General features: G+C 44.9%; 5 protein-coding genes across 7 annotated transcripts in view; 2 read left to right on the top strand and 3 right to left on the bottom strand.

Annotated features, from left to right (window-relative positions):
• The window catches only part of LOC119211120 (CCR4-NOT transcription complex subunit 2-like), an 8,159-nt gene extending 1,427 nt beyond the window's left edge, over positions 1-6,732 (bottom strand). The window contains exons 1-15 of one of the 3 annotated variants that reach the window (XM_037461778.2): positions 6,600-6,732; positions 4,793-4,924; positions 4,328-4,400; positions 4,068-4,215; positions 3,764-3,973; positions 3,592-3,671; positions 3,386-3,511; positions 2,855-2,985; positions 2,533-2,719; positions 2,292-2,448; positions 2,146-2,207; positions 2,013-2,062; positions 1,827-1,927; positions 1,516-1,660; positions 1-985 (exon numbers count right to left, since the gene is read on the bottom strand). The exon at positions 1-985 is cut by the window's left edge and continues 1,427 nt beyond it. In XM_037461778.2, coding sequence (XP_037317675.2) covers positions 899-985; positions 1,516-1,660; positions 1,827-1,927; positions 2,013-2,062; positions 2,146-2,207; positions 2,292-2,448; positions 2,533-2,719; positions 2,855-2,985; positions 3,386-3,511; positions 3,592-3,671; positions 3,764-3,973; positions 4,068-4,215; positions 4,328-4,400; positions 4,793-4,912 — 1,677 coding nt within the window. In that variant the 5' untranslated portion in view covers positions 4,913-4,924; positions 6,600-6,732 and the 3' untranslated portion in view covers positions 1-898. Of the gene's footprint in view, positions 986-1,515; positions 1,661-1,826; positions 1,928-2,012; positions 2,063-2,145; positions 2,208-2,291; positions 2,449-2,532; positions 2,720-2,854; positions 2,986-3,385; positions 3,512-3,591; positions 3,672-3,763; positions 3,974-4,067; positions 4,216-4,327; positions 4,401-4,792; positions 4,925-5,786; positions 6,577-6,599 lie in introns of those variants that run through there. The other 2 variants (XM_037461777.2, XM_037461779.2) reach the window with 2 other exon arrangements.
• Positions 6,733-8,712: 1,980 nt separating this feature from the next.
• Positions 8,713-9,310, top strand: LOC119211609 (histone H2A-like). The gene has a single exon (XM_037462643.2). It carries the CDS (start codon positions 8,761-8,763, stop codon positions 9,148-9,150), a length of 390 nt encoding a protein of 129 aa, XP_037318540.2. The 5' UTR covers positions 8,713-8,760; the 3' UTR covers positions 9,151-9,310.
• A 3,423-nt stretch (positions 9,311-12,733) lies between these two features.
• LOC119211355 (potassium voltage-gated channel subfamily A member 1) lies at positions 12,734-34,747 on the bottom strand. Its single transcript, XM_062559084.1, has 2 exons — positions 32,005-34,747; positions 12,734-15,340 (listed from the first exon to the last, which is right to left on the bottom strand). Exon 1 carries the CDS (start codon positions 34,519-34,521, stop codon positions 32,758-32,760), a length of 1,764 nt encoding a protein of 587 aa, XP_062415068.1. The 5' UTR covers positions 34,522-34,747; the 3' UTR covers positions 12,734-15,340; positions 32,005-32,757.
• Positions 34,748-44,337: 9,590 nt separating this feature from the next.
• LOC134107464 (NACHT, LRR and PYD domains-containing protein 14-like) lies at positions 44,338-53,215 on the top strand. Its single transcript, XM_062559083.1, has 12 exons — positions 44,338-44,433; positions 45,832-45,957; positions 46,042-46,149; positions 46,520-46,627; positions 46,979-47,086; positions 47,291-47,369; positions 47,524-47,734; positions 47,867-49,661; positions 49,747-49,920; positions 50,226-50,399; positions 51,636-51,682; positions 51,816-53,215. Exons 2-12 carry the CDS (start codon positions 45,869-45,871, stop codon positions 52,412-52,414), a joined length of 3,492 nt encoding a protein of 1,163 aa, XP_062415067.1. The 5' UTR covers positions 44,338-44,433; positions 45,832-45,868; the 3' UTR covers positions 52,415-53,215.
• Positions 53,216-65,495: 12,280 nt separating this feature from the next.
• On the bottom strand, positions 65,496-69,108 carry kcna1b (potassium voltage-gated channel, shaker-related subfamily, member 1b). Its single transcript, XM_037460426.2, has 2 exons — positions 68,658-69,108; positions 65,496-67,906 (listed from the first exon to the last, which is right to left on the bottom strand). The coding sequence occupies exon 2, from the start codon at positions 67,702-67,704 to the stop codon at positions 66,214-66,216; it is 1,491 nt and encodes a 496-aa protein (XP_037316323.1). The 5' UTR covers positions 67,705-67,906; positions 68,658-69,108; the 3' UTR covers positions 65,496-66,213.
• Positions 69,109-71,249: the final 2,141 nt, after the last annotated feature.

Raw genomic sequence — 71,249 nt, 5'->3', positions numbered from 1 at the left:
GTTATGTTGTTTTATTTTGAACAACACATTTGAGGAGTATATTTCTTTAAATATTCAATTTCAAAAATCGAAAAGATGCAATTGTTATAATTTGGGCCCCTAATAAAAGTTATTATTTATCAATATATTGTCTTCAAATAGTAAAATGTCTGATTCATTCGCTGAGGGATCCTAAAAGTTCTCATTTTCATCACCTTATTAAAGTGAATAAAAACTTGGAGATGAACACATTAATCTCAGAGATGAGATTCTGAGTTTGTTTCAAACTGCTTGACTTTAAAATCATGCTGCTGTATTATAAAGACCCCCCCCTGAAAAAAAGGTATTTTCTCTTCTTTTATTACGAAATAGTGCTACAATGTACATTGCATTTTCTCTCCTGACTCTCTGCTGTGTTGTTGTTGTTGATTTGTAATGCTGCTGGAAAAACAACCTGGTAAAAACAAAGATAAATATTTTCCTGCCAAAGATCAGAGTGACACAGAAACAAATAAAGATCCACCGACAGGTGACTGAATTCTGAGTGAGGTTTAAAATCTGGTTCTTAAAAGCTTCAGAGGACACAAATAGTCCCAAATGTTTAAGACGAGATGGAATCACTGGTCAGATGGACAGTTATTTACAGTGCTCGTGTTGCTGTGTGCTGAAGGTTAAGTCTGTGCTCCACTGACTGGGCTCAGGGGGGGGGAGGGGGGGGGGTAAAAACTAAACAGAAAGTGAGGTGAAGGATAAAAACAAACAAAATAAATCAGAAAAAGGTTTAAAAGCATGAAGTCTATTCAGGATCGGTTTTTGGGGGATCGGGACATCCTCATTGGTCAGATTTGCTTTGTGACGTGTGAGAGGGGGGCGGAGCCAGGAGGGCCAATGGCAGGCAGGCAGGAGGAGGTAGAGCCAATCAGAAGGCCTGCTGGGCGGGATTGTAGTTGAACGTGGAGGGAACGTGAGGTCGCTCTTCTAGCTTCTCGTACTCCAGATGGAACTCCTGCAAACAGGAAGTCACACCTCTAAATCACACACTATGTCATGAATATTAAATTATGCAAGAGGAAAAACTAGATCCAAATATATAAAATGATTCAATAAAGGTTCTATCTACATAGAAATACCAGTAGATATTTAAATAATAAACATAAATACACACATATAGAAATAGTTGAATATATACTAAATGTTGTAATGACGTAAGAACACAAGTATTATGACATACATACAACTATTGGAACACAAACACGTTTCGCACAAAGAACGCCGTTTGAGGCCACTTTCATTATTTATAATTATTTGAACCCAAATAGGTTTTTTTTTTACTAAAACGTGAACACGGACGTTTATTTTAACAACCGCCGTGATGAATTAATTTAAACTTTTACTACAAAAGGACCAAAACGTGAACACATTTAAATCTGTTTTTAACATTGCAGATACATTCTGATGATTTAGGACCCGTTTCCTTTAACAGGTTTAACGTTCAGAATGAATCACAGGAGCAACAATCTGCTTCAGGAGCTTCACCTTGGCCACTTTCCTCCAGTTGAGGCAGTCGAAGAAGTAGTAGGTGCCCCTCTCGTAGGCGTTGGTCTTCAGCGTGGGCTCCATCCCCGGGGCCCGCGTGATCCAGACCCGCTCCTCCTTGTGGTACCGCCAGTCCCGGTTGAACCTGGACAAACCGGAGGAAACCACATTATCGTCAGAGTCCCTGAACGCATCACCAGAGGACCACCAGCGGATCGGCATCTGCTGGTACCTTCAGTCAAAGAACCTTCAAGATCATTAGAAACAGAAACGACACCAAAGGTCTCATTTAAAGGAAGAGCTGTTCTCACAGTTCTACTGCAGCCAGGAGTTGTAGTAGGTCTCCTCCGTTCATGTAGTAGAGGTAGAAGAGCAGGTCTTCACCATACCGAGACAACTTGATGGCTGCTAGCTGTGACACACGAGCAGAAAACACGTCTCACTGAAGACCCGCCCCCTCTGTGAGGGAACCAGTAGGAAAGATGGGGGCAGCTCACCTTGTCTCTGATGTGGATGTTGGTTAAATACTCCGAGGGCACGTGGAAGTCTGCAGACACAGAAAGGAGAACATCGCGTGAACCAAGTGCAGCCGTTACTTCAGAATAAGAGCGCGCGGCGAAGGAAGCTCACCGATGTCCTGCGGTCGACACGGAGCCGACGCCCACGGAGACGCAAACTTCGGGTAGAGGTTCCTGAGGGACAGAAAGCAGAACATCTAAAGATGACAACAAGAGAAGAATCATATTTAAACACGCGTGTGTGTGTGCGTGTCGTACTCGGGGGAGTTGAGGTTGAGGCCCAGCGTGGTGAGGTCGGAGCCCAGCGCCAGGTGCACCATGCCGGGGTCCGTCTCCGCCGCCCGGATGAACGTCAGCAGGCCGATCATCCCGAACTGGTCCGTTACCATGCCGATAGGGATGTTGGTCACGCGCCCTGGAAAAACAGCGGCCTGTGAGGGGGGGGGGCCCAGGCTGCTGACCCCGGCATGTCACCGGGGGGGGGGGGGGGGCTACTCACCGTCGGGAAGCACCTGGATCCCTTTCTTCTGCTGGTTGTTGTTGCTAGGCGCCGAGCTCTTGTCGCCGGGGAACTTTGGACCGTCAGAGTTGGAGGCGGGCTTTCCCGACGAGTTTAGATTCTGATTGGACAAAAACGGAGGGAAAAAACATTCCGAAAAAATGGGACGAGTCAGGACGTGAGAGCGCTGCATAAGTGAGGAAAAGGACACCGTGATGAAGAACAAAAAACAGCAGGTCAGCATCTTCATTCACGACAACATCAGACAACGAAAAAAACGACGAGAAGAATGTGAGAGTGAAAAAGTCCAAACGTCTCTCACCGTTTTGCTGTCCTCGCTGGCGCTGCTGGGGTCTTTTGATTGGTAGTTGGGCCCCGGGAGGGCGGGGAAGTCTTCGTTGTGGATGGAGAAGTCCTGCGACTGCTCACTGGACGGCTTGGTTACCATGCCAACTGGAGAGGGGAGAGATGGAGGGGGGGGGCACGGTTAACCAGGTGTGTGTAAAGGAGCAGAGCTAAGAAATGGACCAGGATTCATCTTTATGGTTTAATCATAGTATTAACTGATTCATCGCTTGGGCTATAAATTATATTAAAATAATAAAGAACTCGAGGTTATTCCAGCAATGGGTTAAGAATAATCATTTTGCTTTATTAAAGTAAAAGAACATATAGAAGAGAGATGAATAAAGTGGTTAAAGTTGTATAAAAAGGTGCATTTTTATTAATCATACAATAATATTAGGTGTTTACTAATTTATTCATGAATGAAAATTCGATTTTTTTCCAATGAACATCATGTGATGAATAGAAAATGGAAGCCACTCGATAAGATGATTCTGGTCTGTCTTACCGTACGGGGCCCGGCCGGCCAGCGGGTTGAGCAGCGGCGTCGGGTTCGATCCTCCGTCCCGTCGACTCCGGTCCGCCAGCGCCGGGAAGTCCGACAAGTCCAACCCCGTCACGTTCTCACTGCCGTCTGGACGACAAAAACCCTTGTGTTAAGATAACGTGGTAGTGATGAAATGTGTAGATGCTCATGCCCCCCCCCCACGGTACCTGTGCCGTTGAAGATGTTGTTGGATAAAGAGTTGTTCATGTTGTAGCCTGGATTCCGGTTCACACCGAAGCCCGACATGCTGGGACGGGAGCAGAGCAGCAGCACGTTGTCATCAACACACGTTTAGAAGGTCAAAGTTCATCTGGAAGCCCCCCCGGCTCCAGGTCTTACCTGTTGATGGTGAAGGGCTGCCGCGCCTGCTGCTGCTTGGGCATCCCGATGATGCTGGGCGACGACCGGCTGGGGCTCCCCATGCCGCTCCTCCCTCCTCCGCCCCCCCGCTCCACCCCCACGCCCCCCATCCCGCCCGACTGCCCCGTGGGCCCCCCCACCTGCTGGCTGTGGTTCAGCACGCTGCGGGTGTTCATGGGCAGAATCCCCCTGTGCAGAGAAACAGACACAAGTTCATAAGCAACACTGATTCAACGTGAATGAAGTTCATGATCTTCTAGGCGTTTGAAGGTGCGTCTCCTGCCTGCTCGGGGAGGGGGGCGTGTGCATGGTGCCCGTGTTGGCTGCACTGGCGTGACTCGGCAGCTGGTTGGCTGATTGGTTCAAACCACTTCGACTTAACTGAGGCGCGGCGCTGCTGTTCATACCTCGCATGGGAAACCCCAAAGCACCTACAAGCAGGGGGGGGGATAATATGAGAGAGATACTGCTGGTTCCCTCTCAGATCCACATGGACCTGTACCGATAGCCATCGATGGGCTTATTGATCCTCACTGAACTCACTCTGTGGGCCGTATAAACTGGCTCCCAGCTGGGAGAGCTGACCCGTCGAGGAAGAAGAGGAAGAGGCCAACATCTGGAGAGAGGAAGCACACACACATGCGTTAAGTCTCCTCACGACATCAACCACCAGCTGGGTATACTAAATAAAAACACGTTACAGGAACACATCTGCACGCAGGAGGGAACATCTGGACGAGCTCCTCCATGGCGGATGAGAGGCTACTTTAAAGAACTAAAACAAAACCTTTCAAAGTCAAACAAAATTGTGAAACTCGTTTAAAATCCAGAGGAAGAACATCTGATTAAAGTGATTAAAATGTGACAGGAATTTAACAAATAAGGAAGAAAATGATAAAGAAACATGAAAATAAATCCACATAATTCACATAAAAGGAGTGTTTGAGTCACACTGACCCCTCACATCAAGCCTTAAACCACAGAAGAAGAGCGTGCTGGAGGACTCACGTCTTTGTCAGGGCGGTGTGGGGGGAACATGGACTGCTGGGTGTAGTAGAGGCTGGAGTCGTCCGTGTAGTCGCTCTCTATCCCTCCCTCCATAAACTTCTTCCGGTTAGCACCAAACATACCGCGTGTCACCTAGGTAACCACACACAGGAAACGGTCACACTGAGGGTCAGCTACTTCCTGTCACGTTTCACCTCAGAGGCTCCATCACTGTCTACTCGACATTAAATTGTTTGGAACCATACTTCAGTCCATCATCTACTCTACTTAGGATGTGTAAAGCAGCATGATAATCATTCAGGATTCAGTGATGAAAACTATCAGCAAAATAAAAGTGAAAGTAATCCGTCAAATATCTTTACACACATTCAATACAGTCTGTCTGTATTTTTACTTCCATACTTATTTTAGGTGTTCAAAGCAGCCATATGAGAATAATTTGATATAATTACGATATATTAATATATATTATATTGCTCCACATTGGCCGGCTGCAGGGAGAGCAAAACGATCAGACAATCTGAATATCTGATTGATATTTTGTGTGCAAGGAGGCTTCATCTGCTGTGGTCACTGAAACCTTAATTGCTCTTTCAAAAAAGTAAAGTTGTAAATGTACAACATAGGTTTGGGCAGCAACATGTGACATATACGAACAAACAAACATTTGTCTTCGATGATAACAAAAACAAAAAAGTAGTGTCTCCATGTGAACTCATGTCCTGTAGATTTAAACTAAGTCTCTTCAGACTAATCATTAAAGCACCAGGGTCCAAGACACTGCTTTGATCTTCACACGAAGCTCACTCACTTCAACCTCATCAGTTCACCTGAGATGTGAAGATACAAGCACACTATAAACAGTGACCTGTCAGCATTGCTTTTGTTTACTACAGTGTGTTAGCCACACAGCTACAACCCCTGATAGCTTTAGCCCACGGTGTAGCATCGAGCCCAGTGAACAACGACTATCGTTCATTCATCACTTACATACCTGGGGCATCATATACAACGTGTCTGTTGTTGCATGGAAGCGGTGTTTTAGAAGGTTATAAGTTCGTCTCCAGTTTGTGCTTCCGACCACGCTCAGAGTGTTCGGAGTGTTCACTGTTTGAAAGCAACGTTAGATGTGCAGCAGTGTCGCAAAGAAAAGGGCTAATGCTAAACATGAATGCCAACACTAGCTGCGCTTGTGTCTCCGAATGATCCCACCATTTAATTAACTAACACTACTGGTTAGCTTCAAAGCATGACTAGTTAAGATAAGAGTTGTGTGTGAGTCCCGTGTGCGCTACAGCTCTGAGGCGGCATTACCTTGGAGGCTGTAAAATGTGTCAGGAGCTACGAGCTAGCCGAATAGCGTACGTCAGCTAACAGCTAAGTCTATGGGAATGCATAGGAGACGCTAGCCTGGGAGCTAACGCGTACTACCAAGCTAGCTAGTCGGCTAACACCCCCATAGGGACGCCGCTACGGAGACGGGGGTAAGCCGCATTAACGGTATCTGGCGAACCGTGGACGTCGGTGTGAAGGCGGTGAAGCAGACGGATCCCCCGGCAGAGAGGCGGCCGGGGAGGTGTGAACTGTTGGGGTTTGGGCCTGCGGTGCCTCCGTCGTTTAGCTAGTTCCCCCCAAACAACAACAAAAAGCAACGGAAGCAGCCTGCCGGGCTTCTAACTCTTCTCCCCCGCTTGTCTCCGCGGGCTGGTTCCCGCATCACCTCCCACACCCGCAACGCTTCACCCGCAGACGCCTCGGCAGCTTATAGGAGAGAAAATACATTAAAAGAATAAAACAAGGAGCTTACCGCATCAATCTTTCTTCTCCGCTACAATCCAAGATGGCCGTCATCTCTTTGCCAATCAGCGAGGATGCTGGGATGCCTGCCGCCTGTGAGGCTCCATCTCTCTTCTCTACTCTACTCTTCTCTACTCTACTCTACTTTACTCTACGCTACTTTACTTTACTCTACTCTACTCTACTTTACTCTACGTTACGCTACTTTACTCTACTCTACTCTACTTGCCTCTACGCTACTTTACTCTACTTTACTCTACTCTACTCTACTTTACTCTACGCTACTTTACTCTACTCTACTCTACTCTACTCTACTTTACTCGCCTCTAATCTACGATACTCATTTGTACTTTACTCCACTGTACTTTAATCTACTCTACTTCTATTTAAAATGAAAGAAAATAAATCAATCATTTAAGAAATTAATGAAAACTTCAAATGTGAAAAGAAAAAGATTAATTATGAAATAAATGTATGAAATTCAAAATTTTTAAAATAAAAGTTTAAAGATCAACGTGAACAAAACAATTGAAGTGAAACAAATCATGGCTCGCTCTTCAAAGGGTAATGTACTTTATGACAGATGTTACTGTTCATTCTATTATCTTTATATAATTATGGTGATGATAATCTTATCATTTCAAGCTCCTGAAGTTTGCTGATGACACCCCCCTCATTGGACTGATCTCTGGTGGGGACGAGTCCACCTGCAGGTGGGAGTCTGACCACCGGTGACGTGCTGCAGCCAGAACAACCTGGAGCTCAACGCCCTGAAGACAGTGGTGATGGTTGTGGACTTCAGGAAGTATGCACCCCCACCTCCCCCCCCCCCTCACCCTGTGTGACTCCCCCGTCACCACTGTGGACTCCTTCCGTTTCCTGGGCTCCATCATCACCAGGACCTCAAGTGGGAGCTGAACATCAGCTCCATCACCAAGAAGGCTCAGCAGAGGATGTTCTTCCTGAGGCAGCTGAAGAAACTCAACCTGCCTGCTCCTCCATCACCGTGTGGTACGCTGCAGCCACAGCCAAGGACAAGGGCAGGCTGCAGCGTGTCATGCGCTCTGCAGAGACCCTGGACATGAACTCCCCCTTCCATCCGGCAGGAGGCTGAGGTCCATCAGGACTAAGACCTCCATCCACACCAACAGATTATTTCTCCAACAGAGCCCGGGCCCCCTGACTGACTCTCTCTCTCTACTTTAATCCTCTATTTAAACTAACCCATTGCCTTATATATTAACCCATAGCAATATATTCTATTCTATTTTATATGATGAATATGATGGAAAGTAACTGTGGATTTTACTTTTTATCAAGTACAGTTTATGTTCTTTGCTTGAGCATTTCTTAATTATGTTCATTTATATTTATATACTACTGTGACTCATCCTTTCAATGTTTAATACATACAAATATGTTAAGAACTATTGTATGTTATTAGAGGTTGTAAATATTTATAGGTTTAATTTTCCTACAGAACATTTTTGTAACTTGTTAAATGGTATCACATTTTAATTCAATTCAGTTTTTATTTATGTCACATTTAACCTTGAAATGAAATGTTTTGTATTTACAGTTACTGTTTTTAAAGATAGGTTTAAATGTTTAAACTTAAATGTTGAAAATATCCCTTTAAAGTGGTTAAAAGTTTAAGTTTGAAAACTCTGCTCTCTCAAAAGTACATAAACATGTTTATGCATAAAGGCTTGTCAAATTGTCAGTCCTTAAGAAAGTTATTTAAAAAAAGTTAAACTATACAAATATAAGAGATTTGAGTAAAAATATAAAATGAATACAAGTTATGTTAAAATAGCATTACTCCAGGAAGAGATTTAAATAGTATTACTTAAAAATAAGTAAGGAATAATTTAATTTAATAATTTACTTTTAAATATTCTGCTGATATAAATGAATTTGAATTTTCATATATATGCTGTTTTTGAAGATTATTTAAATTTAAACGTGATGTCTAAAATCTTATTTTGTAAACACCGTAAACTGCAAGCGGAAGCCATCTCATCGCAACTGCAGCTTACATATTCGTTTCTGATTGGACGATTCCACTGACGCTCCCGCTAACCAACCAGCGAGCAGACCGTGGCAATATATTCAGGGTTGAACCGTCCCCTGACGTCACACATCTGACAAACACTATCTACTAATCCACCATGTCTGGAAGAGGAAAGACCGGAGCCGGCAAAGCGAGAGCCAAGGCCAAGACCCGCTCGTCCCGCGCCGGCCTCCAGTTCCCCGTGGGCCGCGTCCACAGACACCTGAGGAAGGGTAACTACGCCCAGCGCGTCGGCGCCGGGGCCCCGGTGTACCTGGCGGCGGTGCTCGAGTACCTGACCGCTGAGATCCTCGAGCTGGCCGGAAACGCAGCTCGCGACAACAAGAAGACCCGCATCATCCCGCGTCACCTGCAGCTGGCGGTGCGCAACGACGAGGAGCTCAACAAGCTGCTGGGCGGCGTGACCATCGCGCAGGGCGGCGTGCTGCCCAACATCCAGGCGGTGCTGCTGCCCAAGAAGACCGAGAAGCCCGCCAAGAGCAAGTAGCGCTCCGCTCCCCGAGGACCCAAAGGCTCTTTTAAGAGCCGCCCAAGTCCCTCAAAGAGACGGATCCTCCTCCCGGCTTCTAGAATAGAATTATGATTATAATCACATCATGACTCCCTGCAGGCTAATGTGGAGACAATAATAAAAACCGCTTATACGACTCGTATCGTAATTACATTAAAATATTATCATACGTCCACATTGGACACAAAAAGAATTGGTATACGGTCAAAATAAAGACTGATGTTAAATAAACTAAAATTAATGAGGGAGGGAGACATAGTAATGTATGTACGTTTATTTTCTCTCAACACTTAAAATATATTTATATTTTCTAATTCCTAGTTGATTAAACTGCGCCCTGTAGCGGAATGATGATCATGATGTTTTCATCATGATCATAAATGTACACTATTATAAACACACAATGAACATTATCAGTATTGATCGTAATATTACATCAGATACAGCAGCTGTGGAAGTAAACCTCACATCCAATAATATATTAAAATACATAGTTACAAGCTGTGAAAGTAACAAACGGAGAATTTACACAATGCTAGTGTCAGAAATGAGAGGCCCTTGTTTTGAAAGCCAACCGGAAATGCACGTGCTTACACGTTGTAGCTTTACAGAGGAGCCACACGAAAGCGGTTCGTGCTCTTTTCCCTTCTCCAATTACGTCCGCAAACCGACTTTAAGTATCAACGCTTTCCGCTCGAATAAATGTCTTTAATCCCAGCTCTCTACCGAGGACACGTGTGGGAGAGGAGACGACCGGAAGCGGCATCGTAAAGTCCTCCGTGATGACGTCCAGGGAGTCTCCAGGTCTGGTCCTCGAGGTGATCACCATGGATGTGGTCTCCTGAAGAGGGACCGTGTACCGTGTACGTGATTGACATCATTGAGATTCATGATTTGAAGCTGAAGACAGAAACAATTTATTTACCACAAGATTTTCCCGTGAAGACCACACGCTGCAGCCGAGGGTCCACTGTCCCTCACATGCTGTCCCACACACACACACACACACACACACACACACACACACACACACACACACACACACACACACACACACACTGTCCCTCACACACACTGTCCCACACTGTCACACACACACACACACACTGTCTCACACACACACACACACACACACTGTCTCTCATACTGTCTCAGTGTCTGATTATGAACGCAGACAAGTTATCGTTATCTTTGGGCTTTTTTTAGCTTCTTATTCTGAAAGAGTTGAGATCATTCTTCTCATTGGATGAAGATGCATCCATGAAGCCTCTTGCCAGCAGCCACGTTTAAAGAAATATAATCTGTTGATTAGTGATTAGATGAGGCACAAATGAGCGAATACATTTAAACACGGCCATGATTATAGGATTTATTGTATTATGTACAGCACAGTATCACACACATGCCTCAGAGGGCTTTACACACGTGACATCTTCTGTCCGGAAACCTTCTCATCGGTACAGGAAGTACTCTCAACAGCAGTAGGAATAAAGGAACCTTTAGAGCAGGGGGGTCAAACTCATTGGGAGACGGCTTGACATTTGTCCTTTAGAGGGACAGGAGGACCCCCCATGGACGAACAGAATGAACAACGTACAAGATGCACCCGAGATGATTACCGGGGGGGCGGGGCGCTGCTACGTGAAGGAAGCTGCGCCGTCCCTCCTCTGCCATTGGCTGATCATGGACACGTGACCCCTCTTAGACCTCAGCGGAGTTCTATTTGAATTGCAACTTGTCTATAGAATTATTGGCCCTTATTACAAACTATTTAACTTATTCTTTTATTTTAAATATTCACTACATGAAGCCACTTTATTCATAACAACAGTAATTATTTAGAGTAAAGTTGAATTATAAAACTCTGTATGGAATCAACTGATAAATCTTTTTCATGGTTAGAAGACCACGTGTGTCCTTAATCTAGTGGATTTATTCATCTGAACACTAGACACAAAGCTAAAATACAATAAAATAATAAAAACAATAAAATAAACATATTTTTGATATGTTTTCAAAACAGAATTATTCTTTTTTGAGATTTTCTTTTATTTCCATTTAAACTTCATTGATTAAAATAATCTGAATAACTAAAACATATCATCAAGCTTTAAAATATTGATTTTTTTTTAATTGAACCCAAAGGTGACAGAATCGGTGCCAATAGATCAATCGATCAGTCGATCGCGAAGATCCCGTCACGCATGGAGCAGGAGCTGCCCGAAACTTATGCTAATGCTAATTAGCAATGCTTGAATTATAACGGACGCATTTCATTTCCTTCTGACTCCAATCAGTGCGAGTCATCGAGTGAGGAAATTACCCAGAATGCTCCTGACGGGCTCCTGATGTTCTTCACAGCTCTGGTGTTCTTTTTAATCGACCCTACCACTCGTTCCCCCCCCCCCCCCACGTCGCAGGGGAGGCGATAGGTTAACAGTAATAAACTGTATTTTAGTCAGGTGTGTGGAGGATGAAATGTCTCCATCATCTGGAGAAACAACGGAACTCAAGCACCAGCGAACACGTCTGAGTATGTTTCAGTTTATTTCATAACTCGTCTGCATATATTATCAACAGCTTAACAAACAGGATTTATTTTTTCTGTTAAAAACACGAGTGACATTGAGGGGACGAGGTTTAACATGTGAAACACTTAAACCACTTCTACACAGAAACGTTTGGCTTATTGAGACCAATTTGGCAGCGTTGTTTTGGGGAGCGGCGTCAGTAGAAGGTACGTGATGATGGACGGAGGCAGCTTCACAGGAGACTCACAGGCAGCAAAGACAGGGGGGACAGGGGGGACAGAGGGGACACCACCGTTGGCAGAACACGACGTCCTCCGAGGGGAGACGACGCGTTCAATCAAAACCATGCAATTAGAAATAAAACGTGTCAAACAAAAGAATCGCCTACAAACGGCTGTTCAGGAGAAAATGTTCTCTGTGATTTGATTGAAAAAAGGACGTCGAGCTTCAGTTTGTGTCTCCGAGAGGGATCAAAACCATTTGAAGGAATGTCTCTAACTCCACGTAAAGTCACAACGTCTCCTGGTAGCGTCTCCTCTCGCCAGGGTCCATCTACAGAACCCTCTCAGTCCTGGTCCTGGTTCTCCTGGGCCTCCTGTCCCTGTCCAGCATTACGTTGTGGGTCTCCAGAGAGGAGAAGCTCTGAGGAGGAGATGTTGTTCTGCCTGGAGCTCAGTGCTCCTCCTCCCTCCAGAGCTCCAAATGTCCTGAGATGGACCCTCTACTTTGTGTTGGACTTGTGCTGTTGAAGGATCAGGACTACACTGAGCCTGGTTCACATAGAGCTCAGTGCTCCTCCTCCCTCCAGAGCTCCAAATGTCCTGAGATGGACCCTCTACTTTGTGTTGGATTTGTGCTGTTGAAGGATCAGGACTACACTGAGCCTGGTTCACATAGAGGATCAGGACTAATCTGAGACTGGTTCACATAGAGGATCAGGACTAATCTGAGACTGGTTCACATAGAGGATCAGGACTACACTGAGACTGGTTCACATAGAGGATCAGGACTACACTGAGACAGTCCACATAGAGGATCAGGACTAATCTGAGACTGGTTCACATAGAGGATCAGGACTAATCTGAGACTGGTTCACATAGAGGATCAGGACTAATCTGAGACTGGTTCACATAGAGGATCAGGACTACACTGAGACTGGTTCACATAGAGGATCAGGACTAATCTGAGACTGGTTCACATAGAGGATCAGGACTACACTGAGACTGGTTCACATAGAGGATCAGGACTAATCTGAGACTGGTTCACATAGAGGATCAGGACTAATCTGAGCCTGGTTCACATAGAGGATCAGGACTAATCTGAGCCTGGTTCACATGGAGGATCAGGACTACACTGAGCCTGGTTCACATGGAGGATCAGGACTACACTGAGCCTGGTCCAGGACCAGTCCCTCATTGAAGGTAATAGTGGATTCCCGTAGAAGGCACAAACTGAGCCGTGGAGTTCTGTATCTTGGACAGTGCTGGAGGACGTTGTAGGACTTCAGGGGTAAGGCTGGACGTCTCCGGTCTACTCGGTACGAGGACAGCAGCTTTAAGGATGCACAGAAACATTTCACCACGGCAGGAAACAGGATTGAAACAATAAAACAGGAAACACTGCAAACGCTCAAATAGAAGCCTACTTTCACATTAAAAGCCTTCCAGGCATCTCATGACCACGATGGCTTCACTTCCATTAGGAGACTTTTATTGTGAAACCTTTGTAGGAGTATTTTTTTCAGTCTCAGCTCAACTCTGGATATTTTGTAAATTAATCTAAACAATATCTGATATTTCCATTATTTTCTCTTGAGTTTGTGAACACCAGCAAAAGTAAATAGAGCAGAAGTACTTTATTAGAGAGGAGACATGTTGGACCACAGGGCTTCATGCGGAGGAGTCCATGGGACCAGAGGAGTCGCCCCCTGCTGGCCACTACACAGAATGACGCTTTAACACAGGAAGCTTTGACTTAAATTGATTGAACTGGATGATTTTTTTCATCAGACTGGAAGACAAAGAAATCTATTTTAAGGGACCTGTTGTGTCTTCTGTGTGAGGACGTGTCTTCACAGTCTGACACGTGGACCCTACAACACGAGACGTGACCCTGACGCGGCTACTTCGACCTGAACGTGACAAACATCACATGTTTGATTCAAATGGGATTTAAAAGTGTTTGCTGAGGATCACTGAAGGAGATCAGAACCACAGGTTGCTTCAACCTGCTGCAGGTCGACGCTCTTTGAGCGACGCTCTAGTTTAACTTGCCTCTGATCTTCTGAACAAAACCAGCCCTTTGAAAGGCACAATTTCAAGAGAACCAATAGTTATTGTTTTAATTACGCTGGCTGATGCATTAGATATTGACTCTTGAGCTTTGGCAAGAAGATATGTTAAAAAAGAGGAAATGTGGTTGAAAGTTCAGAGGCTCGTTGTCGTGGTTTTTAATGCAAACTTTAACGTCCTGAGGTGGACTTTTGTGAAGATGGTTGGATGTCTACAGCTCCGTTTTCATGTATTAAAAATTGGACATGAAGGCATCGTTTGATATTGACGTCCCTGCAGCTTCAACCCCGATTAATGGAGCTTTTTGAGGAACTCCTTTAAACTGCTTTGGTTTTCTCTAAAGAACGCATCTCAACTCCTCAGCAGCTGTTGATTGTCTCTTTCCTCTGAGGAGGCGTCATGGCGCTTCTGTTTGAGCGTTCGCAGGCTTCCTCGCATTCTGGCAAACGCACACTCATTCATTGTTCTCACCGTCACACGTACTCATGCCACTTAGATTGATATGTAGGAGGAAGTACAAAATAACAGCAAGAAGAACAGGCCACACAAAGGTAGACAAATACTAAAGACTTCAGGTTCAAGCCCCTGAAGGAGAAGAGTAGAAACCAAAGAACGTGGCTCCTCGTAGAGTCCAACAGCAGAGACGGGAGGAGCCTGCGGCGTCGGCCCCCCACGGAGACCCTGAATGCATCTTGCTGTTTTGGGGTATCTGAGATAGACTATGGCTTTGGCTCCGGGACGAGCAGGACGAGGGAGAGTCCAGGGGAAACTAAAAGGACACCAACAAACGTCCTTTCTGTTCTTCTTTGTGGTTCTTCCTCTCCGCTCAGTTGTCTTTCATCGTTTTAGAAAAATAGAAATCAGGAAAACATCGTTACAAAAATAAACCAAAAAGTTTGTCCACATGACGACTCGACATAAATCTGGACTGATATTGCACAGCGAGGGATTTCCTTCTGATTTGAAGCAAATCACTAACACCATTTGTAGAAAAGAACAAGTTAGGTTGTTAAAATGATCAATATTTGCATTTCCTGGTTCCTGATTAGGTTTTTTCTTTTTTTAAACTCCAGACAGGAACATGTGATCCCAGGCCCTCCCACAGCAGGAAGATGATCGAACAAAGAACTAAAAAGCAGAAGCTTCAGAAGTATCACTGGTGAATTTCGGTTGAAGGCACAGTGTTCCAAAAAAAGGTGGCGGATGCTGTTTGTCGAAGGGCAGCAGCAGCTAGCGTGTTTAGCGTGTTTAGCGTGTCTGGCGTGTCTGGCGTGTCCCGGTGGAGGGGGCTCCCTTCATGGCGGATGGACTCTCCTGATGGTCGGAGGGCAGGGCGTCAACTCTCTGTGGAGACACAAGCAAACGGGACCTTTTACATTCAACATCCTAAAAAGGACAAACGCCCCGATATCAGTTTTAATCATCCGTCCTCCTCTCAGTCGGCGGTCCGAGGTGGATCGGTGTTCTGGTGGAGAGGCTCGGTGGCCCATACCCCCCCCCCCCCAACATCTTCCTGGAAGTTAATCCCGGCGGCAGATGGCGGCGGCTCCTGTAGTTATGAGCGAAGGCCTCGGGCCTTAAGTTGGATCAGTGTAATCCCAGCGCAGCATATGCAGCCGGCCTTCACTTCTTCACCAGATGCCCCACGAGGACGCCGCGAGGTGTCAACAAGCGGGGGGGGGGGGGGGGGGGGGGGGGACACTCTCGAACTAAGAGCAGGAGACCAAATAGTGAATCTGCAGGAGGGAGGAAGTCTTACGCGTCCTGGTGGAGGTCAACGTGTCTGAAATAAAGTCGGTGGTTGGACTCTCTCTTCATTTAACGTCCTGCCAGTAGAGTCCTGAGTGAAATGTGATTAATTCCTCTTTGCATTCCAGGAAAAGCACAATAACCAGTTCAGACATTAGTTTCTATTGGTCGAAGCTGTGATTCGTCACTCGGCCACGAGGTGAAGCTGCTGTCCTCCTCTTACAGACTTTCATCTAGTCTGCTTTTGGAGGAGAGATGCTGTTCAGTATTTTTGCTTCTCACGTCCTCTTTTAATTGTTAAAGCACAAAAAAGAAAAAACATTGAAACGTGTCGATAAACTCCTTAAAATAATAATAAATCTCCATGACAACCGGATCCCGTCTTGTTTACGATTTTTAAAGCTTCAGATTGAGTCGCGTCACTCGCTTCCCTCTGTGATCATTTTTTATTGAGATGAGGACAGTGACAGTTAATGCCCCCCCCCGGGTATCTTAGCGTGTTGCGTGTGGGACGGTGCAGAGCAGATTAACACGCAGAGATCTCTGCATGTATGTTGCTTCAGTGGAGGAGTCTGAAGATGAAGACGATGTCCTCGCTGGGGACACATGTACCGAGAGGAGTGTGTGTGTGTGCGTGTGTGTGTGTGTGCGTGTGTGCGTGTGTGTGTGTGTGTGTGTGTGCGTGTGTGCGTGTGTGTGTGTGCGTGTGCGTGTGTGTGCGTGTGTGCGTGTGTGTGTGTGTGCGTGTGCGTGTGCGTGTGTGTGTGTGTGCGTGTGCGCGTGTGCGTGTGAGTGTGTGCGTGTGCGTGTGCGCGTGCGCGTGCGCGTGTGCGTGTGCGTGTGTGTGCGTGTGTGCGTGTGTGTGTGCGTGTGTGCGTGTGTGTGTGCGTGTGTGCGTGTGTGTGTGCGTGTGTGTGTGTGTGTGTGCGTGTGCGTGTTAGATTTGATGATTCACTGCTCGGGTTGTGAAACATCACGCTAACCTGCAGGGTGTTTTTTTCACTGCTGTCCGCTCAGAATGTAGAAGATTTATGATTTTTTTATTATTATTTTCTATATGGATTTATGTGTAGTTGCCACGGTTACAATGTTCCACACAGAGAAAGATGAGGGTGTGATTATCTTTTGACCTTGACTCTCTTTCGACTCGCGTATTTATTGTCATCATAATAAACAAGCTGGTAGTAAATATGAGTGTACGAAAGTCTTCAGAATATTAAACCAATATTAAAATGATGCACAACCATCAGTTACAGATATAATCACAATAAAATAGTAATGACAATAAAACAAAAAATAACTTCAATGATAATAAAAGTTACTGTATCATTGTTCATATGGAATTCTGACAATAATATTTGAGTTTAAAAAATTGCTTTAGTTCATCAACCCTTCACTTAATATATAATGTATTACCTTGTAAATAACTCTTTCAAAGAGGGGCAAGTATAACTCATAATTTACCTTTTTCATAAAATCTGACATGTAATCGACCGAATAACAAATGTGCAAAATTCAACCAAGTAGTTGATACTCTGGAAACATGAAATAACATAAAATACCAAGACTGCTTTAAAAAAAAACATTGTGCAACCTGTTTTGTGCTGTATGTTGGTGAGTTTAGCGCTGATAGCTGAATTCAGCTAACCGCTAACAGAAGTCTGTGCTCAGGGTGAAGTCGCCCCCTGGTGGACGTCGGCCTCTACAGGACACACGTGGTACTACAGCACGGGACGGGTCGATGCTAGCCTGCTAGCATGCTAGTTTAGTTAAAATGTCGACTGTAACTTTCTCATTCTGTCGATGATGGAATTTTGGTTTCTGGATGTTTTAAAACATAAATTCCAACCAGAGAAAGGTGATCATTTTAGTTGTGTATAAAATGGCATTTTGACACTTCAGGGCCTCCATAAAAATACTTATTATACCATTTCTCTGTTTCATTCATTATGGGCTAGAAAATAAAAAAAGACAACAAAACAAAATGCTAATATTTTTTGACAATTTTAAAGGTTTTATGGATAGTTACTAAACTTAAAAAAATCCAAATGTCACTGAGTTTAATACAAACATGAAACGCAGGGATTCAATTAAATGGATGACTTTCAATAGAAAGTTGCACTGACATTGAACAATCTGCAGCAAGCTATGGAAACTAAATCATCCTTTTTTGGGACTCTTTACACGACACGTGCAGTGGTGTCGACATGCATTTACTTTGATCCTCATTGGATTGTGTGTTGAATGAAACTCATTTTCGAATCGGTATCATTGCTCATAAAAAGTGAAACATCGGCGATGTGCAGCATTTGAGACGTTCCACACGCTACCAGCCGCATGCAGCGCGTTGGCTGTGCAGCCCGAGGCGTGCATGTGTTTGCAGCAGAGACCCTCCCTGACCCCCCCAGCTGTGAAGATGGCTCCGCATTATGCACTTAATGACATGACAGGACGGGCCCCCGGCGCCGCACCACTTAACTTGAGCCAAAGTCTCTCTGCAACCATTATACCACGTTTTAAGACCGATCTGCACACGTTTTCAGAAATAAAACACACACGCAAGTCTAAATCTGGGTGCACAAATTGACCGTATCCAAATGTGTTTTCACACCGACCCACGTAATCCGGGGATGGTCGGGCTGTACTTTGCACAGACGGGAATTATGGGAAATCTGACAGTGACGGGCACTCAAGAAGAGGCGTGCAGCTGTCGCGGCATATTCTACACATATGTTTAAAAATAGCAGCGTTGGCTTAGTGGAGCCAAGAGATAAAACCAAAGTTATTAAAGATGCGTCGGATTTGAAGTGTTTGTGAAAGCTTTTCTGCTAAAAAGTGAAAAGTGGTAACGTTTGTCTCAGGATTAAAGAGCAAAATCATCACTGACAATTATTAATGCAACTTTGAGTCCAGTTTAGAACCCAGATGAACAGCATTGGCGTCTCCGTGGGACCGTCTCCGTGGGACCGTCTCCGTGGGACCGTCTCCGTGGGACCGTCTCCGTGGGACCGTCCCATTGGACGGTCATTAATCAAGAGATTTCACACCTTTAGAGCAGAATGTTACATGAAAAACTGCTATAAATAACTATTCCACAAACCAACAAGTTACGCCACGATGACTTCGTCCATTTCCTGTCTACAACCTCTGGTTAATGAATTAGCTTCACATGTTAGCATGCTGACATTAGCCAATAAACATGAGTGGAATGTCGCCACGGTTCCCTCCCTGGTTCCCTCGTGGGGGGGTTACATCACAGAAGGTCATCACCTCCATCCTCATTAACCCTGTGAATCAGCTTCTTAGTCCATCCACACGTTGATGAAAGATGGAGATGCTAAATAATTGTTAATAAAGTTACAGCAAATCAAAGCTCTCATGTAATAAATATATTTAGAGATTTGAATTAACCCAGAAGAAAATGATGGCGAGAGAGTTTCAATAAAGATTAATAACACAAGATTAATAGAAAGCAATATCACAAAAATATAAATATTTATGAACAACATCATTAAGTTTAAATAAATAACAATAATAACATAAAATGAAATAAAAATCACTCTGCGTGAGGTATGAACCGAGTGAAGAGCCTCAGTGACAGCACTACGTGGTGGTAACACGCAGCAGCATGAGGAGGCAGTACATAGAACAGCGTGTACTTGTGTACTTGTACTGCAGTACTTGTGTAGTACTGTGATCAGCACCAACAGCAGCTCGGCCTCCAGCTTCATGGAACGTAACGCTGGCCGACCGGATGAGGCTCAACCAAGCGCGGCCCGCTGCCATTGGCCGGCTGGCACCACGTGACCCCCCCCCCCCCCCCTCCCCATGACACCATCACCACCAACACCAAGAGCTGCGCTCTGATTACTACACACACACAGTGGACATATTGTCTATTTATATCTGGGGGGTCTGGTGAATATTATCACTGAGCAATCAAATCTGTGCGTTCATGCGTGTCTGATGTGGCACATGGCGCCGAACGTGCCTCGGCGCCGCGTCACCCGCGAGATGAAGAAATAAGAATGACCAGGACGCAGCGAGCCACCTCGTCTGTGGATCATCCAGCAGGATTTTCCTTCTTAAAGCCTCTAAAAATAGCTCCCAAACTCATGGAGGGGGCGTCCGTCACTTCGCATCCACTCCAGCTAAAATGGCGGGTCGGGATCCTGAGGCCTCGGCCTCGACATCACGGCGTTGCCGTGTGCGAGGAAGCAGGAAGCAGACTTTCAGAACCGTCTCCTCTGAGAGAAAAGATCGATTGCAATGCATTCTGGGAACATTTGGGTCCGAGTCGATCCCGACCGGCTGCGACGTCACGGCGGCGATGACCTCACGAGATGGGAGACGTCTGATTGGCTCTTAGCTCTGACAGCAGACGCCGCGTGTTTATAGTTAATAGGTTTAAAACATTTAAAGTGAGCAGAGCAAAAACAACAAAGGAACAAACAACAACACTGAAGGCTCCACTGGGTTTAAATATCAGACTCTGTGGTCACTTCATGAAGTTCAGTCCTCGTTTCTGTGATCTCTGGTCACATGACTGTTGATGAACACATGATGATGTCATAGTTTCACAGAGGACAGAATTTAATGATGTTAACTAAATCTGGTTAAAGCGAAGTGAAATATTTACACTTAAGATGTCTTAAGGTCATTCTCCTGACAGGAAGTGTTGGTCACGCGTGAGGCGTTCGAGGACAGTTCGGACGGATGAAACTCTGACGAGGAGGAGGACGCTTTGACTTTGTAGCTTTGGAAGAAACTTGCTCGTCATCCCGCCGGCGTATGTTTTCCTTCCTTTCAGAGGGTGAAGTCAGAGACGCGATGACACACGAGGAACCTCGCGTCTGATCGCAGATGTTTGACGCTCATCGGGACGGACGGCGAGCTGGAAAAGATCGGCCTGCGTTTGACCAGCGCTGCACATGGCGCCCTCCGACCTTCATCCTCGTCACCGCCGCCCCTCTGAGGAAGACGAGGGAAGACTGGAGGATTATCTGAGGCTTCCGTCTGCAGAGGCTCCGCCTCTGACCTCCGTGGTCGACTAACGGGCCCCGACGCAGACACGCCCCCCCGACCGGAGAGTTGACCCTGAGGTGACCCCACGATGACATAAAGAATCGACAAAACGCTCGCTGCAGCTGAGTCTCCAGGACTCAGAAATATGTTTTCATTCAAGCTGTTAAAAGTGAATATTATTTCATTATGGGATGGATCCTGTGGACGTAAATGGATCCAGTCAGGGAGAATCACCACAAGCCGGATTACAGCGGGGTCAAAGTTCAAGGTGCCTTGTTTTGAGCGGACAGTCAGAGCTTCATGAGTTAAAGCTGCATTCTGTGTAGTGACCAGCAGGGGGCGACTCCTCTGCTCCCATAGACGTCTATGAGGAAATGACTCTACTTCTGTGTAGTGACCAGCAGGGGGCGACTCCTCTGCTCCCATAGACGTCTATGAGGAAATGACTCTACTTCTGTGTAGTGACCAGCAGGGGGCGACTCCTCTGCTCCCATAGACGTCTATGAGGAAATGACTCTACTTCTGTGTAGTGACCAGCAGGGGGCGACTCCTCTGCTCCCATAGACGTCTATGAGGAAATGACTCTACTTCTGTGTAGTGACCAGCAGGGGGCGACTCCTCTGCTCCCATAGACGTCTATGAGGAAATGACTCTACTTCTGTGTAGTGACCAGCAGGGGGCGACTCCTCTGCTCCCATAGACGTCTATGAGGAAATGACTCTACTTCTGTGTAGTGACCAGCAGGGGGCGACTCCTCTGCTCCCATAGACGTCTATGAGGAAATGACTCTACTTCTGTGTAGTGACCAGCAGGGGGCGACTCCTCTGCTCCCATAGACGGCTATGAGGAAATGACTCTACTTCTGTGTAGTGACCAGCAGGGGGCGACTCCTCTGCTCCCATAGACGTCTATGAGGAAATGACTCTACTTCTGTGTAGTGACCAGCAGGGGGCGACTCCTCTGCTCCCATAGACGTCTATGAGGAAATGACTCTACTTCTGTGTAGTGACCAGCAGGAGGCGACTCCTCTGCTCCCATAGACGTCTATGAGGAAATGACTCTACTTCTGTGTAGTGACCAGCAGGGGACGACTCCTCTGCTCCCATAGACGTCTATGAGGAAATGACTCTACTTCTGTGTAGTGACCAGCAGGGGGCGACTCCTCTGCTCCCATAGACGTCTATGAGGAAATGACTCTACTTCTCTCTTGATTCATTCCCTCAGTAAACATTGTAAACATGAGTTTATGGTCTCAGTCTCTTGTTTCAAGTCTTCTTCAATGCAGCAAAGAAATGAAAATAAGTTTTAAACAACATTTTCTTTTTGTATTAAACACATACATATTTCATTATTTAGTTCATTACTGACATGAGACCTTTCTGCATATTTCAAAGTTTAAGGCGTTAGAAGTGACGCACGTGGGACTTTGAACATAATAAATAAAGCTGTGTGAGAGTCAAACAGTTTATCACTAAACAAAGGTGCCAAATAAAGAGTCAGGATTATTCTCACTTTGTAAAATGTATTCTTATCCAAATAAGACCTCCTGAAGCCTCTGATTTGTCGTTTTTAAATGCGATGAATCCGCCGTGTTTTACCCACGAGTGTCTCGTAGTGAGATGTTTGGACCGTGGGCCTCTTCTTCTGCTCCATCCAGATGTTTGTTTGTTTACTTCTCCGCCCTCGTATTATTTCCCCGTCCAAACTGACCTGTGATCAGTCAGACAGACGATGCCCCCCCCGGCTCTCATGTTTCTGCAGAGTGAAGCCATGCAGACCGACAGCTTCCACCGCCTCCTGCGTTATGTAAACCCGCCACGTCACGTGACACCGGGAGGGGCGGAGCCTCCACACGTGGCCGGGGGGGAGGATCCCAGTCCCAAGCTTCACCCGTTCCCTCGTTTCCTCCTGGTGGTTTCCATCCACGAGGACGGTTCTACTGAAGCAGAATTAAAGGGACAGTTCACCCCGCATCCTAAAAACCTTCCAGTATCAACACATCTGGAAAAACCATGTAGATGAAAAGCACCCAGAGATATCTACCAAAGAATCAACAAGCGCCGAGCAAAGCATTCAGATCCTACCATAAATACAATCCTTTCAAAATAAACCTCCGTGTCCACACAAAATAACAAAGCTGAGTTGGATCAACAACAGAAGGAAGACGGTGAAAAGAAACCTTTCTATGAACGTATGAAAGCTGCTGTTAGAAACCTTACATTTATTAAAATACCTTGAGGCCACTCAAAGAACTCTTCCTTTGACTTGACTTCTATCGTCCAGGTGTCCCAATCTGTGCTTCAAATGGACACGTCCACATCGCAGAGTCCACATCGTGGTCCATGATTAGAAAGATGGGAGAGGACACTTTGTTTACGCTTTGGGAAACGTCTTCCTGGGACACGTCCTGATCCTGAAGAGATCTGAAATATGTCCCAGTCCAAGAGGTCACTGACCTTCTGTCCGTTCAGGCAAACCATTACGTTTTTCCAACATCTCTCATGAAGTATTTCAAGTAGTGCTAAAAGTACAATGTGTACCTCTGAGATGTAGAAGAATTAAGGTATCCATCAAGCATCATTAGATACTCGAGGAAGGAAGGAAACCTGAAGGGTGAAGCAAATTATCTTAAACCGCCATCTGTCCATTGTCACATCATCATTATCATCACCGCTATCATCATCATCATCATCATCACCATCATCATCACCACTATCATCATCATCATCATCACCATCATCATCATCACCGCTATCATCATCATCATCATCACCATGCTCCTCACCACTATCATCACCACCATCATCACCACCATCATCATCACCGCTATCATCATCATCATCACCACCATCATCATCACCACTATCATCATCATCATCACCGCTATCATCATCATCACCACCACCACCACCACCATCATCATCACCGCTATCATCATCATCATCACCACCACCACCACCATCATCACCGCTATCATCATCATCACCACCACCACCATCATCACCGCTATCATCATCATCATCATCACCATGCTCCTCACCACTATCATCACCACCATCATCACCACCATCATCATCACCGCTATCATCATCATCATCACCACCATCATCATCACCACTATCATCATCATCATCACCGCTATCATCATCATCACCACCACCACCACCACCATCATCATCACCGCTATCATCATCATCATCACCACCACCACCACCATCATCACCGCTATCATCATCATCACCACCACCACCATCATCACCGCTATCATCATCATCATCATCACCATGCTCCTCACCACTATCATCACCACCATCATCACCACCATCATCATCACCGCTATCATCATCATCATCACCACCATCATCATCACCACTATCATCATCATCATCACCGCTATCATCATCATCATCACCACCACCACCACCATCATCACCGCTATCATCATCATCACCACCACCACCATCATCACCGCTATCATCATCATCATCACCGCTATCATCATCATCACCACCACCACCACCATCACCGCTATCATCATCATCATCACCGCTATCATCATCATCACCACCACCACCACCACCATCATCATCACCACTATCATCGCCATCATCATCATCATCATCATCATCATCACCACCACTATCATCATCATCATCACCCTCATCATCATCATAATCATCACCACCATCATCATCACCGCTATCATCATCACCACTATCATCATCATCATCACCATGCTCCTCACCACTATCATCACCTCCATCATCATCATCATCACCAGCATCATCATCATCATCATCATCATCACCACTATGATCATCATCACCACTATCATCACCACCACCATCATCATCACCACTATCATCACCATCATCATCATCATCATCACCACTATCATCATCATCACCCTCATCATCATCACCACTATCATCATCATCATCACCACCATCATCATCATCACCAGCATTGTCATCATCATCATCATCATCACCACTATGATCATCATCACCACCATCATCATCACCACTATCATCACCATCATCATCATCACCACTATCATCATCATCACCCTCATCATCATCATCATCACTATCATCATCGTCATCAACAGCATTATCATCATCATTCTCCTAACTATCATCACCACCATCATCACCACCTCCCTCTCTTTCTTCCCCCCCTCTTCACCCCCCCTTGCTGTTGCCGGCCTTGAATCAGCTGATGCAGAAGTGATGTCAGCAGCCGCTCATGTGGAAACTGCATCCAGTCGTTCTGGTTAGATAACGTTTCCTCTTTGTTTGCTTGTTTTCTGCTTATTTGATTCAGGCCCACTCCCCCCTCCCCCACCCATCCCCCACCCCCCCACCTCTCTCGCAGTCAGAAATGATCACAAACGGCTTAACTACGTCTGGTAGTAAAACATGATGTGAACCTACAAGCTTTGTGCTTTGTGATGATGTCATCAGCATTTTGATAAACAAGGTTTTAGATTCTGCAGAAAACAGAAATGCAGCGTGTGGACTACATTACCCAAGATGCAACACAACTCGTAACAACACACAGACTGTGCAATGTCTATATTATGATCCCAAAAGAAAGACCATTATTTAAAATTCAATTCAATAAAAGACACGAGTGCAGATGAAAAGTGAGGTGAAGATACAGTGGATCAAAAATTCATTCCTCATATAAAATGTTAAATCATTTACAACGTAACGTACGCTTTTAAATGATCTTTTTACAAAAACCTAGAAACCAAAAATTCGTAGCATAAAAACAACCTTTTAAAAAAAACTCCCTTGTTTACACAAAACAAAAAAATTAATTTGAGGCAACAACCCGAAGAAGTTTAATAAAGATGGTAAAATATTTAGTTTAGGAAAAGAAACCTTTATACGCAAGAGCTGTCATGAAGTATATGAAGCAGAATGTTACATTAATGAATTAAACTAAACAATAACTTTCCTGAACCTCACAAAGTAATTTTCGCTGAAGAAGGAAGTTTATTTTGAAAATAATTAATTCACTTAACGAGCTGCCATTTGATCATTTGGACCAATAAGGAATAATAATAATATGAGCCTTTATGCATTGATCCATTTCACTGTTTAGATCCAGCTGCTTTATAAAGTACTACTTTACATGAGCTCAACCTGCTTTGACTCCTGTTTATTTATTTACACACCTCACAACATCTGGATCCTGACCCTGCGTCTCCATGACAACGACTCATCTTAAAGTGAAGTCAGGTGACGTTAACGCGTGAACACAAAGTCGACCTCTTGATGGCAGCGAGGCACAGATGGGGGGGGGGGGGATTAATTAGCATCCTCCCTGGAGTTTACATATATTTGATTAGTTCAGGGGGGGAGGCGACATTTTTTCCCGTTTTGAGGAGATAAAACGCTCCTCCGAGGCCGAACAATTAGGTCACGTAAGTCTTCAGGCCTTTAACTATCTCCTTGCTGCTCGCAGGTCTCTGAGCAAGATGGATGCCCATATTTGTGGTTTTGGGGGCATTCAGTCCCTCAAGGATCAACATTTCTGTCATTTTGGATAAATGAAAGACAAATTAAAATAATCTCACTGAATATACGTTATAAAGCCCGCCCCCCCCCCCCCCCGGAGGAGTGGCCCCTTTGCTTTGGCTTTACTCTAAAGACCTGGAGGACTTTAAACCACAGCGTGATGGTGGAGTCCCTCCTCCACTGAGCTGCTTCTCCATCTTCACCAACTTAAGAACATTCCAACAGATTCCTTCATCTCGTCTCTATATTTTGATTTAATGCTCGTGTACCTTTCACCGAGCTGAAGAACAGCTTTACTTCTGACCGACAACATGAAGATGGTGCGCCAACACGAGTCGACTCAGGTGACTCCCACCTGAGCGCTGACGACCACCTGCCCCCCCCCCCCCCCCACAGAGGAGTGATGCTTATGCAACGCGGGGCTTAAATCAGCAGCAGAGATTACAGGAAGTAAACGTGGGAGAGAAGATTTCAGGCTGTGAACTTTTCAAATGTGTCAGCTCCAATCCAATCTGCGTGTTCATCCACTTTAATTAATGCAGCGTCAACAAACCGCTTTTACATGCACCAAATGCTGCAGGTTGCATTACATTGAGAAAGAAGAGATGCATCTGCAGTGAAAGGTCAAACGTTCTGTTCCATCGGGACGGTTTTTCTCATTTAGAGACATTTTGCATCTCGTCTCCCACCAACAACAACAGTGACCTCCATCTTTTCATCAGCAAGAAGGTTTCTTAAACACTGTGACTCATCGTCATGATGAACGCAGGACTCCGTTTTCCTCTGGAGTCCCCCCCCCCCCCCCTCGCTGCGTCCCCAGTGGAGGCTGCAGCTGAGCACACTGCGCGTTATGTAACGTCCTCTCGCTTTGTCCCTCCCGCTCGCAGCGCTTCCCAGCCGAGCGCCGGGTTCTGGGGGTCCGCAGGAAGGAGCTGAGGCCCCGCCCCCACCCGACCACGGCGAAGAAACGCCGCACGGTGTTAGCGCGCCCACAGCGGTGCTAATAGTGTTAAAAAGAAACCATAATGCATCACGCCGGGTTTACAGAGCGGTTTGGGATTAGTAACAGAGACGACCCCCCCCCCCCACCCCCCAGGGCGCTCAGCGAGATGACGTGTCAATCAATCTGACAGCTGCGAGCACTGCAAAGTTTTTCTAATCTCAATTTCACAAAGTTGGAGGCGGCCAGAAGGAGAGTGAAGAGATGAAGAAGTCGCTGAGGAGCAATGGGGAGCTTTCTGTAAACGTGGAACGAGGACGTCGTGACCAGAAGGTAACCGAGGAGCTGAGAAGCTCTCTGGAGATGCTGCAGGTCAGTGATTGACCTGCAATAGATACGATTAGGTTTCACGTCCAAGCGTTGACCTTGACTTGTAAAGGTCAGTGAAGGTCAGCTCTGAATCGACAGGAACCAAAGATGCCTTTGAAGAAGCTGCCTTACAGTCCATCATTTATAAATCAGTTAAATGTCCATTAGACCTAATTAACTGGATCAGAACAACGTTCAAGGTTTAAAAGCCCACATCTGGAAGAATAAAAAACTCCTTCATCTTTGGTCACATTCCACGTCCCTTCTGCAGTGAAACATCTACACTGATTGAACTGACCTCCACACAGACACCAGACCCCTCCTTGGTCACACTTCGTCACACCTCTAGACCTTCGGTCAGAAGAAACCACACAGCGAGGAGACTGTTGTACCCTCCTGATTGTAAACACACTTTGGAAGGACAATAAGACTCGTCCCTTTTGTCCATCTGGGGCTGACGCTCCTCGAGCCGATCGACCGTCACAAAGAGGTTCTCCTCCTCTCTCTGCAGATCTGACGGTCAACGCCAATTACTTCGGTTATGGCTCCGGTCCGGAGTCGCCGGTGAGTCACCTGACGTATCCTTTACCTCTCGGTGTCCCTGTCAGGACGCATCGCAACAACAAACCTGCAGAACGAGGCGTCTATGAAGCGCTCCGTCCATTTGTGTCCAGCCGCTGTTATTTAAAAATAAAAAAAAAAACAGGAAGCAAACGCTGTTTTTTTGCGTCAATCAGCAGCAACAGTCAACATGTTCCAGGTTGAGTGCGTGACCTCTGACCCTCAGCAGATGGATTTCCCCTCATCCAGATCTGCTCACCAGATTACTCGTCGGTTGGACGGCGTCCCGGCAGCTCGAGGATTGTCCCCCATTTATCCGGCTAATCGACGTGTCCAGCAGCTAACGAGGGTCAGGAGGCCGTTTGGTGCAATGACACCGAGCAGCAGGAAGCTGCCCCTCACAGAACATACGGACACGAAGAACCAACCAGGTCCTCTGAAGGTACCACAAGCTGGTCTGCTTACTCTCAGGACATCATTTACCTTGAGACCACTGAATGGACCTTTAAAAAGTGCTGTTTATTGAACCTCAGATCTGCATTAAGATGAAGAGACGGAGCTTCATGTCTTTCAACCACGAGAAGATCATGTGATTGAAGGAGCGTTCTACTTCGCCATTTAGAACATTTGCTCATTTATTTTTATTACTTAAGTCCAACAATTAGTGAACAAGGTTGAAAAACAATTTTGTAAGATATTTATCTTTAAAATGCACTTGATGATACATTATTTAATGTCAATTTTTCTTAAGGAAGTGAGTGAAGATTAATTCACTGACATTAATTTCCCAATGTGCATTACTAGGAAAACTATTACTGGGTGCTATAAATAAGTGAGAGAGAGGTTCCTGCATCTTTTACAAGCTTCGCTGCATTGAGAGCAAGAAGAACACGAGCCTTCGTTTCACTTCACATCCTATTTCTGGTTTGTAATTGTGAACATTTGGCTTTGTTGAGTCTCACTTTGCCTTCAGCAACTATTAACATACATTCACCCTCTCATCTGCCGCTCTGCGAGGAACAAAACGTCGTAGCGTCTGCAGGAAGGACGAGGAGGGAGGGAACAAAGTGGGGCTTTTAACGAGCAGCGACTCCGACCGGGGGGTGGGGGTGCTATGGGGGGGTCGATGGGGGGCTGTAATTACCGAGGGAAATCAGACGCGAGTAGAAGATGCAGGCTAACGCGTGCGCTCGGGTTCTGGTCGGCCGCGTCCAGATGCTGCGCCGCCGCCGGCGAGTCGGCGTAGGTGAGGCCTCTGCTCAGCGACACAAGCCGCCGACATGATGCCACGGACCGCTCGCCTTATGAATGAATGAATAAACTAGACGTTACGTAACCCAACAGGATTTGGGCAGCGAGGAGACCTGGAGAACAGAAGAGGCCCTGAAAGGATCAAAGGCAGCAGAGCTGATGGAGGGCGAGGTCAGCAGAGGTCAAGCAAAGATGATTTGACACCAATTTATAAATTGGCAGATAGCATTTTTCAACAGATGGCATTTTTAACTATATATATACTTTTTTTTAGAATTTATTTATATGTACATTATTTTTTGTACACAATTATTTATTTACAAAGTACCTTTTTGTTTTATTTAAAAAGAAAAACAATATATATATATTGTTTGCTTTTACATCATATTTTTTATCTTAATATTATCTATCATATTTTAAATCATTGTTTCTGTGACAAAATATATATATATTATTTTTGTTATGTTAAAATACATGTATATATATATATATATATATATATAAATTTATACATGTATTTTCTTATACATACATGTATTTACTATTTGTTTGTAAATTTAAAGTATAGCATTTTTTGTGTATATTTTTTATACATAAAATATATAAAAATAAATACAAAAAGAATATTAATTCGCTCTACACTACACGGTTTTGACAACAACTCCACGCATAATAGTTAAAAGTTTCAATAAAAACGCCCTGGTGTCTGAATGAGAACAAATCTTCCAACATCTGGCGCAGCGAGTGGAACCAGCAGAGTGTTAATGAACGTGTGTCTCCAACTCGTCTCTGAGAGCTTCCACCAAAAACAATCAAGCCTCCAGCTGCCGGTCCTCGGGCTCAGAAAGCGTCTCCAATGGCTGATCCCCAGTCAGCTACCAACCCACTCTATTTAGATTGCTACTGTTAGCCTAGCTTAGCATAAAGCCAGGGAGCACACCTGGCTTCTAATATGAGAACATATTGGGTTTGGATACATTTCAAATAAAGGAACATTAATACAAAAGGCGACGTCATTGTTCTGAATTTGCTGAAATTGCACCTTCTTGTATCCTTATGTGAAAGAGGCATTTCGATTGTTAACCTGCCTCAACTTTGGGGTGTGGTGCTCTGTCTCAGACAGATGGCTCAGTTCATATCATCAGCAGGATTACACAGGTGTTGGTGTTTTGGAGGCAAATTGTTTTTTGAGAGTGAATGTGGGCGAGGGTGGAGGAATGTGTTCCGACCTTTGGATGGTGTCACTAGTGCCGAACAAAATAAATTACAATCAAAGACTATTGAAGAAGTCTCAAGGATTATTTCACGCGTCAAAACGAAGTTAACACCAACCAAATGACATGTACGCTGTGACATCATCACATGTGTGTTTTCTAGCATCAGATTGGTGCTTTTGATGTGTTGTTATAAACTCAGTTCTAGATCTAATCTTTTAAAAGTTATTTTATCTGTATTTTAGTATCTTTCTTGCTGCTGCTATTTCTTACTTTGCTGAGTTGTGCATACTTCATCGATCTGTGACCAATTTTGTTAACATAAAATAATTGATTTAAGTATTTGAAGTATTTACCTATAAGAAGAATAAATAAGAAATATGTTTTACCAAGAATATTCTCATTTGAATGTATGAAAGTTTTGATTGCTGAAGAATTGCAAGGAATGGGAATAAATGTTGAAAATAGAGGGAGACTTCAGCCACAAACGTTCACTCACTCCTCCTCTCTGGGGATGAAAAGCAGAAGGTGGAACCAGGAGGTTGCAGAACGGACTTTCGTTCGGGGGAGATTCACGTCCTGAGTCCCGACCTCCGTGCGTACGTGATGAACGTAGGCGGGCCAATCGATGAGGTATCAGTGAACTCCAGCTGAGATGTGACACCTGACTTGTTTTAACCGGGTTCTCTTGGGTTTTGAAGGGAAATTACTTTTGGGATTTTTCTGCCAATGGAGTCTGGTGACTTTAAAATAGCTGAAAAATCAAATATATTGCAGACACCTTAAAAGAATCCAAATCGGTTCAAGCGAACAGGCTGTATTTAGAATATTTTCAGAGACAGAGAACTGAAGGCGACTCCAATGACAAAGATTTATTTTTCGCAGCTTGACCGCTGCCTCCAGTTTGTAAATATTTCAACTTTTAGATCCAGTCTAACATGGCGCTCCCCGCAGTGTTCTTTTAAATAAAACCAATACTTCATGTTTTCCAGATGCGTTTAGAATCAACATTGAATTTTTTTTTGTGATATTGATAGAAATATATAATTTCATTTATTTTGTCGATGTTCATGTTATTTGCACAAAAAAATGAACTTCTTGCGATGAGTTTGTCCACTGGAAAATGGCAACAAGTTTTTTGTAAAAACGCACAATATTCACGTCATATTTCTTTAAAAATAATAATATGAGAGATCTCTGGCAAAGAAGAAACATAAATATGTCTGAAACACAATGGTTTGGGCACTGATGTGACTCCATAAACGAGGAGCTGTCCTTTCAGTACCAGCTCTTCTCCGTATGGAGGCACATTTGTGCCACAAAAAAAGACGAGTTTTAAACCCGATAAATAATCCGATATTTGACACTGACCTGGAATCTCTGTGGCTTGATCTCTCCAGATGGTCTCTGCTCTGTCCTCTTTTTCTTGGCTGTCATTCCATTACTTTACTACCATTTTATGTCCTTTTTCATTTTAAAAGTAATCACAAATTTTCTTTAGTTTCAAAGCGATCATAAACAAGGCTGAAACTCTTCGCCGGGTCCTCAGAGTGGAAACCAAAGTGTCTCAGAACCTGAGTGGAGGAGAAACACGTGTCTGCTTCTCAAAAATATACTTCTTTTTCTCCAAAAATCACTATAATCCAATTGATGAATAGCAGTTTTTGAGGGAATATGTACACTCCTGCTGCACCTTGTATTTCTTCTACTCAGCGTAAACATAATGACTAAACGTGGGGTTCGAAAAATAAAATTTGGCTTTTTTTCTTGTATTTTTTTCACTGTGACCATGGACTTCTTTTAGTTATATGTACACGATGTTCCCGCTCGAAGTGTCGAGTAATTATTCCAAGTCCTTGATTATCTGCAGCACGGTTTTAGGTTGAGTATTGTTTTTTAATCCAAGAGGTGCTCGTGTTCTTCAAAGGGCCGCCGCGGTGCACCACGTGGTCCGTGGTTCCGTCCAAGAGGAGGATTCAAAATGTGCTTTTGTAAATCAGCCCCGTGGCAAATGTGCGGACCCGACTGTCTTTGTGCAGAGACTCGGGCCCATTAACGTTTTTTTTTTAAACAAACACGGGCTTTGACAGTTCTGGGTTCCTTTGAGGGTCTTCGAAGAGGAGCCTACAGGTCGGTCTCCCGCGTGTCCAAGCAGAACGCGTAAAGGGACCTCTTGAAGTCCAGGCTGCTGTTCGCCTTGATGTTCGCCTTCTCCACGGACCCGGGCCCCTCGGCGCTCTCCGCCTCCTGCTGCGACTTGGAGGACGACTTGCTGCCCTTGCGCTTCAGCTCGGGGGTGGCGGGGCCGCTGTTGGGCTCGTCCTTCAGGGAGGACTGGTCCTGGTCCGTCTCGCGGTGGTAGAAGTAGTTGAAGTTGGACACGATGACCGGCACCGGCAGCGCGATGGTCAGCACGCCGGCGATGGCGCACAGCGAGCCCACGATCTTCCCCCCGACGGTCACCGGCCGCATGTCCCCGTAGCCCACCGTCGTCATGGTGACCACGGCCCACCAGAAGGCGTCGGGGATGCTGGAGAAGTGCGACTCCGGCTCGTCCGCCTCCGCGAAGAACACGGCGCTGGAGAAGAGGATGACGCCGATGAAGAGGAAGAAGATGAGCAGACCCAGCTCCCGCATGCTGGCCTTCAGGGTCTGACCGAGGATCTGGAGCCCCTTGGAGTGGCGGGACAGCTTGAAGATGCGGAAGACCCTCACCAGGCGGATGACCCGCAGGATGGCCAGGGACATCGCCTGCTGCCCGTTCTGGTGCTCCTGGCCCTGCTGCTCCGCCAGCTCCGTGCCCACTGTGATGAAGTAAGGCATGATGGACATGATGTCGATGATGTTCATCACCGTCTTGGAGAACTCCGACTTGCTCGGGCACGCGAAGAAGCGCACGAAGAGCTCGAAGGTGAACCAGATGACGCACGTGGTCTCCACGATGAAGAAGGGGTCCGTGAAGGTGAGGGACGGCCGCGGCGCCGTGCTGTTGTCCAGCCGGCCGGTGACCGGAAGCTCGCGCTCGTCCCTGAACTCCGGCAGCGTCTCCAGGCAGAAGGTGATGATGGAGATGGTGATGACGATCACAGACACGATGGCGATGCCCCGGGCCGGGATGGAGCTCTCCGGGTACTCGAATATGAGCCAGACCTGCTTCTGGAACTCGTTCTGTGGCAGCGGCTTCTCCTCCTCCTTAATGAAGCCCTCGTCCTCGCGGAACCTCTCCATGGCCTCCTCCCCCAGCTGGTAGAACCTGATCTCGTCCGCGAACACGTCGATGGACACGTTGACGGGTCTGCGGATCTTCCCCCCCGACTGATAGAAATACAAAATCCCGTCGAAACTCGGCCTGTTGCGGTCGAAGAAGTACTCGTTCCGCAGCGGGTCGAAGTACTTGATCCTCTTGGCGGGGTCTCCCAGCAGGGTGTCGGGGAACTGGTTGAGGGTTCCCAGCTGCGTCTCGTACCGCAGCCCGGCGATGTTGATGAGCACCCTCTCGTTGCTCTCCGCGTCCACGTCGTGCATGTCCAGCGTGTCCTCGTCGAACAGATGTGGACTGTGGTCCGCGCGTAAAAGCGCATCCATGGCGTTCTCGCTGCAGCTGAACGTGTTGTTCATGTCGTTGATCTTCCACGAGCTCTGATGCTGATGAAGATGAAGCGGGTGATGCGGCTGGTGATGAGCGTGATGCTGAGGACTCCCCCGGGTGTTCAGCTCTTTGCCGAAGTCCTCTCCGAGTCCAGTTTGAACGAAGCCCGACTGAGGGACATCCAGCGCGTTCCTGCAGCTCTCCTCGGCATTGTTGCCTCCACCTCCTCCTCCTCCACCACCACCTCCACCGCTCCCTTTCGCGCCGCCGTTCTCAAAGCTCACCAGGGCTATCTCCATTCCGCAGCCATCCACGGTTAGTGCGTGAAAAGCCCGAGAGACGCGTTGATCCGCCGCGCGAGCATCCTCCGAGGACTCAGGGGGGAAAGAGAGAAAAGTTTCCCCTAAAAAGTCCCGATGCTCCTCGCGCGCTGCTGTGAGGCTCAGAGCCGCTTGTGATGGGGATGAAATGTGCAAACCACCAGGGAGGAGGAGAGCGAGAGGACCCGGATGAGAGGGGGGGGGGGCTGTGACGTCACAAGTGCTGCTCAGACCGTTTAGCTGCCTCTGAAAACATCTGGACGTGAGACAAGCTGTCTGTCTCTGGGTGTCCCCCCCTGTCCCTCAACGCTGATCCAAAGTAAATGCACGCAGACAAAATACATCCTGATATTTAAAATAACAGATTGCAGAATAAACTCGTTATTATCTGAACAACTTCAGGAATTAAACAAAAGAAATAGTTTTCCATGTTGTAAAATCACCGTAACAACAAAACCTCAAGTTTTAATGAGCCCTTCATCCAGAGGGAGGAGGAGGAGGAGGAGGAGAAGAGATGGAGCTGGAGGAGGACAAGAAGGAGCTAGAGGAGGAGGAGCAGGAGCAGTAGGAGTTGGTGGAGGTGTTCCGCCAATCACTGCCTGATGTTCTCATCATCTTTTTCCAAATGGTTTCCTGTGAAATGACCTTTATTTTGAAAGGGCAGAGGAGGATTATCAGTGGGCTGTAATCTGACAGATGACCACTAGGGGGCACAAACCCGGGACAACCTCAATCTGAATTCATGCTTGTCTTATTTTAATCATACATACATTATATACAATACTGTTTTATATGCATCTGTATTATTTCACCTGGATCAAAACAATATGACCTCATCTAATTTAATTTGTTTTCTCTTTTATTTCCATCAACACATCACACTGTATATACTGTATATATATATATATATATAAATATACAATATGTGTATATATATGTATATATTAATGTATATATGTGTATATATATATATGTATATATTAATGTATACATATATATATATATTAATGTATATATATGTATATATTAATGTATATATATGTGTATATATATATGTATATATTAATGTATACATATATATATATTAATGTATATATATGTATATATTAATGTATATATATATGTGTATATATATATATGTATATATTAATGTATACATATATATATATTAATGTATATATTAATGTATATATATGTATATATTAATGTATATATATATATACACATATATATATGTGTATATATATGTGCACACAGGAGCTTTAGTGTCTTCATGGATCTGATGACTGTTTATGATTCAAATGTTTTGGTTGAACTCTTCATTCATTCCACGTTTCTTCTCTTCTGCGAAGCTCAACGCACACAACCGGCCTCAAAGAGGCTTCCACATGTCCCATTGTGCCCCCCCCCCCTCGGGGGCCCGGGGCCGCACTCTGCTCTCCGGATGCTTCCTCATGCTTTTGTTCGCCTCCACGCACATAAGCGCAGTGATTGTGTGGTTGTGCGGTTTTGTGATTTTGTGGTTGTGTGGTTGTGTGGTTGTGTGATTGTGTGGATACAACTGATCACACGTCTTCATGAGGGAGTCAACAGGAAGTTAGCTCGCTGCTAACTGTCTGGTGGTTTTACTTGTTCCTTCTGAAAGAACCCAACAAACTATTTCTATTATTTTCAGTTATTTTCTATTAATGGTCATTCCTGACGTGAAACTCAACATCATATAAATCATGTTTAATATTAAAATGATTAAATATCTACAAACATGTTTGTATTGTGTTAAAAATGTGAGTCTTTACCTACAAAGAGGGAAACCTTCAGGCAGGTCTCACAACCCGGTTAGCCTAGCTTAGCATAACAGCTGGAGGAGCAGAATCTGCTGTTGTCTACAATAATTTACTCTCATTCATTTTATATTTTATTTTTATTGGTTCATATTTAGTGAAGAGTTTTAATAAGAAGCCGCCCTGAGACACACAAAATCAAAGTGGCTTGCACAAAAGGACAACACTTTCACACAAAGACACACGCAGACACACACATCAGCAGACCCACAGTAACATGCACACACAGTAACACACGTGCACACAGAGCAGCAGACACACACAGCGTGCGTGGTGCAGCAGAGAGAAAGTGACCTATTTAAAAGGTCACTTTCTTCACCCTGTGGCTGGATTAGGAAACAAAGCAGCTCTATTTCTGTCCTTCCTTATCTAATGCTGCAGCCTCATCACGACCAGGACTGTGTGCGTCTCCTGCCTCCGGATCAGCGCTCCGTCCCACGTGAAGGAGAACCGGCTCACTGTGACCGCCGATTTCACGCACTGGATACGGCCATTAGATGTTTCTACAATGGAGCTCAGAGGGGAAGTCAGGGGGGGGGGGGGCACAAGGAAACAGCCCGGGACCCAAGGAGAGGAGACATGGGAGAGGAGACATGGGAGAGGAGACATGGGAGAGGAGACATGGGAGAGGAGACATGGGAGCTTGTTTGTTGTGGATGAGTGGATGTGGATCATGTTGTCTTTTCATGTGTATGTGAGTATTTGTGTGTATGTGCATATTTGTGAGAAGCAGAGTTTATATTATTATTGTATTAAAATTGTAAACATGAGTTTATGGTCTCAGTCTCTAGTTTCAAGTCTTCTTCAAAGCAGCATGATGTTCATTTAGTGAATGATGGTCCATTTAGAGTCAAACAGAACATGTTAATTTGAAAAACAAATGTGAATCAGAAAAATTAAGTTTTGGTCTTGAACATGTAAGAATACAACAGTATATTGAAAATAAAATGAGTGCACAAAACGTATTTTTGGGTTGAATATAGTTTTGACTCATTTTTATAATATTTTGATCCAAACACCAAAAAAATATCTAAAAGTGAATTAAATCTGAAAATATAAAACCTGAAGAAAAAATACAGGAAATAAATACAAGTGAAGTGAAAAATATAATAAAATATAGAATTGAGTCAAAACTATATTCAACCAGAAAATACTTTGTGTGCACTCATTTTTATTTTGAATACAGTGTTCAACAACAAAACTTAAACTTTCAGGTTTTTTCAGATGAAACCTTTGACCTGGATTTGGCTCCACAGGATGGACGCTGCACACAGATCAACAGTTTCATGTCATTTCATTGATTTCACAGTTGGACTTTCAACAAAACAGATATTACTTGTTATTTAGTGAGATTCTGTTCCATTCTGACCGGGCCTGGCTCGCTATCTGCATCTGTTTCCAGTTCTTGTGCTAAGCTACGCTAACCTGAGGTAGCGACAAGAGGGAGGAATCCGTCCGACAGGGAGAACGAGCCCAGAACTCCTTTAAAATCAGTAAATCAGATGAAATGCTGCTGAATGCACCTGTCAGCTGGGATCTGGTATGTGTGTGTGTGTGTGTGTGTGTGTGTGTGTGTGTGTCGGTACAGTAGCAGTGAAACATCACATTTGGTCCATATGAGGAGACGGGCGGCGCTGTGGGGCTGACAGTAGGCCTGAGTCAGACCCCCCAACACCTGGGGGAGCTTCAGCAGCCCCCCCCCCCCGCCCCCCTTGTGTGTATGTGTGTGTGTGTGCGAGCGTCTGCTCATGGGCTCAGGGCGGCTGCAGAGAGAGAGGGGCGAGCGGGAGGAGCAGCCATGAGTTTAAGAAGTCTTGACAGCAGATGCCTGCATAACATCACACAGAGAGGACAAGCAGGACATGGAGGACAAGCAGGACATGGAGGACAAGCAGGACATGGAGGACACGACGCCACTCTCTCAAAGATTACAAACAGTGAAACGTTCACCAGATTAGGGACAGAGGGAAGGCTGCGTGATGTGTAATGGATTCATCGACGGATTTAAAGGTCTGTCAGAGGGGGGGGGGGGGGGGGGGCAGGAGTAAATGCTGAGGAGGTGGAGGAAAGGAGGAAGAGGCCAAGGAGGCCAGCTTCCACCTGCGACCTGATGTTTGTTAAACGTTCACAGCTGAACACGTCAGGTCCTCGCCGTCTGCTTTAAAGACACTTTGAGAGGTTTGAGACGCGCTTGAATCAACCCTCCTGTGTGTTTATATGTAACATGAGTTAGACGTCTACCATAGACGTCTATGAGGAAATGACTCTACTTCTGTGTAGTGACCAGCAGGGGGCGACTCCTCTGCTCCCATAGACGTCTATGAGGAAATGACTCTACTTCTGTGTAGTGACCAGCAGGGGGCGACTCCTCTGCTCCCATAGACGTCTATGAGGAAATGACTCTACTTCTGTGTAGTGACCAGCAGGGGGCGACTCCTCTGCTCCCATAGACGTCTATGAGGAAATTACTCTACTTCTGTGTAGTGACCAGCAGGGGGCGACTCCTCTGCTCCCATTGACGTCTATGAGGAAATGACTCTACTTCTGTGTAGTGACCAGCAGGGGGCGACTCCTCTGCTCCCATAGACGTCTATGAGGAAATGACTCTACTTCTGTGTAGTGACCAGCAGGGGGTGACTCCTCTGCTCCCATAGACGTCTATGAGAAAATGACTCTACTTCTCTCTTGATTCATTCCCTCAGTAAACATTATAAACATGAGTTTATGGTCTCAGTCTCTAGTTTCAAGTCTTCTTCAATGCAGCGTTATGTTCATTTAGTGAATGATGGTCTATTCGTCAAGTCTCAAAAAGGTCTTCAACACAAAAATCTCCATGAATGAAAACCTAAAACTGTAAAAACAATATAGTCCCTTGGTTGTACGATGTAATTTGGTAGGAAACAAGGAAATGCATCAGAGCAAGTATTCAAAGGAAAAGTATTCAAAGAGAGATTGTAAACAGGCACCAAGAGTAACCAGAATGACAAAAGGGTATGTAAAAGACAACATAAAGGAAGCAATAACAGTGGAAGATCTGATAATGGCAGAAAAGGCTATTCTCTCCTAAGTACAGAGACAAAGTTTCCCTGAGGAGATTGACATGCTGCAAAATGGTGCTTACAATGGACATTGGAATCCTTCGAGTGGGTGGTCGCCTCCGAAGAACAGCAATGCCCGAAGAAGGAAAACACCCTGCCATTTTGTCCAAAAAACACCACATAGCCACTCTGATCCTTCGCCACTTCCATGTGAACCACGTGCTATCTCAGGTACGAAAAACATACTGGATAACAAATGGTAACTCTGCTGCAAGAAGTGTTCTCTCTCACTGTGTGACGTGCAGAAAGCACAGAGGTAAATTCGGCGAACAAAAGATGGCGGACCTGCCAAGTGAAAGACTGGTCACAGACTTGCCACCATTCTCCAATGTAGGACTTGATTACTTTGGTCCTTTTGAGGTAAGAAGGGGAAGGAGCACAATGAAAATATACGGCTTCATCTTTACTTGCCTGACCAGCCGAGCTGTACACCTAGAGATAGCCTGTTCTTTAACTACAGACTCGTGCATCAATGCCATCAGAAGGTTTCTGTGTCGAAGAGGGCAGGCACAACACATAAGATCAGATAATGGCACTAACCTTGTAGGTGCAGAAAGAGAACTGAGAGAAGCACTCAGAACTTTAGACCAAAGGAAGATCCACCAAACTTTGATCAAGGAAGGAGTTCAGTGGAGCTTTAACCCCCCTACAGCCTCTCACCATGGTGGGTTCTGGGAACGCCTCATCAGAATGGTAAGGCATGTCTTATGCTCAGTCTTAAAACAACAAACAATAGACCATGAAGGGCTACACACTGTGTTCTGCGAAGCTGAGGCATCTCTTAACAGCCGTCCCATCACAAAGGTACCCGGTGACCCACAAGATCTAGAGGCCCTTACACCGAATCATATTCTGTTGCTCAAACCTAACCCAATTCTGCCCCCAGGAGTCTTTGCAAGGTCAGATCTATACCACAGAAGACGCTGGAGACAAGTCCAGTATATGGCTGAGCTGTTCTGGAAGAGATGGATTCTGGAATACCTCCCTCTTCTACAAGAACGACAAAAATGGTCAAGAGCAAGAAGGAATTTCATTCTTGATCGCAGACAATACTGCTCCTCGCTGTTTGTGGCTGGCCGGTGTCAGAAATCTGCATGCTGTTAGAGGGTGACGAAGGTAACCAAGGTTTTATGAAAAAGTCCTGAGCATCCAAGATATTGGAAGATAAGTGGACTCATTACATCTTGTGTCTCATTTTGAGTTTTTCTATGAGATGGCTCCTTTTCTCATTTAAAAAAAAAGGTAAAATTGTTTTGCCTCTACAAACACAATTAGGGGCCGGTATGTAGGAGCCATATTGAGCTACTGTATATTCATGTTTGTTTCCTCAAATAGTAGTGTGGGTGTGTGTGTGTGTGTGTGGCATTGGGGGTGTGTGTGTGGGTGTGTGTGTGTGGGGGTGTGTAGGCAGGCCTTAAAGACAGGAAGACAAAGCAGTGGGTGTGGCTGAGAAGGGAAACAGTCTTTTGACCGTGTGGTGGAGTGACGTGAGGAGCCATGACGTGACAAGCCGTCTGCCACCAAATAAGAGACTACATTAGTTTAATTGTGTTTATTATTTTCACTTCATTTTGGTTTGTAATCTCTTTCCACGGAAGAGCAATAAATGGTCATTGCACCGAACCGGATCAATTTCTACTCCTCATCTTTAAAACTACACGCGTCAAGATATCCAGCTCAGCCACCGGAAGTAGCTGATCAGGGCGTAAAGGGACCAACTGAAAAGGCTTCTCCAGTGAGGGTCCTAACAGTGTCTGTACTGGATGTTCACTGAACTACAGAGGAACTGTGAGCCAATCATCAGCCTCCACTGGTCACGAATCACACCTCCAGCTTCCCCCTCCACACACAGTGAGGGGGTTGGGATGGAGGAGGGAAAGCCCTACTTACTGTGTTTGTGTGTGTGTGTGTGTGTGTGTGTGCGTGTGTGTGTGTGTGTGTGTGTGTGTGAGAGAGAGAGAGAGATGAAAAGCCCTCAGGAAACCAGATCACCAGAAAGAAAATCTGTGCTTGTTCACAGCAGCCTACAAAAGATATTACCAACACACACACACACACACACACACACACACACACACACACACACTCACACACACTCACACACACATGTACACACACACACCGATGCACTTGTGTTAGAGTTAGAGGGTGATGCTGCAGAGGGACGTCGTTTTGATGAGAGGTGGATTGTGTCAAAGGATTTGAGTTTACAGATGTTTAAATCCCAGACGCGCTTCTGTCTCTCTGCCCCCCCTCTCACCCCTCCCCCCCTCCCTCACACACGAGGGTATTAACAGTCAACAGCAGGGAAATCCAGGATTTAAGAGTCTCCTGCTCTTACATACAAAATCTATTTGTGTTGTCTGAGTTCTGAACCACTGATCGAGGAACCATCCTGTTACCCTCGGCCCTTCTGAGGTATAAAGAGTTTAAAAATGATCAAGAATGTAATAACTGACAGAAGTAACAAGCGATACATTTACAAAGTGAAATAAAGTATGAATAGTAGAATATTATTTTGTGAAATAGAGACGTCCCTGCTTCCAAGTCTCATATGAACATCAGTATTGGTTCACAGGAGGCTTCTCCGGCTCAGCGCTTTAATCTCTCAGGGGGGCGTGTCCCTTGTGCTGATGTCGATGTGATTGGCTGCACATTCGAGCTCAGCTCCTCCCTCGTGAATTCCTTTCTGCTCCAAGGCATCACGTGACTCCCTCCTGGCTGCATCTGATGGTCGAACCTGAAATGCCTCTCTCTTTATTCATTCATTTTTGACTCTCTAATTTATATATTTATATTTATTCAATTTTGGATTTTCTTCGTGTTTTATTCCTAATTTCCCTATTGAAAATTAATCAAATGCAATCAAGGATTCAGGCGAAATTACAAATTATTTCATTATTCCAACCTTAAAAAATCTAATCTTGAATGACAATATTAATAAAGGTGGTTAACATAATTGATTAATTAAATTCTAATCAATAACTTTATTATATTTTACACGAGGATCTTTCATTTTTTTAGCATTTTTTGAGAATATTTTGTGTGTGTGTGTGTGTGTGTGTGTGTGCGTTTCAACCTGCAGTGACGCTGTGCGACCACATGGTGGAGCAAGAGGACTTTTGTGTCGTCATTAGGGCCGTGATTGAGGAATGGAAAGGTGTGTGTGTGTGTGTGTGTCTTTTTTCTCGTTGTCATGGAAACCAGTTTCACACATGCTGGTTTTCTTTTGTTTTTCTTTAAACGGAGCTGAAGCGTCTGTGTGACATCACAGGAACACGATCTCACACCAGCTCCTCGCTCTGACTCATCAGAAAACATGAAGTAGTTGGTAGATAATCCACTTCATTATTTCATGTTATCTGATAAATCTTTAACCAGGAAGTAAAAAGACCACGAAAACCCAACCACGTTGAAGCCCCACCCACAGGAAGTAGACGTTGATGTATCTTCAACCCTTTGAGCCAATTCAATATTTACATGTTTCTGTTTTAAAAGTAAAAGAGCAGACATATTTATATACAGCTTGTCTGTTATATAAAGAATCAATAAATACGAACATCTGAACCCTGAAGATCAACAGAAATAAAAACAAAAAGGTTTATGCAGAAAGTCATCATCATCATCATGGTCATCATCATCATCATTATCATTATCATTATCATGGTCATCATCATCATCATCATCATTATCATGGTCATCATCATCATCATCATCATTATCATGGTCATCATCATCATCATCATCATCATTATCATGGTCATCATCATCATCATCATTATCATTCTCAGCTCATCCAGCAACTTTCAGATTCACACAATAACATAAATAATAATAATAATATAGTCACAAAGGAAAGAATAAACCTGTAATTTATCTGCTTTTAGTAAAATAAAACTTAGTGAAAATATTGAAGTTACAAAGTGAGAAGTATTCAGCATGTGACACAATCGTCAATATAATAAAAAATATTGATCATAAACAGATTTGCTTTTCTCCGCCGTCAAGAAGTTGACGAAGTTAAAAAAACAAACTGATCAGTTGAATTGATGACGTCATTTAATAATTTACCTATTTAAGCTTCTTACGTTTGCCAAACTGAATCTTTTTTTCTTTCTTTTTTAGGAGACACTTTAAACGCTAAATGTTGAATTCAGTTTAACGGTGGAGGAATTAAAGTTTGTGTTTTACATTCAGTCACATTTACAGCATGCCAACAGGCTTCTTTTCTTACCCACAATCCTTTGCACAGCAGGTATTTGGGCCAGAGGGTTCAAGCTGCCGTGTGATGAGGAAGTCGCTCTAGTTAAATCCTCCGAGGAACAACTTGTACTTTGTGAGAAGCTGCGCTTTGTCATGAAGGTAAACAGTTGGCAGGCAAACTGATACGTGGAGACGTTGTTCCGCCCAAACAGGTTCAACCTGATCCTCAAAGTGGAATAAAAACACTCTCAGGTCAGGTCAGGTCAGCTCTGTTTTTAATATAAACTCTTCACAACATTTGTTACAAAGGTTTCAGCTTCATCACGTGTTGCCTACTAGTCCACATGTAGAAGAAGACCAGGTGACAAAGAGGGGCGTGCACCTCTAAAACCATCTGGTCCCAACAACAGCATCCTGTCTGTTGTCATAGCAACGCTTTACAAGGGGAAAGGATTGTTCACAGATGCTGGTTTGACTCTTTGTTTGTGCAGTGAGGAGGATTCTGTTCACGATGACCTTTGACCCTGTGGACACAGCTCAGACTGAGACTCAGTCAACCAGTGAGACTGCATACTTTGATGGTGGCATGAGGACACACCCTCTCTGATGAAGGACAACAATCTAAAACAAGCTGCGTCACTTCACTCCGTCTGATGGAAGCTGAAGGGAAGCACGGAGCTCCTTTTCTACAAAACCTGCTGAGGACAGAAGAGAGCTGCACACTGAGGAAGTTCATGTCTACAAGATCAGTAAGTGGAGCTGTGATTGGTGGAATGACATCATTGATGGTCGTGAATGTGTGATTGTTTAAAGCTGGTAAACAAGATGAGAGAAGCTGCTGTTAGTCTGAATAATGATACTGTGATGAAGAAGAGGAGCTCAGTCTGATCTGTGGTCTGTGAGGACTGTTACTGATGAGGAGGAAAAGGTATCAGACGGAGGGGCACTAGGACCCAGCAGGGACCACAGAGCTCACCTGGGCCTTTGTCACTGAAACACACCTGAGAGACGCTCTGTTTCATCAAGGTTGAAATATCAAAACAGTTTGAGGTTGAAACAACTCAATATGTGAACATGCTGTATAGAAAGTGTGGATTCATAATTCTCACAGTGCCTATGTTTCGTAAAGGCAACACATTTGAGGAAGGTTTTCAGCCCTCTGTGTTAAGCTGTCACTCATGAGGACACGCCCCCTTCACTTGATGCCACGCCTCCTACGCCAGATCATGGCTAAAAGTCTGAAAGTTAAAAAATACATTCTGAAGGTGGAAAATATAACAGTTGAATCTCAACATTTAGAATCTGCAACTAAACAATATAAAAAAAATATTTCAGTGAAGAAGTCATTTGATTATTTTATTCAACGAAATTTTCAAGGACTGAATGAAAATATATTCAGCCCTAAATTATTTTTCATTCACTCATTTTTAATTTGAAAACGTTTTTGTATTGTTACTGTTTAAGACCAAAGCTCATGTCAATTTCTATAGACTGTTTTTAGTGTTTGAATGTGTTTCTTTTTAGTTTTTCTCTCATTGATCAACTTGCGTCCATTTGAAGAAGCGGGTTAACTGGAAACTTTCCCATCTCATGTTAAATCAAGTCAGAGTTTGTTGCCTCCTACTTGAAACAGACCTCAGGTTGAAGTCAACCTTTTAATAACTGATTAAAATGGTGAAGTGAACCATCCCAGTAAGAGAAAGCTTTCCCCATGTTACCATGGTAACCACAGTGTTCCCTATCAGGACAGTTACATCATCCTCTTACTGGTCTGTGTTTTACTGACTTCTGGACTCTAAAGGAGATCAAGAGGAGAAACAGCACAGCTCCATCTGCTGGAGGACGAGCGATTAATTCATCTGGTAAATCAGAATCAGAAGCCGTTTATTGCCACATTTGCTACATTTGTCTTGTTTTAAAGTTGTCCTGAGGATTGGTGCAATATAAGAATAAAATAAGATAAGAAAGTAAAGTATAATAGGATTTAAATATATAAGTAAAAATTAAAACAAATGTAAAAAGGTAAGTATGACAAAACAAACATATGTTGTCCATATGTTTCCATGGTAAGAAATTTATAGGATGAGCATTTATATGTTATATTTATATGTCCTCTATGAAGATGACTAATGTGTGAGCTCTCCCAGCAGGTTGTTGTGAAGGTGTGAAGGTGTGGACTCTGCTATGAATCAGGCTGAGGACCCAGAGGACAGAGTCCCTCCCTCTAAAGACCCTCTGTGTGGGGAACATGACAGACAGACCAAAGCTCAGAGGTGAGAGGACCATCTCTAATTGTCCACTCTTCTCCATGTCCCAAGTCTTTGACTCACTGAGTCTGGTTCTACATGTGTGACCAGGACCCATCAGAGACCTGGACCTGGACCCAGCTGTGTGTCCATGAAGAGTAACCAGTCTATAGAGCGTCCTATATTCTTCAAAGATGGCCGTCCCTCTGCTGATGCAAGGTGAGGGTCTCAGGCTGATGATGAGGTGTTTCTACCAGACTCTGGTGGAGGTTCTGGGTTTCTTGCTCCAGGGCCCTTCAGCAGTGTCCAGTGAGGGAGGGAGAGCTCCATGGAGGGCTTGGTGAGACCTGTTGGGACTAAACCAAACTGACTGGTAAAGAAAACAGTGAGCTGAAGGACTGACCTGTTGATTCTCAGTGGGACCAGCAGGACCAGTAGACCTAGACCACTATAGGGAGTCATGTGGTCCACATCCAGACATCACGTCATAGACCTTTACCTTGTTTTGGTCTCTGAGAGGACGGACACCATGTGGGCTGATGCTTCATGATTAAATGATGATTGAATATATGTGATGATATAATCTCAGGATTCATCAGAGACCTGGACCTGAACCCAGCTGTGTGTCCATGAAGAGTAACTGGTCTATGGAGCGTCCTATATTCTTCAAAGATGGCCGTCCCTCTGCTGGTGCAAGGTGAGGGTCTCAGGCTGATGATGAGGTGTTTCTACCAGACTCTCTGGTGGAGGTTCTGGGTTTCTTGCTCCAGGGCCCTTCAGCAGTGTCCAGTGAGGGAGAGAGAGCTCCATGGAGGGCTTGGTGAGACCTGTTGGGACTAAACCAAACTGACTGGTGAAGAACATAGTGAGCTGAAGGACTGAGCTGTTGATTCTCAGCAGGACCAGTAGTCCTAGACCACTACAGGGAGTCATGTGGTCCACATCCAGACATCACATCATGTACCTTTACCTTGTTTTGATCTTTGTGAGGACGGACACCATGTGAGCTAATGCTTCATAATTAAATGATGTGATGATGTAATCTCAGGACTCATCAGAGACCTGGACCTGAACCAAGCTGTGTGTCCATGAAGAGTAACCAGTCTATTGAGCGTCCCATATTCTTTAAAGATGGACATTCCTCTCTTGATCCAAGGTGAGGGTCTCAGGCTGAACTAAAACAGATTAGACTTATGGCTGACTGTCACTCAACTAATAAACTATACGCCATCATCAGCAGTCTTAGGCATCTGGTTTCCATGGTGATCAATTATCACAGAAGCCAATATCTTTACCTAATGTTGTACTGGTGTTAATGGTCCAAACACCATGTGAGCTGATAGTTGATGTTCCTCCACAGAGTGGACCAGCAGAGCTCAGAGGTTCCGACAGGTCCGTCTGCCCAGCAGCAGCAAACACACCTGGACTCCATCTTCATGGTGTGTACATGAACAACTACTTTAACATCCCTCAGTTCACCATCATCTCCATGCTGCACTTTGTAGACCAGTGGATTGTCCGTCCGTCCAACATGGACCTGATGGTGGCTTCCATGGTTCTATTTTTTGTCATTCATAGAATGTTCTGTTCCAGCTGCTGGAGGAGAACATCCTCACCTTTGTGAAGAACGAGCTGAAGAAGATCCAGAAGGTTGTGAGTTCAGATTACCCAGAATGCTTAGAGAGGGAGGATGAGGAGGTGCTGGATGAAGAGCAGAGGAGGAGCAGAGAAGCATTTGTGAAGATCTCAGTGCACTTCCTGAGAAGAATGAAGCAGGAGGAGCTGGCTGAGCGTCTGCAGAGCAGTAAGATGGTTTCTCTACAGACTCACCATGCTGATGAATGAGACCTTCACCGATGTCTCAAGAGATGGACAGAATATATTCATACGGTCATTCTCTGAGGAAAGAACATGTTGAAATATTCTCTGTTTTCAGGACTTCTTCCTGCAGACTGTCAGCGTGATCTCAAATCCAACCTGAAGAAGAAGTTCCAGTTTGTGTTTGAGGGGATCGCTAAAGCAGGAAACCCAACCCTTCTGAATGAGATCTACACAGAGCTCTACATCACAGAGGGAGGGACTGCAGAGGTCAATCAAGAACATGAGGTCAGACAGATTGAAACAGCATCCAGGAGACCAGAAACAACCATCAGACGAGAAGACCTCTTCAAAGCCTCAGCTGGAAAAGAGGAACCAATCAGAACAGTGATGACTAAGGGAGTGGCTGGCATTGGGAAAACAGTCTTAACACAGAAGTTCACTCTGGACTGGGCTGAAGACAAAGACCACCAGGACATACAGTTCACATTTCCATTCACCTTCAGAGAGCTGAATGTGCTGAGAGAGAAGAAGTTCAGCTTGGTGGGACTTGTTCATCACTTCTTCAGTGAAACCAGAGCAGCAGGAATCTGCAGGTTTGAAGAGTTGCAGGTTGTGTTCATCTTTGACGGTCTGGATGAGTGTCGACTTCCTCTGGACTTCCACAACAATGAGATCCTGACTGATGTCACAGAGTCGGCCTCAGTGGATGTGCTCCTCACAAACCTCATCAGGGGGAAGCTGCTTCCCTCTGCTCGCCTCTGGATAACCACACGACCTGCAGCAGCCAATCAGATCCCTCTTGAGTGTGTTGGCATGGTGACGGAGGTCAGAGGGTTCACTGACCCCCAGAAGGAGGAGTACTTCAGGAAGAGATTCAAAGATAACAAGCAAGCCAGCAGGATCATCTCTCACATCAAGACCTCACGAAGCCTCCACATCATGTGCCACATCCCAGTCTTCTGCTGGATCACTGCTACAGTTCTGGAGGTGGTGTTGAAGACCAGAGAGGGAGGAGAGCTGCCAAAGACCCTGACTGAGATGTACATCCACTTCCTGGTGGTTCAGTCCAAAGTTAAGAAGGTCAAGTACGATGGAGGAGCTGAGACAGATCCACACTGGAGTCCAGAGAGCAGAAAGATGATCGAGTCTCTGGGAAAACTGGCCTTTGATCAGCTGCAGAAAGGCAACCTGATCTTCTATGAATCCGACCTGACAGAGTGTGGCATCGATATCAGAGCAGCCTCAGTGTACTCAGGAGTGTTCAATCAGATCTTCAGAGAGGAGAGAGGACTGTACCAGGACAAGGTGTTCTGCTTTGTCCATCTGAGTGTTCAAGAGTTTCTGGCTGCTCTTCATGTCCATCTGACCTTCTACAGCTCTGGTGTCAATCGGCTGTCTGGAGAACAAACGACCTCCCTGGTGTCTAAAGTCTTTAGAGACAAACCTAAACCAAAACGTCTCTACCAGAGTGCTGTGGACCAGGCCTTACAGAGTCCTAATGGACACCTGGACTTGTTCCTCCGCTTCCTCCTGGGTCTTTCTCTGGAGACCAATCAGAGTCTCCTACGAGGTCTGCTGACACATACAGGAAGTCTTTCACAGACCAATCAGGAGATAGTCCGGTACATCAAGGAGAAGATCAGTGAGGATGTGTCTCCAGAGAAAAGCATCAATCTGTTCCACTGTCTGAATGAACTGAATGATGGTTCTCTAGTGGAGGAGATTCAACAGTCCCTTAGATCAGGACGTCTCCCCACAGATAAACTGTCTCCTGCTCAGTGGTCAGCTCTGGTCTTCATCTTACTTTCATCTGAAGAAGATCTGGAGGTGTTTGACTTGAAGAACTACTCTGCTTCAGAGGAGGCTCTTCTGAGGCTGCTGCCAGTGGTCAGAGCCTCCAACAAAGCTCTGTAAGTTCAGAGAGTTTGATTCATACATCATGACTTAAACATGCTGCCATCTTTTCTAATTTTTGCTGTTTCTTTATCTCTTTAGACTGGGTGTCTGTACCCTCTCAGAGAGAAGCTGTGAAGCTCTGTCCTCAGTCCTCAGCTCCCAGTCCTCTAGTCTGAGAGAACTGGATCTGAGTAACAACAACCTGCAGGATTCAGGATTGAAGCTGCTGTGTGATGGACTGAGGAGTCCACACTGTGACCTGGAGACTCTTAGGTCAGGATTCAATTAATGTTCCTATGGTGTTTACATCAAGGGTACATTTTTAACCTTCACAAGATTATTCTAATGTCCATAACCTTGCTTTGTAGAGTTTATTTTCATGAAAGATTAATCATTGAGTTATCAGTAATAATACCAGATTGTTGAAGTACATTAGTGGGTGTTTGGCTGGAAACCAGTCCATAACAGTGTTAATGTGACCCCTCAGTACTCAACAGTATCTCAGCCCTGTGGTGACCTTCCAGCCCTCACAGCTCCCTCACAATATGTGACATGTGTGTTGTCTTGTGTGTCTGCAGCCTGTCAGGCTGTCTGATCACAGAGGAAGGCTGTGCTTCTCTGGCCTCAGCTCTGAGCTTCAACCCCTCCCACCTGAGAGAGCTGGACCTGAGCTACAACCATCCAGTGGATTCAGGAGCGAAGATGCTGTCTTCTGGACTGAATGACCCACACTGGAAGTTGGAAACTCTCAGGTATGAAGAGGCTGCCGCCACAGACAATCAGTCAGGTAGAGAAGGTAAAGCTGAAAACCTTTCCTCTGTCCCACTGTCAGCCTGGTTAACCCTTTAAGCACCAGCCTCTTGCATCACCTCTGCCCCGAAAATGGCACCCCCATGATTAAGGTGTAATAACTCTGGAAATACTTTGTCTTAAAGCTTTTAAACATGTGATAAAAACACATCTACATTATAGCCAAGTTTGTGGACAGTACACATTTAAAGTCTTGAGTTGATAGAGCAAGGATGAACTACTCTACAGAAGGCTTTATTGACAGCCTTGTCAGACGAACAAGTTCAAGTTCAGCTCGGCTGATTTGCATTATTCCACCACTCTATCGCTTCGTTTAATCAGCCTGAATACGCCCAAAGAGGAGAAAGCGATCCTGTGCTTCCACAAGATCCACGGGTAGAGCGTCACATGTCACTCAAGATTTTTGATATGCTCAAATAACACAACCAAAAAACATGACCAGAAACACAACAATGAAGATAATTTCAGTGAAAAACAACAAAGGTATGATTTTTTAGCTTCGATGGCTTGATGGGTTTTATACTGCAAGTTTGTTGTCTGAGCAAAATTATTTAAATTACCATACTCAGTGCATTCTACTTGTGTTGTTTATGGTTTCCAATGCTAATGTAGCATAACGCATCATAATAATATGGATTTCTGGACAAATGTCTAACTCTAATGCTTCCAAATAAATTGAAGCATTCATGATGAGAAGTTTAGATTCTGATTCTGATTCAGCTAGAAACACAGATATTCCCCCCAGAAGGTGGTGGAGACCAAAAACAGAGCTAAAAGAGAGAGAATAGTGGACTTCCAGCCATCAGGTGACACAGAGCTCATGACCAACCATGTTGATTTTTACCTGCTGGATGTTGAAGAAGCTGGGTGATCACATGTTAGACAGAACTACTTTAGAAGATGATCACATGTCACATGTTGTGTTTACAGCTTGTTGTCACTGAACTACAAGTGATGCAGGTTTAAACATTTATTCACTGACTGCAGAAGGAAACTGAGTGTGAAATGGAAGATGATGGTCAGTTTAATACTAATAATTATGGATAAGTGGACATAATGAGCTGTGGTCATCGGCCAATCAGAAGACAAAGAGGTGGACATGAAGGACATAGCTGTGTGTATGAGAGTGATGTCATGTCCATGTCTCCATGCTGCTTTGACCCCCCTCCTCCTTTCAGGGTGGAGCCTTCTGGAGTCCGATGGATGACACCAGGTCTGATGAAGTGTAAGTGTGCTTTGAGTTTGATTCATCACACTGTGACATCACTCATTCACCTCTGTGATGTCATCACCAAAGTGTCACTAGATGAACATATGATTAATAACTACAGCTGTATTGTGTCTTGTTCTCTCATCAGATTCCTGTGAACTCACAATCGACACAAACACAGTAAACGGAGACCTCAAACTGTCTGACAACAACAGGAAGGTGACATATGTGTGGGAGGTTCAGTCATATCCTGATCATCCAGACAGATTTGACTCCTGTCCTCAGCTGCTGTGTAGAACTGGTCTGACTGGTCGCTGTTACTGGGAGGTCCAGTGGAGCGGATACGTTTATGTATCAGTGAGTTACAGAGGAATCAGGAGGAAAGGAGTCAGTGATGACTGTGTGTTTGGATGGAATGATCAGTCTTGGAGTCTGGGATGCTCTTATAAAGGTTACTCTGTCCGTCACAATAAGACAGAAACACACATCACCTCACCCCCCTCCTCCTCCTCCTCTGGTAGAGTAGCAGTGTATGTGGACTGTCCTGCTGGCTCTCTGTCCTTCTACAGAGTCTCCTCTGACTCACTGATCCACCTCCACACCTTCAGCACCACATTCACTGAACCTCTTTATCCTGGGTTTGACTTCTTGTCCTGTTCTAGTTCTAGTTCCTCAGTGTCTCTGTGTTCTCTGGAGGAGGGAGAGTCTCGTCCTGGTGGAGAACCTTCCTCTCTGCTCACCACATAGTTCAGTCTTTACAGGATGTATTTCAATTACTTTTCTCTCCGACTAGCCCAATGTGAAAAAGAGCAACAGCTCCCATAGCCACTCAGGTAGAGTGTAAAATGACGCTCGACAGTGACGTTTGCCTTTGATCATGTGAAAGTGAAGCTGTGTCTTCAGTGTTAAACATGTGACGTCAGACTGATGAAACAGGGCCTCAGCGGGATTTGATTCCCATTGAATTAAAGTGCTTTTTTTATTCATGTATAAATATCAAAACAAACATCACATTCATAAAAAGAATTTAGTAGCAAATGTTTATTTTGCAAACTGATCACAATTAACCTCACAGCAACGATTTAAGAAAGGTATTCCAAGCCAAACGTTTTTAAGTACAATAATGCATTTATTTAAAGCAGTTTCATCAAAATATTGCTTTTCATTTAGAGTTAATAATCGATTTTTCTTCCAGGACACTATTGACACTATTATTCTTCAGAATAATGCATTTTACTATTTTTTATTTTTATATTTCTCTTAAATTCACCTAAACTTACCATCAGATAATGTGTAACTAGCATAATTTAACTTGACATTCAGGGACTTGATCCTTATCATAGAAGTGTAATTAAATTTGTGCCACACCGTCATTAAAAGATTGTTCCTTTGTTTTTTAAAGTGTAGTCAGAGTGAAGTTAAAGCTTCATGCCTTACAGCTGCATCCTGTGTAGTGACCAGCAGGGGGCGACTCCTCTGCTCCCATAGACGTCTATGAGGAAATGACTCTACTTCTGTGTAGTGACCAGCAGGGGGCGACTCCTCTGCTCCCATAGACGTCTATGAGTTAATGACTCTACTTCTGTGTAGTGACCAGCAGGGGGCGACTCCTCTGCTCCCATAGACGTCTATGAGGAAATGACTCTACTTCTGTGTAGTGACCAGCAGGGGGCGACTCCTCTGCTCCCATAGACGTCTATGAGGAAATGACTCTACTTCTGTGTAGCGACCAGCAGGGGGCGACTCCTCTGCTCCCATAGACGTCTATGAGGAAATGACTCTACTTCTCTCTTGATTTATTCCCTCAGTAAACATTGTAAACATGAGTTTATGGTCTCAGTCTCTAGTTTCAAGTCTTCTTCAATGCAGCATGATGTTCATTTAATTGATTCTTGGAGCGGTGCACCTTCTTCTTGGCCTATCGACTCCTCTGGATGAGTCTGAGGAGACAATGAGTTCAACCTCTCATATACAGTATAAGGTCCTTGATACAAAGACTAATGATGATGTTTAAATAATAGATCTTCATGAATGAAAACCACAAACTTAAAACAGGAGAACAATATAGTCACTTAGGATCTGCGTAGGTCGTAGGATGTGAGAAGTAGGGCACAAGGAGATGCATTTGAGGAATGAGGGTCTGGTTTCAACCGCGGGAAATAATAACAACAACAGATATTACATTGACTTATGTTCATTTCCTCAAAACCCTTTGTAAAAATGTAACCATTTTCTCACCATCAAATTATAACTAATGAAGTGGTGCAGGAGTTCCTGAATATTCCAATAAAGACAGCAAGTCCCCACAACGTCAGCCGGAAATCCCAAATATTTCCCCATAAGACGCGTAAAAACACAAACATTGGTTTAGCTTTTTTCCGGTATACTTTGGTATACTTAATGTACTCTTAACCTAACCTTGAACCAACTCCTAAGTATAAAATATAAAAAGGTCACATTATGGAGGCTTTGATTTATGTCCCCTTAAGGGCATTGAGTCCCCACGATGTCAGTGTGTGATCACATTCAATGTACCCACAACACGCATCACAACCAACACACACACACAGACGCAAGTTTACCATTCTATGTGGGGCCAGCAACGTCCAGCCTGCATTCAGAGGTCATTATATAATTTCAGATTTTTTTCCTCCTCGTCAAACAGCATCTGTGAGACTTTGGGGGACTTTGAGTGTCACTTTTAATTTGCCTTTTTTACCCCCCGTGCCTCACGCTAACCAGCTCTCACCTCTGGGAACGAGACACAATGAGAGTTTATGTGTGTTATTTTCATCTCGTTACGACCTGGGTCCTGTTCCTCGTACGTGGCTACCTGAGTTAGACATCATTTTTAGGATAAGATTATATAGATCAGTCTTTTCGGTTCCACAAAGCAAGTTTGGCAAAATCACCATAGCAACACAGTGCAGGTTTATTTGAGCCAGCTGGATTACTTTGCCACTCCACCGGAAATAAGGGCAGCTCTCTTCGTCATTGATGAAGGAGCGATACCAGTTAGATTAATGTTTTATAGGGTGAAGAGTTCCCCGAGATCACAAAAATCCATTATGACGTTACTTCCTGTACGAGCATGGTCTCCCATTCTGTGAGGACCATGTTTACAGCATCGTCTACACACCTGTTGGCTCTGAACTGCAGGGGGTCCAGATGATGGTGGAGGCTTTGAAGCATGATGGAACGTGGCATGTCACCAAGGAAGTGTTGAAGATGGCGGTGAACACTGGAGACAGCTGGTCAGCACAACGCTTCATGGCGTGCGGCGAGACTGAGTCCGATCCGGCTGCTTTATGAGGATTCTATCTTTTAAAGAGCCGGTTAACGTCTCTCTCCTGGACAGAGGGTCGTTGCTGGTGAGGGGGGGGGGGGGGGGGTGAAACAGAGGTGTGAGCTCCTAATGGGCTGGGGGAGGGAGGGATGGGAGTCTGGGGAAGGTTGGTGGAACTGTGAGGGACAGAGTCAGGACATCTATCAAATCTGCAGTTGAACTCATTCAGCTGGTCAGCCATCATCAGCTGAGAACTGATGTTGGAGTCTCTCAGAGTGCAGTCGTTTAGCGTCTCACCACCTTGCTAAACCTGTATTTTGACTCGGTGTACAGGTCTTTGTCCCCACTCCTAAATGCCTGATCCTTCTGCAGTTGTAGTTTTCTGAGTTCTGCTGTGAACCAGGGTTTGTCGTTGTTATAACTCACCCTGGTGAAGATGGTACACACAGTGTTGGGGAAGTTCACTTTCTACATGAACTAGTTTAAAGTTCAGTTCACACATTTTAAAATGAACTTGTTTAGTTCATAGTTCAAACTTAAATATTTGAACTAAGTTCACAGTTACAACTAGTTCAGTTCTTTTTTTCCGTATGTTGCTGCAAGCTATTATTTTTCAAAATTATTGCCACAGCCCAGAACCACAGACAGCAATTATTTTTATCAGTTTTAACACTGAAGCTATGCATCAGATTTAATCTTCATATCTAATTTTGAATCCTTATCCAACCAGGGTTTACATTAGCATTGAGGGGATTGCTGCTTTAATGTTGCTGTCATTCACTCCACGCTAGCAGCAGCTGCAGCGTTCACCCCTACAGTACATCCTCAAACACATGCTGCTTCAATGGTCTTTTTTAAATAAGGAATAAAAACACGACAGTTATCATTAAGGTGCAAATGTTTGCAAAGAAAGGTCAGATTCCTGCCATCCTCACGACCTTGTCAGTAACTTCATAAAACTAATTTAAATTATTATACGCCGCCTCTTTGCTACACGCAGCTATCGCCTCCGTGCATTTCTCTTTTTTTTTTGATGACGCATGCGCGGTGCGACGCTGGAGGCTGGTGTTGCCAGATCGGGTGTTTCTTCCGCTACTTATTTAGGCGCGTTTACGGTGTGTTTTCTATAGAAATCTGGCAACCTATTTGAACAACGTTAACCTGAAAGAACGTTCACAGACACCAGAATGAAGGAGTTCAGTACATTCAGTTCATGTTCGCCCAAAATATGAACGCGTTCATGAACTATCGTTCAATGAACGCGTTCAGGCACAACACACACAGCTGTCCTCTGTTCTAAAAATGAAGAAACTCTGGACGGACAGAAGACATCTTGGATTGAAAAGTTAATATTAAAAGAATTTAATAAAGGAAAAGGTGTTGTGAAAAAGAACATCTCAGACAGCTCACTGACTAGCCCACAGTCACTGTCTGTTGCCTCCACCAGAAAACGGTGTGCCTACAGGTACTTATGTATGATGACTGATGACTATTAACCAGAGGTGTGGACTCGAGTCATGTGACTTGGACTCGAGTCAGACTCGAGTCATGAATTTGATGACTTGAGACTCGACTCGACAAAATGTACAAAGACTTGCAACTCGACTTGGACTTGAACACCGATGACTCGTGACTTGACTTGGACTCGAGCCTTTTGACTCGAGAAGACTTGCTACTTCCCATGAAAACTGGGGGAAGACATTTTCACACCACCGCGCCGCTCTGTTTATCTGCATCTGTCAAAAAAATGTGCGCCACCTGTAAGCAGAGAGCGCTGCCTGCACGACATCCAATCACTGCAGTCCATTTGACCGTATCAACGAGACAGCTCGTTCATGGTTACAAAAATCGGGATTTTTGAACCCGGATTCAGACTCCGATGGAAATCCTCGCCAACATTATGTCAACGTCCGTTTTAAAGTAGTGTAATGAGCTGAGTTAAAGTTATTAGTTAATCAGTTATGCAGATGTTGCATGTGTTCACGTTATGCTCCGTTACCAGCTGTAGTTACGCGAGACAACCCGAGTTTTGGGGGGCCGTGTATGCGGAAGTGTTCGTTCGGCGTGGTGACGGCCAACAGTGACCGAAGTTGAGTTGTTTTATATAAATAAATGCAGCGGAGTTGCAAGCCAGTCATCGCCTCCTTATTTACGCTGCAGCATTGGGGTGAGCGTTACAGCACTATAACACAGTCACAGTCGATCCACCATTACCCTTCCCTTCGTAGTCTAGGTCTGTGAGGCAGCGCACCATCACCCAGGGTTCCCCGTCCCCACTATAATAAAATGACTCGAAATGACTCGAAACTAAAATGGTACGACTTGTGACTCGACTTGAGACTTGTTGGCTGTGACTTGTGACTCGACTTGGGACTTGCTTCGTCTTTGACTCGACTTGACTCGGGACTCGAGGGCAATGACTTGAGACTTGCTTGTGACTTGCCTAACAGTGACTTGTTCCCACCTCTGCTATTAACTGTTCATTTAAGTAGGTTCTCCCAAGCCTCAAATCTAGCAGGATACTGAAAGTTTCACAGATAATTCTTCAAATAAAACATCAGTTCAGTTGGTCTAAAATACTCACAGTCACACAACGTTCCACATCCACGTCAGATTGTTATTTAAATAAAACAGGTCAACTTGGGTTCTAGTTTACCTGTAATGTTGGACTTACCTGTGCAGAACGGAGATATTAATCAGAATCGTCTAAGAGAACACAAACCGCTCCTCAGGAATTCCATGTGACATTTTAATGTAATACATTTACATATAATTGTTGATTTAATTTGATTGATTTGATTTTTAACCTGAAATTATTCATTGAAGAAATTTAAAAATAAGAAAATATAAAAAAAACAAATATATAAATAAAAGTTAAATTCACTGAAATGAATGTATGAAGCAAAACGGAAGTAAGGCCAATAAATGAATAAAGAAATGTGTGAAGAAATAAAACAGTGCTGCACTTTGTGTGATTAATTAAAACAAATGTTCATAATGTAGAAGACAGAGATCAAGAGGGAGAAAACATTGTTGCCCCACTAGTGCACCTGTTGTTACCAACAGCCCCCCCCCCCCTGCTGCCCACCTGCTGCCCACCTGACCAACAAGAAGCTCATTCTGCTCTTATTCTTACATCTCTTCACTCTCACCTGTCAAAGTCGTAACCATGACAACGCACGGTAGTATTCGCTTGTTGCCAGGGCTGTGTAAGAGAACCACCCTGTGACGGATGCACGTGTGTGTGTGTGTGTGTGTGTGTGTGTGTGTGTGTGTGTGTGATTGTGTGTGTGTGTGTGTGATTGTGTAAATGTTAAAGCCTAAAGTTACGATGTGCAGCCACGCGGTGGCGCTACAGGACCTTTGTGGTGTCATTAGAGTCGTGACAAATGGAAAGATGTGTGTGCTCATCTCCCTGATGAGTGCCACTCGTTGCCATGGCAACCATAGTTTCACGCATTTCCTTTTATTTTTTATATTTATATATATTATAATATATCTATATAATATTATTATGAGCTGTTACAACGTGTTGAGGGTACGCATGCCGACAGGGATGGGGGGGGGGGGTTCTGATTTGTTTATCTGCAAACACAGATACCAAAAAACACACACATAAAAACACAAACACTCTGCATGCGAGTCCAGTTCAAAACAATGTTTCTCATCTTTGTTTGTAATCATCGTTCTTAATAACGAATTTTATCATTATATTATATTACATTAATTACATCAATAATATATAATACATTCATTGAATGAGAAAAAATAATAAAACATAGTCATGAATGTATAATAAATATAACACAATAAAATAAAGTGCTGAAGTCTCCCAGCTGCTGCAGGGACTGCATTTCCCAGCATGCATTGCCTGGTTAGAACCTGGCTTTCACTTTCTTCTCACGTCAGATCAGAGCGGCTGAGCGGTTCACTTTGTTGATGCTCATCACCAGCGGTAATGTAAATAATGAATAAAAGTTCTTACTTTAAGGAACAAGAGGAATATTCATCCTGGAAATTCATATGTGGGAAAAAACATCAATGAAAAGAAAAGCCAAGAAGAATCTGGAGAATTATTCTTTTTTGATTTGGTTTTAATTTTATATCTTAGAAGTCATCATAAAACCGTTTGATCGAGCTGCAGGAAAATGTTCTTCTGAAAGAGTGAAAACCCCCAATTCATTTTGTGTGGGAAGTACTTTTTAATCAATTAGCCAGATAATAACAATCCATTTCTTCTACACGGTTTATGGTCCTGACACTTATTCAAACCTGAATATATGTTTCTCTAATTCATTTGATAAATATGTATATTTCAGGCCACTTTGAGGCACAAAAGCTCTGACACATCTGTCTTATAGCTGCTGGAGTGCTCCTCCACGTCTGTGACCAGAGAACAGAAAGAGAAAACCCAAACTAGGAGCTAACAGGGGCTAAAGAGGCTAACAGAGGCTAACAAACATCTCTCCTGCTGATGTTCTCCTCCCGTTCTTCTCTTCTTCTGTGTGTACAGTCGAGGCCTCAAGAAAGTGCAGCTGTGAATATTTCATGAGCTCGGCGTGGCGGGGGAACGGGACACCGGGACTGAGAGCGAGCTTCTTCCGCGCCGCCGAGCAGCGGCCGGTCGGCTCCTCATAAAGTGGAAATGTCTGAGAGGGCTTTTATTTATTTATTTATTCATTACTTATTAAAGTTCCTTGTGTTCTCTGGTAGCTTCGTAGCTTCGTGCTAGCTGCAAGGCTCACACTCACGAGCATTGTCCCCAGGAGATGAACCCTTTAAGATTATTTTCCTCAGGTGCCATCTTTAGCTTAAATGTTTACAACAACTATTGAACAATAAAAATCAACTATAAGACCTTTATTGATCCTCTGACTCTTCGTCGCCATTCTCAGGTCCACATGTTAACGTGTCCGACCGTTTTTCACCAAACTGCAGACTTTAAATCAGCTTCAGCAGTGAGTTCACTGTCGGCTAACGTTAGCACGCTACATGCATCTTGACGTTAGCATTAAGCCACGTGAATGTCTTCTCCTTTTTGGTTCTTCTGTCCACAAAACACAGACTCATCGGACCCCCAATGCGATGCTAACGTTAGCGGTTAGCTATCCTCGTCTCGTAACCGATAAAACGTTTCTACTGGGTCACACGTGTTTCTGAGGAAAAGCTAGTTTTACTTGTTTAAACTATTTACCCATAAAAAACGTTTATTTGTCGTCGTCACGAACGGATTGCGAAATAATAAAGTTAATAAAGTTGAGTTTGAACTGAGACAAACGTCACGTTTACAGTTTTCTTAATATCATTATATTATATATATATTAATATGCATTTTTTAAAATAAAGTGAAATAAAGAAATTGAGTGTGTCTCTCTTGCTCTTGTGTGTCTATTTTGCGATGCTATTTATTTATTTAATAATTGTTATTCTATTTATATTCTTATTTGTAACTCTGGGTTATTCCTTCATCTCCATCTGGATTCATGAAGCTCTACGTCTTCTTATCTGGATGGAAGCCTGTGCTCGTTACACTGACTCCAGGTGTTTGACCTGGTTTAAAGATGTCCCCCCCCCCCCCCCTCCCCGCTGTGTGAGCCCTTATGGACGGGTGGAGCTCAGAGCTCGGTGTCTGGAGGCTTCTGGGTTCTGAAGGAAGCAGCCGCAGAGGAGAATCGTGGGGAGAATGAAAGCGGAGCTGTGAGGTTCTCCATGAGAGAGGAAGGGAGGGAGGAGGCATGTGGGTGGAGGTAAGTGGTGGAGCAGCTCGCCCACGTCCAACATCAGCTCTCTGAGGTCGCTGCAGAGAACCATTCGTGTGCTGAAGGCTTTGTTTTGTTCTGCAAACTGTGAAGAACAAACCTGCTGATGATGTCTGGTGTTCTTCTGGAGTGTAGAAGTCTGTGGGAGAAGGACTCTGCAGCTGTTGATCCCTCAGGAGTCATAAACCTTCTTGAACGCCTCCAGGAGACCAACATACCCCCACCCTCCAGACTCCACCCCCAGACTGTGCAGCTCGTTGTGTAGCTGCAGACGGGCGGTATTCTTAGCTGGGTAAGAATAGATCTCCTCTGACTCAGATGTTGCTCCTCAGCCCACAGACTCTCCAATTCTCCTTCCTCACTTCCTTCCCTATAATTCCTCATCTCCTTCCCTATGATTCCTTAAAATGTCTTCTGTTCTTCTTTACTCTGGTTTTTCTCTGCCTCGCATCCTCTTGTTGTTTCATTTCCTTTTACTTGCTTTACTTCCTTATCTCTGTCTTTTCTTTCCCTGTTGTTATGTTGTTGTGGTTTTCATTCTAACAGAAGGTGTAAATGATCGTTCAGGTTCTCCTCAGCCCTGAAGAACACTGACGTAGACAGTAATAGACTCTTTAACTCTGTTTGGATTCTGACTTTTGGTGAAGATGGTTGTAGGTTTCAGGAAGAACACAAGACAAGGAAGACAATAAAGGTCCCGCCGGACAAAACCTGTTTGTGTCCCTTCCATCTAGCAGGAGGCTGAGGTCCATCAGGACCAAGACCTCACGGCACACCAACAGTTTCTTGTCCTCATCAGTTGGTCTAATGATCTAAGCCTGAGTCCCATTCTCCCAAATACTCCATCCCCAGAACATCTGCACAATGGTCCAACATCTGTCTTCTATAATAATAATAAAAACATGAACTTCTGACACAAAGGAGGAACATGGGATTCTTAATGACCTCTCAATCAGCACATGTGAGTCTTTATATGAACACATGAGAATGTAACGTGATGTGATGGTGGGAGTTTTTTTATGTTATTCCTGTGCACTTCATGCAGTCTCACTTCTTCACCTTCATCACGTGAGTTTCTCCCCCCGTTGTCTTTTGAGCTGCTTTTGTAAACCGACTCCTTTGGGACGTCTGAGGCAGAAAATACCTGCGACGCGTCGGACTGAACTTCTGGGAAGTGATGATGTCTTTATTTATAAATGATCTATTTCTGAGATCACAAGACTTTGTTTACTGCGAGTGTGCGAAGACGACTTTTAAGTCGAATAAAGACATTATTATTGGAATAAAATTCGTTGCTGCCGCTGAAGTTTGTAACATGTAACACAATGTTATATAACTTAACAAAAATGTAACTTAATGATACTTAACATAAATGTAACATAATGTTACATAACATAACATAATGTTACATAACTTAACATACATGTAACTTAATGATATTTAACTTGACATAAATGTAACATAATGTTACATAACTTAATAATATATAATATATATATATATACACATGTATATATATATACGTGTGTATGGAGAAGAGAATGAGCATGCATTAACAAACAATAGACAAGCAAATGGCTCATTGTCTCTTTATTCATACAGATTGACATTTGGCGCTTTGACAGAACCTTAAGTAGGGGGCGGAGCTTCTGCTTAACTTAATTCTACGATGTAAGGCGAGTTAAAACAGAACAAAGAAAGCATTGATTGTCTTCATGTTTACATACGGATTGTTTCTCTTAAAGCTGTGGCACAAAAGTACAAGCGTAGACGTGGCCTGAGATTGTTGCTAGGCAACCACCGAACACACACCATGAAATTACACTGATGTAAACTATTCAACCCAAACCTCTCAAGCCCCCCTGCAGTTGTGGTTGATGAAATGCAGCGGCTCTGAATTTTGAAATGAGAGTTTAAAAAGCTAAAGACGGTTTTGCTTTATTTGCAAGTCACAAAGAGTGAAGAAGCTTCTTTCTTATTGGCTCATCCGGGAGGTAAGAAAGCAGGCTCTTTGTCAAAATAAAAGCCTGTAGAACAGTTTACAGGAACAATAGTGGAATATCAGCCTTGTGAACAATCTGAATATTGTCTCTTTTGGGGCACAAAGTGAATCATTTTGTGTAAACGGTGTAGAAGTTTTTATCAAGTTTTGTCTGACAACTGACAGTTTCAATTTCAATTATTTCTGTCACAGAACACAAATCCCACATTTTTACAATCGTGTGTATTTATTCAACAAGAAAATGTGTTTCTACTTCAGAGCATGAATTTGTCTTCAATGATCAGGTGACCAGGTGATCGTCTCCAGTAAACCACGCAAATACCTGCTTTCGTCCAAACATCCTTCTATAAAAACACCTCCATGACTGTGCATGTGAAATGTGCATCACTGAGGAGCAACAAGCAAAAGAGCAGTCAGCACAATTTCAACAGATCCCTCATCAGTCCTCAGATCAAACCAGATCACATCAGATCACATCAGATCAGATCACATCAGATCAGATCAGATCAGATCACATCAGATCAGATCAAACGAAGCAGGCGGTGAACCAGGGGAGACTCGTAAGACTCATTGTTTTCAGATCTACAGAGAAGAGGGAGGGGGTCGGGGGTCACGGGGTCAGGGTGCGGCAGTGTTCAGTGGTGGCAGGTTTAAGTTCTTCGGTTCTGCATTCAGGGCCGTGTAGCTGCCATCAAAGAGGTCGTGACCTCACTCATTTGGGGGGTGAGACCCGTCGCTCAGTTGAACTTTGCTTTGAAGTTCATGTCATACAGCAGATTTATTGCAATGACCGTTTTTTTCTGTAGAACATTAAAAATAATGAGTCTTACTTCTTATAACTTATGATCATGTTGCACAACATTTTCATTTGCTTTTAAAGGTGAAATTCAGAGATTTTTTCAATGATTCTCATAATTGTGGCCATTCTTACAAATAACTAAATAAAGTGAACTGGTCCATAAATCACACCAAATAGTTCAAACGGACGGAACTTGTTATTTAGAACCATTTTTAATGGAGCACGGACAAGGCGCTTAATCAAATTAATCGTGTCACAGTTTATATTTAGTTTGAGCTACGTATAGGTTTTACTTTAATTTTGGTTGTTTACAAGTTAGCTAACGAGAAGAGCTAGCACTGGTTAGCTGTCTAGCTGCCTGGTAAGAACAACCCTTAGCATTTAGCTAATATAGCTAATCGAATGTGCTAGTTTCTGTTTTTAACTTTGAGAGCAGGGCTAGTAGTTCAATAGTTAGCTAAACCACCAGCTAGCTTACCGACAGCGTGGGATCAGTGGATCCTTTGTTAGATCGCTGTGTTTACTTTTGTTTGCGTGTGTCCAGGTCTGAGCTAAACTAGCTTCCGCTGCCCGGGCGTTAGATCAGTTAGCTACTAAAGCTAATATCATGTGCTAATCTCTTTAGGGCTCAGAGGGAAATATTGGTACTTTGCTTGTTTAGCTGACCAATTAGCAGCACTCTTAAAGATGCTAATTCAAGGGGATGATGTATGTGATAGCCTTCATTTGATTTAACAAAAGACATTTTAGTTTCATATTCATTGTGAAATAATACAATGGAATGTCCCTTTTATGGATGCTAATAGCTGAAAATGTATGAAACAAATATTTCCTCTCAGGTTTCCGTGTCTAAGTGGTTCATTGTGCACATAAGAGAGTGAGTCATGTGGGTCTAAACATCTGGCTGCACATGAAGTCATAAATCCACTATCAGATGGTTGGAGCCTCTTCTCCTTCAGCAGGAGACGAGCTCTTTGCTTTCTGTCACGTCGGGAGGCACTTCAGTCAAATCTATAACGAGGTACAAGGCACTAGAAACTAATTTTAGATCTATCTGTGGAATTTGTTTAAATACGTCTGCTTCCCTTCTTCAACGGTTCTTAAAGTCAAATGCGTGAAAGAACAAAAAAAAACCATAAAACACGTAGAAAATGATCCCATGCGCGCTGACTTCAAAGATCAAAGCTCCAGAGAAATGAAAAAGGAGGAAGTTAATTCTGAAGTGTTGTTTTTTTAAAGAGGTCCTCGGATTTATCTCCTCTGAATTATCTCATTTTTTTACCCCTTGTTTTTTTAGCATATTTGTCCCCTCCGGCAGTGAGCTCTGTCATGCACCGAATCCCATCGCCAGCTTGACAATGAGGAACATCATCATCATCATCATCATCACCATCATCATCATCATCCCCATCATCATCAGCAGCAGCCCCGAGGTTCCTCCACAACTGCAAGCAATTTATTTCTGTAGTCATGCATTGAGTATACGTAGCTGAGCCATAGCTAATGAGGCCATAATGCTTTAGTATGTTGACATGCCATGATCTTCCAAAGAAGTGTTCCTGTTCCCTTAATGCGTTAACATTCAACACGGAAATGATCTGAAATCATTGAAAACAATAATCGTAAAAAGCCAGTGCACTTTAGGTGAAAACACATGAGAGAAGAAGATTCCAGTTGGAGAAGATGTCAAAGTGAAAATGAGGTACGGTCCTGCATGCCGGTATAAGAGAGAAGATCGTCTCCGCATGCTTTTATATAAAGGAGTGTTGCAGCAGCAGATAATCCTCCCGTTTGTTTGTTCATAAAGTTCCTGCAAAACATCCGTCAACGTCTGACCTCCAGTTTCCTCAAAGACAAAAACATGTCACTGGAGGAGCCGCAAAGAAAAATCAAAACCAACGCGTGAGCTTTAACTGTAATCCATCTGGAGACGTGATGGCTCCGCCTTCTTCTGATGAGTCAGCAGGATGTCACGGGGGGGGGGGGGGGGGGGAATCATTCTGGAGTCAGATTAGTTCATTGTTCCCTCTATACACAAATATATATATATATTTATATTTATATATATATATATGAATGTATACATTCAATGGCCTTTTATTAAACTCAATGTTGCACTTTGTAAGTACATCTTTATTTATTCTCTTGTTTAATCTATTTTTCAACTCATTGAAATGTTTTATATGCTGCTGATTGAAAGGTTCTACACAAAGAAATGTGTCTTTTCTCCATGAAAAAATGCAACAGAGAGACTCAGAGTTCAGCTTGAAGAGCCGAAAGCTGATGAATCCTCAAGATCTTTCCGTATGCTATTTGGATTCTGTAAATCTTTTAAAAAGAAAGTAAAAATGATCTCAAGCAGAAACACTAGTTCCTACATTTCCCATAATGCAACTTGATAACCACTTCCTCCACGTCTCGTCCTGTCGGGTAAAAGCTGGTAAAGGTTTGGAATGAAAATGCAGCATAGGTCGAGACGTACCCCCCCGACACCTGCTGATCCGTCGCGTTCCTCGTGAAATGACTGAGCTTTTTCGCCATTTTTTTCAGTTTTTTTTTTATAAATCTATGTGTGCTCTTCAAGTCTTCACTCGAGAATGAATGAAAATGCAAAAAGAAGAAGAACCCAAATGCACCAAGTGAGATGAGTGGTGGAGATGGACGTCTGTACACTATGTACACCCCCCCCCCCCCTCCCGCTCACACGTCGGTGAGCAGCTTGCCTTTGTTCACACAGTTCTGGCCGGCCCCCGTGCAGTTGGCAGTCCTGAGGTTGGCCTCCCTGAAGTTGTCGATGCTGTTGTTCATGTCCTCGTCGATCTCCATGTACTCCGACTTGCTGACGGCCGAGGAGCTGCGGCGGCTCGAGTTGGAGTCCGACGCCAGGTTCTGGTTGCTGACGTTGAGCAGCTGGGCCTGCTCCTCGCCCTCCGTCTCGCGGTGGTAGAAGTAGTTGAAGTTGGACACGATGACCGGCACCGGCAGCGCGATGGTCAGCACGCCGGCGATGGCGCACAGCGAGCCCACGATCTTCCCCCCGATGGTCACCGGGTACATGTCCCCGTAGCCCACCGTCGTCATGGAGACCACGGCCCACCAGAAGGCGTCGGGGATGCTGGTAAAGAAGGACTCCTTCTCCTCGGCCTCGGCGAAGTAGACGGCGCTGGAGAAGAGGATGACGCCGATGAAGAGGAAGAAGATGAGCAGACCCAGCTCCCGCATGCTGGCCTTCAGGGTCTGACCGAGGATCTGGAGCCCCTTGGAGTGGCGGGACAGCTTGAAGATGCGGAAGACCCTCACCAGGCGGATGACCCTCAGGATGGCCAGGGAGGTGGCCTGCTCCCCCCCCATCTTGCTCTCCTTGCTGTCTTGGTCCTCGGCCAGCTCCGTCCCCAGTGTGATGAAGTAGGGGATGATGGCCACGATGTCGATGGAGTTCATCATGTTCTTGAAGAAGGCCGCCTTGCTGGGGCAGGCGAAGAAGCGGACTATCAGCTCGAAGGAGAACCAGATGATGCAGAGCGTCTCCACCAGGAAGAAGGGGTCCGTGAGCACGTTGGGTTTGTAGTAAATTGTCACGTTGCCAACAACACGCATCCGCTGGTTGGGGTCCTCCTTCAGCTCCGGCAAGGTCTCCAAACAGAAGATGACGATGGAGATGAGGATCACCATCACAGAGACGATGGCGATCCCCCGGGCCGGTCCTGAGCTCTCCGGGTGCTCGAAGAGGAGCCAGACCTGCCGCTGGAACTCCTTCTCCGGCAGGGGCCGCTCCTCCTCCCGGATGAAGCCCTCGTCCTCGCGGAACTTCTCCATGGCCTCGGCACCGAGCTCGTAGAATTTAATCTCCTCTGAGAACATGTCCAGCGGCACGTTGACGGGTCTCCGGAGGCGGCCCCCAGACTGGTAGTAGTACAGGATGGCGTCAAAGCTGGGCCGGTTCCGGTCGAAGAAGTACTCGTTCCTTAGCGGGTCGAAGTAGCGCATCCTCTTCTTGGGGTTCCCCAGCAGCGTCTCGGGGAACTGGGCCAGCGTCTTCAGCTGCGTCTCGAAGCGCAGCCCCGAGATGTTGATGACCACTCGCTCGCAGCAGTCGTGGTCGTCGTGGTCGTCGTCGGGGGGGTAGGGGTCCTGCGGGTGCCCCGGCAGGGTGGAGGTCTCGTCCAAGTTCTCCGTGGACACCACGGTCATCCTTCCTGGCGGGTGGGGGCGGCGGTGGTGGGCGGGAAGAGGAAGCGGAGTGAAAGTGAAGGACAGCAGGTCGAAGGAGGAGAAGCCTCTACTGAGGCCGCGAGCTGGGCAGGTCCTCCCTCTCCTCCTTCTCCTTCGTCTCCTTCGTCATCGCCTCTGCCGTCGCCTTCTTCTTCTCAGCCCTCATCGAACGCTCCGTCACCTGCGAACACAAAGCACCCGCCGCTCAGACGCCTCCATCAGCTCCCCAAAACGCTGCACTGCTCCTCAGCCTCACGCTGCGTCCACCGCCGGAGCTGCTGCTGCTTTTTACCGCATACATCAGTATTCAAGTTTGCAGTGCTTCGTCTCTCTCTCCCTCCCTCCCTCTCTCTCTCTCTCCCTCCCTCCCTCTCTCCCTCTCTCTCTCCCTCTCTCCCTCTCTCTCTCTCTCCCTCCCTCCCTCTCTCTCTCTCTCCCTCCCTCCCTCTCTCCCTCTCTCTCTCCCTCTCTCCCTCTCTCTCTCTCTCCCTCCCTCCCTCTCTCCCTCTCTCTCTCCCTCCCTCCCTCTCTCCCTCTCTCTCTCCCTCCCTCTCTCCCTCCCTCCCTCCCTCTCTCCCTCCCTCTCTCCCTCCCTCTCTCCCTCCCTCTCTCTCTCCCTCCCTCTCTCCCTCTCTCTCTCCCTCTCTCCCTCTCTCTCTCTCTCCCTCCCTCCCTCTCTCCCTCTCTCTCTCCCTCCCTCCCTCTCTCCCTCTCTCTCTCCCTCCCTCTCTCCCTCCCTCCCTCCCTCTCTCCCTCCCTCTCTCCCTCCCTCTCTCCCTCCCTCTCTCTCTCCCTCCCTCCCTCCCTCTCTCCCTCCCTCTCTCTGCGGACCTGCTGTCCTCCTCTCACTCCTCCACTGTAACAAATCCACAGCAATGGAAGTCACACATGTATGAGGTGGCTTAAGAAAAGGAGAAGATAAAGGAACGTACCTGAGGTGAAGTTGGAGAGCAGCAGATGGAGAGGAACGTCCCCCCTCTCCCCCCTCCCCACCCCAAACACACCTTCCTTCTTAACGTGGCTTTAATAGTGATATCGCTTTACAGCGTCTCTGAAATATTCATGGACTATGTTGTCTTGGTCAGCATCCGTCTCCGGTGGGTGGAGGTATCAGCCTGCTGCTGGAGCAGGAGGAGCACCTGGAGGCTTCAGGCGGTTCCGACCCGCGGCTGGGCAGCAGTAATCCTGAATGAGCTTCTATCGGAACCATATTGGAGACCGCGAGGGAATCCAGGCGCGATCCACGCGGTCCCGGGGACGAGGACCGGGAGGACCGGGAGGACACACTGCAGCATCACTAGAAACGCGTCCCTCTCCCTCTCTCTCTCTCCCTCCCTCTCTCTCTCTCTCTCTCTCTCTCGTTTTATGCTGCAGTAAAAAACACACTCAAAATACAACCGCGGGGGGGGGGGGGGGGGGGGGTGTCTAAAGGCGCGTGGCCCCGGAGAGGACGTGTCTCCGGTAATGTAGAAGCATATTGCAGGATTTAATGGAGGGGGGGGGGGTATAAAGAGAGGGGGGGGGCGACGCAATGCGGACAGACTGTACAACCGACCGCGTTACGTCAGCAGCCGGTGTCCGGTGTCCGGTGTCCGGTGCTCTGCTCCCGGCGGCCCCTGACTGGAGGAATCCGTTCTCTCTTCGTTCTTCTTTATACATAATTGGCCGCTGAGCAGTTTGCGACAGTCGGTGCCGCACGGTGGTGTAAATGTCACCGGTGTTGCCATGGTAACAGCGCGAAACCAGCGGGGCGGCTCCTTTATTTGTGCGTTTCGGCTCTGATGAAACTCTCTCGGATCATTGAGAGCAGATCGATAAATCGTGATCTTTCCATCCACTTTCATTCTCATATTACAAAGTTACTAAATTAACGCATTTCACATTTGTGATTCTTTCATATTTTATAATAAAGTTTGACTACGGAACAGTTCAATGTTTATTACATATTTAATATTGCTGTAATGACCCTGTGTAAGATGACCAGTCGCTTCACTTAGCTTTGATTGATAAAACTAAACACTTATACATTTTGTCTCTGATTTGAATCCACGCGTCTGACTCTCATGTTGAAGATCGGAGGGTCGACCTTTTATTATTTATTTTATTTCATGTGGAGGATTGTTTCAAGAAAAACATGATTCACCATTACGTGGATCATAAAAAATGATTGAGTGGGACATCCAGGAGATGACGAGTGGAGAGTCTCCTGTTGGAACCGTCAGAGACGTTCTCACTTCCTGTCCGTGGCTCCATTGTTTCCCACCGAAGGCCTGAATTTTTCATCTTCAATCTTTCTCCTCTCGACCACTAGAGAAACTCCCTCCAGGTCTTCAACCCCCCCCAAACATTCTTTTTCTGGGCTTTACTTTGACGTGGTGGGAGGGGGGGTCTGTCCAGCCGATGCGAGGCCTTCGGAGGCAACAGGGAACAGAAACGCGGCAGATGGACCCGACCAGCAGGGGGTGGAGAGGTGGAGGATCCGCTCGCTGAGCAGCTGCTCTCAGTTCTTCTGGGCGACAGACCCTTGTTGATTTCCTTACTTCGTCTGGAGACAAATTAGAATAATTGAAATGTTAATGTTATTATATCACATTGATCAGATGATTGTAAAATGAACATAATAAAGAGAACAAAATCCTAAAACCTCAGTCTCAGTGACGCTGGTCTTTTTTTCACTGAGAATTTAGTGTAAAAAACATCACCAAGAATCTCTCCTACTCCTCTTGTAAGAGAAAAGTAGGAAATACAGAACAAAGCCGATGCATAACACACTGAAATAAATAACAAGGTGATAAGATAAGTATCATAAATAAATGATGTGACCTTTGAACCAGCTTGACTTTAACAAGAGGTCCTGCTAATTAATACCGGAAGTGACTCTGCAGACGTGATGCTGAAAGCTTAAAGAATCACTTTTTTATCAAATAAAATGTGAAACCTGTGTGTTTACTAGAGGGAACCTGCACGTAACGTGTGGAGTCATAGTTTTTAGAGTTAAATTTAGTCCAGCATATTTGATTGTGTTTTCTCTCCATCTGCCGCGTTTCTGTTCTGGTCCAATCAGAGTCCACCTCCTCTAGTCCAATTAGAATCCAACTCTTCTGGTCCACCACCTCTGGTCCAATCAGAATCCACCTCCTCCAGTTACAATCAACCTCCTCTAATCCAATCAGAGTTCGCCACCTCTGGTCCAATCAGAGTCCACTTCCTCTGGTCCAATCAGAGTCCACCACCGCTGGTCCAATCGGAGTCCATCTCCTCTGGTCCAATTAGAATCCAACTCCTCTGGTCCACCACCTCTGGTCCAATCAGAATCCACCTCCTCTAGTCCAATCGGAGTCCACCCCCTCTGGCCCAATCGGAGTCAACCTCCACTGGTCCAATCAGAATCCAACTTCTCTGGTCCAATCAGGGTCAACTTCATTTGGTCCAATCAGAATCCCCCTCCTCTGGTCCAATCAGGGTCCACCTCCTCTGGTCCAATCAGAATCCACCTCCTCTGGTCCAATCAGAATCCAACTCCT

The sequence above is a fragment of the Pungitius pungitius genome, chromosome 2 (assembly GCF_949316345.1).
Source record: "Pungitius pungitius chromosome 2, fPunPun2.1, whole genome shotgun sequence".
In the NCBI taxonomy this organism is placed as follows: Eukaryota; Metazoa; Chordata; class Actinopteri; order Perciformes; family Gasterosteidae; genus Pungitius; species Pungitius pungitius.
This window is presented reverse-complemented; position numbering and strand designations above follow the sequence as displayed.

Coding starts and splice junctions, on each gene's coding strand:
- LOC119211609 (XM_037462643.2), top strand. CDS start 8,761: ATGTCTGGAAGAGGAAAGACCGGAGCCGGCAAAGCGAGAGCCAAGGCC.
- LOC119211355 (XM_062559084.1), bottom strand. CDS start 34,521: ATGGAGATAGCCCTGGTGAGCTTTGAGAACGGCGGCGCGAAAGGGAGC.
- LOC134107464 (XM_062559083.1), top strand. CDS start 45,869: ATGAATCAGGCTGAGGACCCAGAGGACAGAGTCCCTCCCTCTAAAGAC. Junction 46,628..46,978: donor CGTCCCTCTGCTGGTGCAAG/GTGAGGGTCTCA, acceptor ATGTAATCTCAG/GACTCATCAGAGACCTGGAC. Junction 47,735..47,866: donor GGCTGAGCGTCTGCAGAGCA/GTAAGATGGTTT, acceptor CTCTGTTTTCAG/GACTTCTTCCTGCAGACTGT.
- kcna1b (XM_037460426.2), bottom strand. CDS start 67,704: ATGACCGTGGTGTCCACGGAGAACTTGGACGAGACCTCCACCCTGCCG.